Here is a 72,089-nt window from a genome sequence, read left to right on the forward strand (position 1 = left end):
TTTAATATGTTTGTAATTTGTATCCCCTTTATACTACACCGAAAATAAATGCACCTAGCACCGCATCATGCACTAAGTAAACAAAACAAAAATCTCGGTACTTTCCTACACCGAGGTAATATATATGGGAAAATGAAAAATGTTCTTCGTACACTATGCAGAAGGTACGTCTTCACGCATGTCGTAGGTTACTCCACCGATAATCGCACATATTGACGAAGTGTGTCCTTTGAAGAATGTCGAGGATCCGCAGGTTGGAGATCTAGACCCGAATTTGTTGCAATAAATGGCGGTAGTTCAGGGCCGCAAGGCGCCGTATGTCGTCGTGAAACTCTGCTCCGAGACATTTGATAGTGCCACTAAGCTGTAGGGTGTCGATACGCGCTGGGATCAACCAGTCTCCGACGTTCATAGCGACCGATTTGGTGACGTTGAGACATCTGCCTGGTGCCACACCGTATGTGGTAATCCATTCTAGTGCGCTGGCTTCATCGTCGCGATTGCGGAGTAAGAGAACTGGGACGTCCGCATGTGCTGTGCAGCGACATGTGACGTCACATAATGTGAGTCGGGTGAGACGTTGATGGAGGACGCAGAGGAGCGGTTCCAGTGCCAGAGCTTAGAGTAAGGTCGACAGGGGGCATCCATGACGCGCCGATCTGAAAATCTGGAGGGACTGCGTGAGGCGCCCGTTAACGAGCACCTTGGATGTCGCCCCTCGGAGGAGGCGCATCACGCCGTCTGTGAATTGCTGTGGGTACTGCATGTGCTGGAGAACGGACGTTAGGTACGCGTGATCCACTCTATCGAAAGCTTGGTTAAAATCTAGTGATGCCAGCGCTCCCGGGATGCGGCGTGCCTGCCTAGGGCTATTATGTCACGGTATCGACGCAGTGCTGTGTGTATGTTATTGATATCCCCTGGGGAAGCCTGATCTGGTGAGATGATGTCAGGCAGGGTTAGTCGTATACGGTTTGCTAATAGTCTGGTGAATATCTTCATGTCGCAGTTGACGAGTGTTAGCGGGCGGTAATCAGGTATTCGAGCCTCACCTTTAGGTCTGTGAACCGGTGTAATCATTCCTTCTACGAAGGCCGGGAGGAGCGGCACCACGGGGGACATATACTCCTGACAGATGTCTGTTGACTCGGGAGCCAGCAAATACTGGAAAGCTCCACAGGGAGCCCGTAGGGACCAGGTGACTTGTTCGTCGCTCCTTTACCTATGGCGTCGATAATTTCGTCTTCCGTATTGTCGTTCAATAATTCAGTTTGTAAATCCTGTGGGGCTATACCACAAACCAGTCGTAAGACTCCTGTCACCGTCGGTGGGTCGGAACATTGAGCAGAATAAAGTCGTGCATAATGGTCGAAGAAGGCTGCACCAGTATCGCGTTGTGTGGTGTGGTGACGGCCGTCTGCAGTGGTGATGGCCTGTATCAGTGTCCGTCTTCGCAGTTTACGTTCTCGAATGAGGTGGTACATGGTGGGTCGTTCCGTTGCGACTCTTTCATGTGTTCGCGCTCGGACGATCGTCCCTTCGATGTGTCGGCGCGTATGGGCTACGATCTGTGCGTTTGCACGCTGTAATGTGATCTGTCGCTCCGGGGTGGGTGACCAGGAGGCACATTCGCGAAGGATGGAGAAATAAAAAATTGAGGATCTGCCGCCTCCAAGCAGCGTTATATACCATATGTAATCAAGGCTCTCCTTAGGGTCGGCTTGGCGTGGTTTAACCACCAACTGATCGATGTACGATACGCCGGGAGGCGGCCGGCGCAGGAGCTCGTCCTCGATGGCATATCGACAATCTGGAGAAGCGAGATGAGCAAGGTTTAACTCCCAGGGACATCGGCTGAGCCACACCCGTTGGCGACGAAGGGTGGCGGCACATATGCGGGGTGTTACAAAAAGGTACGGCCAAACTTCCAGGAAACATTCCTCACACACAAATAAAGAAAAGATGTTATGTGGACATGTGTCCGGAAACGCTTAATTTCCATATTAGAGCTCATTTCCTCGGTGCTTGTGTTGACATGCGCCTCATTGCTCTACAGTACTGGAATGAAGCACATCAGTACGTAGCATCAACACGACCGTGGTTTTGCAGTCAGTGCAATCTTTACAAATGCGGAGTTAGCAGATGCCCATTTGATGTATGGACTAGCACGGGGCAATAGCCGTGGCGCGGTACGTTTGTATCGAGACAGATATCCAGAACGAAGGTGTCCCGACAGGATGACGTTCGAAGCAATTTATCGGCGTCTTAGGGAGCACGGAACATTTCAGCCTATGACTCTCGACTGGGGAAGACCTAGAACGACGATGACACCTGCAATGGACGAGGCAATTCTTCGTGCAGTGACGATAACCCTAATGTCAGAGTCAGAGAAGTTGCTGCTGTACAAGGTAATGTTGACCACATCACTGTATGGAGAGTGCTACGGGAGAACCAGTTGTTTCCGTACCATGTACAGCGTGTGCAGGCACTATCAGCAGCTGGTTGGCCTCCACGGGTACACTTCTGCGAACAATGTGTCAATCCTCATTTCAGTGCAAATGTCCTCTTTACGGATGAGGCTTCATTCCAACGTGATCAGATTGTATATTTTCACAATCAACAAGTGTGGGCTGACGAGAATCCGCACGCAATTGTGCAATCACATCATCAACACAGATTTTCTGTGAACGTTTGGGCAGGCATTGTTGGTGATGTCTTGATTGGGTCCCATGTTCTTCCACCTACCCTCAATGAAGCACGTTATCATGATTTCTTACGGGATACTCTACCTGTGCTGCTAGAACATGTGCCTTTACAAGTACGACACAACATGTGGTTCATGCACGATGGAGCTCCTGCACATTTCAGTCGAAGTGTTCGTACGCTTCTCAACAACAGATTCGGTGACCGATGGATTGGTAGAGGCGGACCAATTCCATGGCCTCCACGCTCTCCTGACCTCAACCGTCTTGACTTTCATTTATGGGGGCATTTGAAATCTCTTGTCTACGCAACCTCGGTACCAAATGTAGAGACTCTTCGTGCTCGTATTGTTGACGGCTGTGATACAATACGCCATTCTCCAGGGCTGCATCAGCGCATCAGGGATTCCATGCGACGGAGATTGGATGCATGTATCCTCGCTAACGGAGGACATTTTTGAACATTTCCTGTAACAAAATGTTTGAAGTCCCGCTGGTACGTTCTGTTGCTGTGTGTTTCGATTCCATGATTAATGTGATTAGAAGAGAAGTAATAAAATGAGCTCTAACATGGAAAGTAAGCGTTTCCGGACACATGTCCACATAACATATTTTCTTTCTTTGTGTGTGAGGAATGTTTCCTGAAAGTTTGGCCGTACCTTTTTGTAACACCCTGTACAGGCCTTGTCATCAGAAAAGGCTACTGGCCACACCTGCGCGTCGCTCACTGTTGCTGCGAGAGAACAAGAGACGTAACCCCTATCAATGCGACGAGACGAGTGACTAGTGAAATGAGTGTATCCCGGTCGATTTCCTTGGACATTTCCCCATGTATCTACCAGCTGGAGATCGCTAATGAGTGTCCACGATCGGGTCACGGTGAACGGCGTGGCAGCTGATCTTTAGGTGCTTGAGTGCTATTGAAATCTCCCCCAAAAACCAAGCCATCGTGCCTGTCCTGAAGAAGCGGTGTTACTGCTTCCGCCAAGAAGAGCGATCGGTCGCGACGACGATTCGTTCCGGAAGAGGCGTACACGTTGATAAACGACGCCTAGCACCGTTGCGGCCATTCCTCTAGCATTGGGCAGATATCGTACTTCGTTCGCCTCGAGGCCCTCTCTGAGGAGAACTGCGACTCCACTGTTAGTTGGCGAGGCGTGGGACACATGAGTCGTATAGCCATACATACCCGGGAAATCGTCGACGAAGACTTCTTGGAGAAAAACAGTGTCAACGTCTGCTGCATTGAGCATGTCTTGGAACACCGACAACTTTGTACGTGTTCGAATAAACGCTGATGGTCGCCAAGCGATAGGTCTGTAGATCGTCTCCTGCAATGGGGGCCGCTGTCAGCGTCGCCGTAAATGCGGGCCGCGTCCGCACCGTCGTCTGTTGCTACTCGGGAGGGGCCGAGGTGTGGGAGGAGAGATCCCTCTCCTCCTCCACCACAGCGAGCGTAGAATCGTCTCCAGTGTCGTCCGCCCAAGGGCCGTAAGTGAACCGTGGCTGCGGTAGTGACAAAGGATGAATCCGCATTTGTTTCTGGTAGTGTACCACCGGCGGGCGGGCGCTGTGCTTGTGATCTGTGTGCCCGAGAGAGCGGAAACGGGTGTGTCGAAATCAGGGAAAGTAACAGGTGAGGGCGATCCTGTGTCATCCACTTTTCTCGTCGGCCGTCCGGTCGTCAACTAGAGAACGTCTTCTGGAGGCAATCGTCTGAAGACGTGAGACGTCGCATTTTTTTACTCGGTGACCTTTGTTTGAGGACGTGGGTTTCTGTGACCGAAAGAGTGTTTGGTTCTCGAAACGCGTCCCTTCAGGGAGAAAAGCAAAGGTCGGTTCAACCTAGCGTCGAGTTCCACTCTTTCATCCGAATCTTCTTGTGGACTCCATGCGTTCCTTTCTGCAATCTCTGTGGACTCCGCAATGGTGTTGGACTTGCGACGGGTGTGCATTCTGACGCTTCCTAAGTGGTCTTTCGTCTGCCATGACGGTCGATCGTGTTACCTCTGCGTAATTGAGGAGGAGGGCCGTAAGCATAGAAGGTGGTGCCGTGTCATCTACTGGGATATGTGTAACCCGACGTCGAATACACGCCGGGCGTACATGACTCTCCTGGCCGCAATCAGAACAAGTACGAGGCTGTGCATCGTACATTACGATTGCTCGACATCCACGTATGAATAAGTAGGATGGCACTTATTTCTGTAGTTCACTTTTGACTTGTCGGAGGCCGTTGAGGGCCTGGTATGTCACAAAGCCAGGTAGCTAATTACCGTCCCATACGGGCGGAAAGCTCAGGTAACTACGTCAGACGGCACTTCGAACGGGAGTTCTAAGATTCTTAGTGTGCGTAATCCTAGTCCAGCATGGTCAACGGTAACCCCCTCCCCAACGATGTGACCATCGTAGTGTTTGAGCTTGAGAGTGTTGGCACATATGCTCGCAACAGCGTGATATAACTCATCATCTACTATCTTGACGTGGACGACGCTATCTGTGATGGATAGGTGGATACCGATGATATACTGTGGTGGTATTTGAACTTCGTCACGGATGAATCGTTCGATTTCAGAGGTTCCTTGTCTTGTGTGGTCGGGCTGGAAGCTGACCTTCATGGTAGCTTTTCTGTACGAATGACCCGTACCGAGTGAGTGCCAACGGGCGCGAGTACTAGCTGCGGCGAGGAAGTAAACTAGGCGAGCTCGCGAGTCTGCGGACGGGACACAAACAAGACGTCCTCGCCGCTCACCTGCCGAGAGCAGGTTCCAATAAAAGGAAGTCGAACATTCGCCTTTGCGACTACCAACCAGACGAAGTCATTCCATTTCATATCACCTCACAAAATTACGGTAGATATTCCATCCATGTGACGTGTCAAGCACCACACTGCTAATTCTGTATTCGAACTCTTCACTATTGTTTTCACTACTCAGCCTAGCTGACTTAAATTTTTCTATTTTCAGAACAAGTTGGCATTCACCACAACAACTGGAAATTCTGTCCAAGTCATCTTGTATCGCCCTACAGTCGCTCAAGGACACCTTCCCGTACATCACAGCGACACAGTAAACAGCGGCAAATTGCTGTCCACCATATCACTTATGTGTATAGAGAATAACAGTGATCTTATGACACTTCTCCAGTTAATTCCTGGCGATAGCCTTGGCTATGATGGACACTTGCCATTGAGAACAACGTACTGGGTTGTATTACTTAAGAAGTCTTCGAGGCACTCATCTATAAGGGCACCTAATCCGCATGCTCGAACGTTCGTCAATAGGCTGCAGTGGAGCACCGTGTCAAACGCTTTCCGGAAATCTAAGAATATGAAATCTTGCTGGTGCCCTCCATCCGTGGCTTGTAGGACATCAAATGATAAAACAGCAATCTCAATTTTGCACGAGCGATGCTTTGCATGTCCGTGCTGATTTGTGTACAGAAGCTTTTCTGCCTCGAGAAAATTTATTATATTCTGCAATAAACCGATGTTAAGAATACTGGGCTGTAATTATGCGGATCCCATTCTTTTGCCTTTCATGAAGGACTCACACGTATTTTTTACAGTTGTGGGGGACTTTATCCTGAGCGAGAGATTCGTGATAAATGCAAGCTAAGTAAGGGGCTACTGCTGCAAATGCAATGGGGATTTGGAGTCAGCTACCTCGCCATTCCTCACAGCGGCATATAACGCTGCATGTGTACAAAGCAACACAGAAATTCGACAATAGCCGATTGGAAACGTTTAACTGTGACCTATGAGTCTCAATTCTGCCAGTTATTCAAAAGATACGAGGCGTCGAGTGCAACAACGGCCCTATGAAGCACATAACCTGCCATTTTTTGAAGGGTGTAGTTCAGGCCAGAGGAGGTTTTGCGATGTTTTAGGGGTGTTTTTCGTGCCACCCACGAGTTGGGCCATGATGAGTATGCTGTGGACACTCCCGTCTTCCAAGATGACAACATGTATCCGCATGGATACATTCATAGTTTTTCGAACACTCAGGCACTATATCACACGTCGATTGACCCGCTAAGCTATCCGATTTTAATCCTACAGACACTGTCTGGGACTGTTTGCAAAAAGAGGTAAAACCGAACAATCAGCAGTCCCACAACTCCGTAGCTCTACGATGAATGGTTTCAGCTGTTTATTGCAACACCGAAGCAGCTGGCGCAGCTGAAGCCGTTATCCGTGCTAGTGGCGCTGTTACACGATATTAGCGACACGTCTCCTGAGGGGGACCTACTATCGAAATGATCCGCTCAACATGGAAAGGCGACTGCGATTAGCGGGATACCTGTCCCATTTTACATAGAAGGAAACAAGGATGTATGATTAAGAACTTAATGTCAGCTGACAGTGAGGTCATTACAAACCTGCCAACAAAAACCAAGAAAGGTCGACTTGGAGAAAAATTCGTACTGTTGCAATTGTGGTACCACGTGCCGTTACGTTGGCTACAGAATTGCAAGTTTCCGTTAGATGCTGACAGCGGTCGCGCAGGATCTGGGGGACCCAATGGTGCCCGCCAGCTGAGCCACGCCTCCAGCAGCTGTGGACTACGAGCGCCCTCTTCCACTGCGATATAGGACGGCCGGCGGCAGCGACTCACCCCACTTGCACTTGGTGTCTCATGACTACGACACCATCGTTCCTACTTTGTACAGCAAGCCTCACCCCGGTTGCTATTGTATGAACTGGACTCTGATTCTTGCTGCATTATTTCTAATGAGTCTTTGTATGCTTGGAGAAATACAAGTTAAGTAAATCTTCTGTTTGTTGTCTTACTATTTTTCACTAATCATTTCTGCTCCTATCTAGCTTTCCTATGATGACAGTTTCCGCACCACTCTTTAGTCTACGTCTCCTTTCTGCTGTGTACGAATTCGTAAACAACAGCAAATTTTTGCAGAGTGGTAGGGGAGAGAATCATGAACAGCATACATCTACATCTACATCTACATCCATACTCCGCAAGCCACCTGACGGTGTGTGGCGGAGGGTACCCTGAGCACCTCTATCGGTTCTCCCTTCTATTCCAGTCTCGTATTGTTCGTGGAAAGAAGGATTCTCGGTATGCTTCTGTGTGGGCTCTAATCTCTCTGATTTTATCCTCATGGTCTCTTCGCGAGATATACGTAGGAGGGAGCAATATACTGCTTGACTCTTCGGTGAAGGTATGTTCTCGAAACTTTAACAAAAGCCCGTACCGAGCTACTGAGCGTCTCTCCTGCAGAGTCTTCCATTGGAGTTTATCTATCATCTCCGTAACGCTTTCGCGATTACTAAATGATCCTGTAACGAAGCGCGCTGCTCTCCGTTGGATCTTCTCTATCTCTTCTATCAACCCTATCTGGTACGGATCCCACACTGCTGAGCAGTATTCAAGCAGTGGGCGAACAAGCGTACTGTAACCTACTTCCTTTGTTTTCGGATTGCATTTCCTTAGGATTCTTCCAATGAATCTCAGTCTGGCATCTGCTTTACCGACGATCAACTTTATATGATCATTCCATTTTAAATCACTCCTAAGGCCTACTCCCAGATAATTTATGGAATTTACTGCTTCCAGTTGCTGACCTGCTATTTTGTAGCTAAATGATAAGGGATCTATCTTTCTATGAATTCGCAGCACATTACACTTGTCTACATTGAGATTGAATTGCCAATCCCTGCACCATGCGTCAATTCGCTGCAGATCCTCCTGCATTTCAGTACAATTTTCCATTGTTACAACCTCTCGATACACCACAGCATCATCTGCAAAGAGCCTCAGTGAACTTCCGATGTTATCCACCAGGTCATTTATGTATATTGTGAATAGCAACGGTCCTATGACACTCCCCTGCGGCACACTTGAAATCACTCTTACTTCGGATGAATTCTCTCCATTGAGAATGACATGCTGCGTTCTGTTATCTAGGAACTCTTCAATCCAATCACACAATCGGTCTGATAGTCCATACGCTCTTACTTTGTTCATTAAACGACTGTGGGGAACTGTATCGAACGCCTTGCGGAAGTCAAGAAACACGGCATCTACCTGTGAACCCGTGTCTATGGCCCTCTGAGTCTCGTGGACGAATAGCGCGAGCTGGGTTTCACACGATCGTCTTTTTCGAAACCCATGCTGATTCCTACAGAGTAGATTTCTAATCTCCAGAAAAGTCATTATACTCGAACATAACACGTGTTCCAAAATTCTACAACTGATCGACGTTAGAGATATAGGTCTATAGCTCTGCACATCTGTTCAACGTCCCTTCTTGAAAACGGGGATGACCTGTGCCCTTTTCCAATCCTTTGGGACGCTACGCTCTTCTAGAGACATACGGTACACCGCTGCAAGAAGCGGGGCAAGTTCCTTCGCGTACTCTGTGTAAAATCGAACTGGTATCCCATCAGGTCCAGCGGCCTTTCCTCTTTTGAGCGATTCTAATTGTTTCTCTATCCCTCTGTCGTCTATTTCGATATCTACGATTTTGTCATCTGTCCGACAATCTAGAGAAGGAACTACAGTGCAGTCTTCCTCTGTGAAACAGCTTTGGAAAAAGACATACTAAAATTCCTGACTAGTGGTGTGTGAGGCGGTGGTGGGGATAGGGGGGTGAAGTGGATGATGATGATGATGGTGGTGATGATGACTATGACGATGATTGATTTGTGAGGCGATCAACTGCGCAGTTGTAAGCGCCCGTACAAATTCCTAATCTTTACTCAGTCCAATGTCACCACTTGCACGAACGATGATGAAATGACGAGGTCAACACAAACAGCCAGTCCCCTGGCGGAGAAAATTCCCAACCGAGAATCGAACCCGGGACCCTGTGATCTAGAGGCAGCAACGCTAGCCATTAGACCAAGAGCTGCTCACTTGAAGTGGAAGGGGCCATTTGAAGGACACTTTTTTGTTTATCTCGATAACTTGAAAACTGCGGATTATAACGAATATGTTTCACGGCACCAAATTAAACTCCATTCTGTTTCCTACAGAAAAGATTCCACTCATTTTTTTCTCTTGGACTAATAATTTCTACCTTGCAAGTGATGGAAGAACCGCAGGTTATTAAAAATAGTGTTTGGATGGCATAAACCAATGCTATTGCGAAATGAAGTGGTTTAAGAAGCAATATTAAATGTGTGTTAGCTACCGCACCGTTGAATATAGGCTTATCAGTAGGATAAACCCACAATAAGAACATTTTTATCTACGGGACAACTTCAAAAACTAACTTACGCATTATTATTATTATTCACAATCCAAAAAAACAAAAACTGATATCTTCCCTGTAGATGAAAAAACTTTGCATTTCTTTCGCCGAGGCGAGGAACTGTGCCTCGATTTCACTAGACGCTGTCTTCGTTGCAGGAGTGAAATGATGAACCAAGTCTGATCGATCACACTGATGCAGGCTAGAAAATGATTGCTTTCCAAGCAGTATCGCTCAAGGCAGTCTAGAGGCGCCATAAATCTTGCGCCTTAGCGTGCAACTGACAGTTATCGCGGAACCCACCGTGAGCTCAATTTCTAATACTGCAGATGACCTGTCTGCAAAGTCGAATGCAATGTCCTTCAGACATGCATGCGTGAAAAATGCAGACCTGCAAATCGTGTGCTTCATGCCACAGCAAGACAAAATGACGAGGTTAACATTTTATGTCCCTGTGCGGGACTCACAGGAGAAATGTGCGAGTATGCGACGTGGACACTGTGACGTATGGAAGTTTGGGTAGACCAGGAGGCGAGCACGGATAGTCGAAGGCGTTAAGGCAACCGCTCGCCTAAGAGGGAAACCGAAGTTCGAGTCCCAATACGGCGCAAATTTTCATGTGTCATTAATTATTTGTACAGGTGATGTCTAATCGTATTCGCAGTTTCCGAATACATTTCAATTTAGTATGGCTGTAGATCGTCGGCAGTGTCCGTTCCTTCAGAGACGCACGCACGTATGAGGGACATTGCATTACATTATACAGACGCCGAAAAATACATATACTTCCATTCCTGTATTACTAAAACTATGCGTCACTCTATGTAACCAAGATGGAAGGACATTTCATTACTCAGTATTCGTTAACACCAATATTCTAAAACTTAACTGCTCAGTTCACACATGTACCCCCCCCCCCCCCCCCCCCCCGATTCGATAACCAAATGGAAGAACATACGCGTCCCACCTTGCCGTACTGAAGCAAGGCACAGAAAGTTTGCCAATCAGCAAGCACCTGTCTTTGCTCACATTTAATTCATAAAGAAGTTATATCTTAACGAACTGAGCGAGTTACGTGAGCCGTGCTCTGTCCCAACTCTTCGTTTTCGTGAGCTTCGCTGTCTCTCTGTGTTTGATTTCCCGTCCTCGTCGCAGTTGCGTCATGGTTCTTCTTCGTTCTACGCGTGGCAGCAGTGATGTGTATCGATACTTGCGCCGTGAACCATCTTCGGTTTGGTGCACATAGTTTTCGGCGAGGGGATCTGGAGTGAGTAGGTCGGTTGTTGCGGACGAGGGAAGTTATCTCCGCGCGGTGCAGTCGGCTGGTCGGAGCGTGTGTGGGGCTGTCCGATCGCCAAGAGCTTCGTGGTTCACCGACCCAGGACGTCAAAGTTGAGTAGTGGTTTCAACTACCCAAGCCACGCCTATTCGTGTTGTGGTGGTACACTTCGGTGGTTTGTTGTTGGGGAGGTTTTCCAGTGAGCAACACGGCGTGGTTCTACTGCTGAGATTTAGCCGCCATGCGATGCAGTTAACTATTTTGGATGACTACGATTTGAGTGCACCAGTGGAATTTTCTGTCTTGTGGCCTTTAGTGTTCTGGTTATATGCCCTGGGTACTGACGTAAATTCAGGCAGTACTCTTTGAGCAAAGTTAACTATTACGGTGATTCAAATTCAAGTGTACCAGTGGAATTTTCTGCGTAATGGCCGTTAGTGTTCCGGTTACCTGCCCTGACCACTAATGCAATTTCAGGCAGCGTCCTTTCCTCACCTGTTGTCGCTGTCCAACATAGCGTGTAATTTTGACAGCTAATACATACTCCATTGTGGATTATCACGTTTGTAACCTTTTCTGTTTGAGTTCTCATGTACTGATTGACGGGAAGCAAGTCGCTCTGTGTCCGCAGCTCGTGGTCGTGCGGCAGCGTTCTCGCTTCCCGCGCCCGTGTTCCCGGGTTCGATTCCCGGCGGGGTCAGCGATTTTCTCTGCCTCGTGATGACTGGGTGTTGTGTGACGTCCTTAGGTTAGTTAGGTTTAAGTAGTTCTAGGGGACTGATGACCATGGGTGTTAAGTCCCATAGCGCTCAGAGCCATTTTTGAACCAAGTCGCTGTGTCGGTCGGCCTGTGGCTGTCCCCTGGTTGGGTTCCGACGGATCAAGTATAGTAGGGCTCACCAGCTGTCTCACCTAAGTGAACGAGAACAGACCGACCTCCCTGGAGGCCTTCTGAGTGCCACCGGTGTTTTATTATCTGTTGTCAGCTATTTTAAATTTTAGGCTTATGGTTATTTGGTTTGTTCCTTAAAACTTTGTAAAATTAATTTTTTAATATAAGTTTAATTGTGGCCCTAAGCCATTGGTATTGCACCTTGCATATGTTACTTCTTCAAATTATTTTATTGCTATCTTAACTGGACTTTTTATCTTGTTAATTTTTAAGATTTCTTGTTGTTAAGCATTCTGGCCTTCTGTCCTTAAAGGTCTATGGTAATATATTCCGAAGTTCTGAAATTTAGTTGTGGCTCTCAGCCATTTGTTTTGCACCTGGCATACGCTGCTTTTTGAGTTTTAAATTATTTTATTGCTATCTTAATTGAATTTTGATTTTTTAAAGATTTCTTGTCGGCCTTCTAAAATTTTGGAATTTAATTGTGGCCCTCAACCAATTGTATTGCACTTTGTGTATGTTGTTTTTTGAATTATTTTAAAGCTACCTTAATTGGATTTTTATCTTGTTATGATTTCTTGTTGGAGGCCTTCAACCGTGAAAGAGTTGCATTGGATAAAGACTCAGCTATGTGCCGCTTTGGTTGTAAAGGTCATTAAATTACGATAAATGACAATTAGAAGCAGAAACTGAACTCAACCCTTGGCCTTTTCCACAATCTTTTTACCTGTTCTGCCCAGCGGGTTTAGCGGGCGTCTCACCACGCACTATCGTCTTTGAATAGAGCGACAGAACCTCTTGTACCGAGAACAAATTATATCACGAAACATTCTATTTCCAAGAATTCACTCTGATTGCCGTATGACTTGTGTTCCTCTGCAGAACTCTCTTAGATCGATCCTCCGTATGCAATCTTGTACCAACTACAAGGCCAGGATGCGACACAGAAGCCACACAGAGAAGCGTTTACGTTTTGCAACCGTGCCAGCTGCCTCACGGACGGACGAACCCAGCTGCAAGTTGTGCAGTACCGAGTTGCTTACCTTCACTGAGCTGGCCTTTCGTTCTCACATGCGGGGACCTCACCTTGAAAGTTACAGCGACTTAGCTTATAAGTACGTACTGATACTGTGGGTGTTGCCACTCGTTTGCGAGAGCATACGTGTCTGCCGCTTATGTGTGCATTTTTTTTCGCGCGCGCGCGCGCGCGCGCGCGCGTGTGTGTGTGTGTGTGTGTGTGTGTGTGTGTGTGTGTGTGTGTGTGTATGTGTGTGTGTGAAAGAGAGAAGTAGAGAGTGAGACTGCTGGCGAGTCCGAACAAAATGGTGTGGATAGCACATTAACAAAATAATTTAAAGTCCTTTATGAAAAAGTAGATGTTCTGTTTATTAACAGTCAACAGAAGTAATTCTGGTAAATCTGGAAGTGAGATATCCTCACATATGCAGCGTACGCTTTTATCTTCTAACAAAGTGTCTCCGCCTGAATATGGTTAAGGCCCTGCGGTGGAGTTTGTATAGCCACAGAGAATCTTGTTTTGAAAATAAATTTACACTTATTTATTGAAAATCTAAGCTTTTTTTCTGTTCTAGCCTCAAATTTTTTCCACTGTCTACTGTGCTGTAGAGGCACACTTTGAATGATGACGGTTGTCATGTTGCACTTATTCAATTACCAAAAATGAATTGTGGTTTTATATCGACCGTGTATTGTAGCCCATATAAAAGTCATCCCCATCGGCAAAGCATTTTAATATCTCAATTATATACAGTGTGTTAGTTTTTACGTGATACAACCAACTATCTCGAAAACGAAGCTACGAAAGAAAAGTTGTAAGAGAAAATTGAATATTAGTAAAGTGGACATGTGTCTGTGCTACAACTTGCCAACTCCAAAACACCTTTCCTGCTTGGGCGAGGTCATCTCTGTATTTTCAAATCGGAGCCCCCAATTTTTAATGCATATTCGGAGTCTATGCGAAAAAATACGTACGGTGTACTGAAACCATTGTTTTCCATTCGTGATACATGGCACTGTCATCGTCAGCTATCGAGCGTGCCTGTTTTTGCAGTAATTTGTTTTCTGCCAGTAGCCGCCTAGCGGCCATCACGAGAGTTACAGCGATTGTAAGGAAACACACACTGTAATCAGCCTACGCGATGGCAGGGTTCGAGGGCGGCCACCGAAATGAAGCATTCTGTTGGTCTGAGGACTCACCACAATCAATCCCGTAGGGAACAGATGACTAAGATACAACACACGAAGTTTATTTACTATAAATGTCAATGTCTAGCCATATTGCTTGTACTGTACAATCACACTCAAGTAACGTTTGAACATCAATATGAACTGTTAGAAAACTAAGGTTTACATTCATATCGTCAATGTAATGTAGAATCAAATGCGTCGGTCCTTCATTGCAAAAATAGGCAAAGCTTATATATGCCGATTACAACGCCATCCACCAAGACCGGAAAAGAATAGTCTGAAAAAACCGAACGTATTTTTTTGTCGTAGAACCCGAATATGTATTAAAAATTGGGGGGGTTCCCATATGAAAATATAAAGTTCACCCCACCCATGCAGGGGAGGTAGTTAGGAGTTGGCAAGTTGTAGCATAGACAGATGACCTCTTTATTAATATTAACTTTTCACCTACAACATTTTTTTCGTACGTTTTCGAGATATTTAGTTTTCTCAACTTAAAACAAACACCTGTGTATTCTATGCTTTCACCAAGCTCATTTTTCTTCAATGATTTGGAAATTAATTTTGAAGTATTGTTGCAGGTATTCTTTCTTTAGAATTCCGTACCTCTATCGGTAAAAACGGAACCCATGTACATCGATGCTCAACCAGGGGGGTCATAACCCCCCAGGGCGTCGCGGTTGTGTTAAAGGAGGGGGTCGTAAAAAGCATAAACAATAATGAAATCATTTTGCGAGAAAAAATAATTATCTATATTTTGCTTACAATAAGTACACGTGTAAAGGAAGGAGATCAATATGATGGTTACCTTTATTTCTCATTTAAAAGTTTCTCTATACGTGGATCCACGTTAGAAACACACAAAAGCAAGTAGTTTTCGTGTATTGCGAGAAAAAATAATTATCTGTATTTTGCTTACAATGAGTACACGTGTAAAGGAAGGAGATCAATATGATGGTTGCATTTATTTTTCATTTAAAATTTTCTCTATACGTGGATCCACGTTAGAAACACACAAAAGCAAGTAGTTTTCGTGTAATAAAAGATGATTCCTATATTTAGTTTTTTGCGCAACCACAGACGTAAAACCCTTCTCACAGATGTAAGACGTGGCGAAAGGGAAGAATATTTTCAATGCTTCTGTGACCAAACTGCCACATTCATTTCGATGAGCAGGCCAAAACTTTTAAATCTTCATTTGTAAATAGCAATTGCAGCATTGTTTTGGCAGACTTTTCGACGAGCTGCTTGTGAGCCTCAACTGATGGCTTAGCAACTTCAATAACGTTTTCACTGAATGGATTCAGAACTGACCCCTTAGAAATTACACATCTCTTCGAGAAATTATTTTTATCCGTCGGGAAATACTCCGTCAGCCGACTTTTTAGCTGCTGCAAATTCATCTTCATGCACCCCAAACTATAAAAATAGTGTCTTATTCATTCAATTTTTTTCTCACTATTGTACGAAGTGATTGGAAACATATCCAAACTTTTGCTTTGAAGGCTATCAATCCAGGTATCAGGTTTCTTAAAGTATTTATTAGGTTTGTCTATCATTAATAAACTGTTTTACTCACGTCCTTGTAAATTCACATATAAGCCATTTAAATGCGAAAATACATCAACTAGTTAGTCAAGAATGTATATGCTCTTTATTCCGTAAAAACAATGGGAATGCGAATGCTTATCCTGCTAAAATATTACTGATTCATCTCGCAATTCCACGAACCGAGTTCAAACATTCCCTCGCGATAACTATTTAACTTCTGTATGGAAACGAATGATTTTTTTTTTGTTTTCGCCAATTGCATGGCACAGTTTAGCAAACGGCTTTTCTGTAACGGTCGGCTATTAGTAAAACTAACCATATTTACAGCTTCATAAAGAATTAGATTGAGATTTTCCGGCACGGTTTTTTTTTATTTTTTTATTTATTTATTTATTTATTTATTTATGTTTTTTTTTTTGACAAGAGCAGTCGGTGAAGGAGCTACAGCGTTCGTTCGGCCCAAGACACAATACTGTTTTTCAAAAGAACCCATCTCTTTGAGCAATTTGTCCCTACCACATCGATATGTCACGGAATATAAGAACTAAGACACACACTGATGGAAAAAAGTCAGAATCGAGAAGGAGCGATCAGCGAAAGGTGGTAAGCGTGTTTATACAGGGTGTTACAAAAAGGTACGGACAAACGTTCAGGAAACATTCCTCACACACAAATAAAGAAAAGATGTTATGTGGTCATGTGTCCGGAAACGCTCATTTTAGTTTGTCAGTATGTTCTTCCATCTACGTTCAATGGAGCACGTTATCATGATTTCATACGGGATACTCTACCTGTACTGCTAGAACATGTGCCTTTACAAGTACGACACATGTGGTTCATGCACGATGGAGCTCCTGCACATTTCAGTCGAACTGTTCGGACGCTTCTCAACAACAGATTGGGTGACCGATGGATTGGTAGAGGCGGACCAATTCCATGGCCTGCACGCTCTCCTGACCTCAACCCTCTTGACTTTCATTTATGGGGGCATTTGAAATCTCTGGTCTACGCAACCCCGGTACCAAATGTAGAGACTCTTCGTGCTCGTTTTGTTGACGGCTGTGATACAATACGCCATTCTCCAGGGCTGCATCATCGCATCAGGGATTCCATGCGACGGAGAGTGGATGCATGTACCCTCGCTAACGGAGGACATTGTGAACATTTCCTGTAACAAAATGTTTGAAGTCACGCTGGTACGTTCTGCTGCTGCGTGTTTCCATTGCATGATTAATGTGATTAGAAGAGAAGTAATAAAATGAGCTCTAACATGGAAAGTAAGCGTTTCCGGACACATGTTCACATAACATATTTTCTTTCTTTGTGTGTGAGGAATGTTTCCTGAAAGTTTGGCCGTACCTTTTTGTAACACCCTGTAGATCTGAAAGATGACGTCTATTCGAATTTCCCGCCAGTTTCATAAGAGTGGCGCTAGTAGCGCTCCTATGAGAATTCAAACCAGATTTGCTTTAAACACGACCTGTAAAGGTCATGAGAGTTAGTTACCTTTGAGTTGGACGTGGTTAGTTGATGCCAGTCAAGAATGCATTTAAGATGAGAAAGGCGCAATTATCAACACCTGACTGAGTTTGAACAAGAGAGCTGGAAGTTCCTTCTGCGATATTGCAGGAAGACCTGGCAGGAATTCAGCCAGTGTACATGGTTTCTGGCAGCGGTGGTGGCGAGAACGTATGGTCGCAAGAAGACCGGGCTCTGGACGGCCACGTGACACTGAGAGGTAAGACCATAGTGTTCGGTGTGTGGCTGTGGCACATCGTACTGCATCTGCAGCAGCATTATGAGCAGCAGTTGGCGACACAGGGACACAACGACCTGTTACAAATCGGTTACTTCAACGACAGCTCCGAGTCAGACGCCCTGTAGCGTGCATTCCATAGACCCCAAACCACCGCCATTTGCGACTTCAGTGGTGTCGAGCGAGAGCTCATTTTGGGGCAGGTTGGAGGTCTGTTGGTTTTTCTGGTGAAAGCTGGTTCCGTCTCTGTGCCAGTGATGGAAGTGTGCTGGTTAGAAGGAGGTAAGTTGCATGCCTGTAACCAACCTCTCTGCGTACCTGGCGTTACAGTTGTAAGTAGGCTGTTTAGGTTTTTTTATTGGTAACGCCACCTCTGTATGAAAATCACCGGTTGTGCTGTGTGCAGTCTGTGGCTGCTTTGCATTGTTGTAATACTCGCCATTGTAGTGTTGGGCAGCGGCAGCTGGATGTGAACAGTGCGTAGCGTTGCGCAGTTGGAGGTGAGCCGCCAGCAGTGGTGGATGTGGGGAGAGAGATGGCGGAGTTTTGAAATTTGTCATGAACTGCTATATTTATATATGATGATATCAAGGTAAATACATTGTTTGTTCTCTATTAATATCTTTCATTTGCTAACTATCCCTATCAGTAGTTAGTGCCTTCCACAGTTTGAATCTTTTATTTAGCTGGCAGTAGTGGCGCTCGCTGTATTGCAGTAGCTTGAGCAGCGAAGATTTTTGTGAGGTAAGTGATTTGTGAAAGGTATAGTTTAATGTTAGTCAGGGCCATTCTTTTGTAGGGAATTTTGAAAGTCAGATTGCGTTGCGCTAACAAAATATTGTGTGTCAGTTTAAGCACAGTCATGTATAATTGTTCAAAGGGGACGTTTCATATGGCGACCCTGCCAGGATACCTCACTGGAATCTTCTGATTTTTTTCTTGTAGTTTGTGTAATTAGTGTAGCTATTGTTTATTGCTAGCGTGTAATTGTAGAGAAAATCTCCTTTGTAGTTGCAGTCTTCCATTGTTGTACAGTAAAACAGTTGTGGCATGCATGTAGATTTGCACCAAGTATTTCGCAGCTGCAATTAACTAGATATTATTTTCAGTGCTATGTTAATGTGTTCTCTTATTTTTGATCTTCAAATTGTGTTTTTCTGTGTTGTCGTGTGAAATACTGTGACAATAATGGCGTTTGAAAAACGTAATACTAGGCTCCAAAGTAAACTGAGAATTGACAGTGAAAATGAAAGCAGTGTGTTAGCGCCACCGAGTAATGAATTAACTGATGTTCAAAGTAGTAATTTGGTAATTGTGCATATGGAAATGGAGCAGGCTGCAAACAATGGTGTAGACAGTGAAACAGGTAGTGAACAGGGAAGCATTATCGATCGATCGGTCGGCAACAGCTCGCCTCAGGAATCCGAAATGACAGGACACAATTTCGCAAATACTGTAGATTCAGGTTTTGGGTCATCACCGTTTTCTCAAATAAGTCAAGACACATTTTCTGCTTGTCAAAATGTGAATGTTGCCGGTGCAAATGCACTGCCGAAAAGCGTAGAGAAACAGATTCCAGACACTAATACATTATTATTGCAATTAATTCAACAAACGGAACAAAATCAGAGACAAATGGGACAAAATCTTAAAAAGTTAGACACAGTGGAACAAAATCTTAAAAAGTTAGACACAATGGAACAAAATCTTCAAAAGTTAGACACCACACTTGAACAAACACGTGAAGATTTAACTACTGAGTTACATAACATTGAATCGAAATGTCAAAAAGTCTGTAATGACGTAAAAACACAAATTTGTGAGCATTTTCGACCTATTTTTTTGCAGCATGAAAATGCATTACAGAATCACGAAGCAGCCATAAAAGAACTGCAAACCATTGTTCATGAAAATCATGAGACCTTGTGGGCTAAAATTGACTCAGTTGCATCTACCGATTCGGTTACGCAACTTGCAAAAACTCAGGAAAACTTAAAGGACACACTAGATTCGATTTCAACACAAATGGACACTCTGAAACTTGGTTCAGAAAAACACACTGAGGAAATGTGTTCACTATCAGAGAAAGTAGCCAAACTTTCGGATCAGGTCACTAACTTATCTACAAAGGTAGATGATGATCTGAATGACACAAGACCTGTAGCCTTCACTGACACAGAAGAGTATGAACAAATTAGAAAATTCAAACAGAATCAAAATCAAATCAATACACAGTACAAAAGAGAAATCCGGGAAGTGCAAGATCAGTTGGCACAAGTAGTACAAAATTACGTATTTCAGAGGACACTCGCGCCCCAATACGGGAAGAGGGACATAGAAATACGGAACAGCCACAAAATAATAACACAGCGCATTTCGGAAATTATGAAAGAAATTGGCAATGTGCACCGAATTTTGAGATTGAACAGCCGACACGATGTAACAATGACCGACATGCGACTCGCCGACATGATGAAACATTTAAGAATTCCGGCAAAGACATTCATCCACAAGCATGGCTCCATCAATTCTCGCATTGTTTTCCTCCCAACTGGTCGTTAGAACACAGATTAGAATTTATGTGTGGCTACTTGGAGAATGAACCAGCTGTAAGAATGCGATCGGTAATTCACGATTGCCACAGTGAAGGAGAATTTTACCATGCCTTCCTCTCAGCATATTGGTCTCAAGCTACACAAGACCGAGTAAAACATAGCATCATGATGATGAAACACTTCGAACAATCTGAATTTTCCAGTCTTATGAAATATTTTGAAGACATGTTGCATAAGAATCAGTACCTGTCAAACCCATACAGCCCCTCAGAACTTATCCGCATTTGCTTAATCAAATTGCCTGAACATTTACGACACATTATTTTGGCAGGACGTTGCAAAGACGACATTGAAGCTTTTCAGGGACTGTTACAAGAATTGGAAATTGACACTGACAATCGCGGAATGCGGAAACAGGAACACAACAATTACAGGTCACATCCGTCACAATTCCGCGATAATAACTGGACGCGACAAGGCTATTCTCACAACACAAATCGTGACCAAAAAAGACACCACCCGTATGACAACCGTTGGCAGAGTAGTAATAATTACAGGGAAAGATCACCTCTCTGCGATAATGAATATCACAGAGACAATCAGAGAAACAGACAATATGGGAACCAAAATAATTATTATCAAGGGAGACAGAATAACTTCAGGTGCAACGGTCCAGCGAGTAGTTACGATTCAAGGAGAAATTATCCACCACATGACCGACAAGAAAGAAATTATGGAATCTACCGACATGACGACAGACGAGATAATCATAACGACAGACGTGAATTTCATCAGAACTGGCGGGATTCAAACAGAGCAGGGCACTTTCGACAACGTGAATTTGTAGAAGCTAGGTCTCCTAATCCCAATAACGACGCGCGCCAACAAAGGAACAGACAATGACTCGCACCGCAGGCAGCCGCGTGCGCCGGCTGGCTCAGAGAAAAACAACATAGGCGCTAACCTTGAGAAAAAATTCCAGTATTCTTTACCGACGTATACCATATGACAATTGCATTCAAGTTCAAACTCTGAGTACTAGGAAGAGTAAAGGTTTACACCACATTTCACATGTAAAACCGTTTATTGAAAAATAATCTGCTTTTTAACTTTGTCTTTGCCGTATAACTTTTCACTTTACATTACTAGTATGCTTGTCAGACTTAGAATCTGTTAACATGCAACAATGTTTGAAGTTAAATATCCAGTCTAGAACCTAGGGAACATTTTTAAACAGAAATTACGAATGCATTGTTATAGTGAACAGACGACACAGTGTTGTATTTGTACATTCTTGCTTGTTAGTTGCACGATTACGTAACGACTATCAGGCTTACATACTTAGGACACATACTGGTACTGCTAATGAGATTTTAATGCAACATTTTGGTTTATTTGAAAATACATTCTGAATTTAAAGTGCTTTCTGAGAGATACCAGATGACACAGAGGTTAGTTTATGTGACAGCTACACGATTTTTATCACGACGCTACTAATGAGTGACAATTTACAATGTTGCTTTTGCAGTGTTTCTGTTTTATATCTGCACAGTTTTCTGTTTTATTCTGGAAAGTAAAACATGTTTTAGTAGTACTTTTTGTGGTATAGCTACAATGAGACTGCCTTTTCCGTAGCACAACAATACGTTACAGCACAGTACTTTCCTCATCACGGCAATAAGCGTAATAACTAAGATATTTATACGCAAAGCATTTCACTTTTGTGTATTATGAGGTAAGTACATTGACTTCTGCAGAACTTAGCTTTCGGAGGACGATAACTACGACACTTCCACACAGATTATGTTGCAACAAGACGCACATTTAGCGCTACAGTACACGTATTTGAGTGATTAATTTTGTACTTAAAACATTTATTTTTAAAGATTTTTGAATTACAAAGAAAGTTTTCTGTGATACATTTCATTCCATTGCTGTAATCTGTAACACCTGAGGGTATAATTACATTAATCCTCAGGGGGGTACACGCTTACTTTGTGTACCATGTGTGTGGCAACCACAAGGAACCCTAGCTAATATGGTATTTGCTTATACAACTTTACACATCGGTACCATATTTCTCTAACACACAAATTACACAGCTATCTGATCATTTAACTGAGAGATAAACATTTTTTTACTACATCAGTGACACATGTTTACGCAATACACAGTTGGGTAACTTCACACTTATGAAACTGTATTTTGTCTGTACTTTGTAAACTGTTCATATTTTTTCGGAATCATTGTGATACTATGAGAGCTTTGAATGATGTATTTGGTAAGGGAGCATGATTTTAAAGTACTTTGAGGTAGATGACACTATTGAAATGAGCAGAGAATTTTTTTTAGGTTTTGAAATTATTGCAGAAAGCTACGACGTTTTTGAGATTTGACTGAAGTGTTATGATGTTATTATTATGACGACGATGTGTACTATGCTGTTGAGATATGTTTATGATCAATAAGATGATGCTACCGTATATGAGGAATAAGAAGTATGTTGGAAACCAAGAATCGTGCTTTAAGAGTTATGAAATGTGCGTAAATGCGTGACTGTATCACAATGCTGACGAATATTTTATTTGGACACTTATATTTATAGGATTTTCTTTATACAGATTTGCAACGCTAATTCTTGACCTGTGAAATATTTTTATGTGAGACTGTCACTGTAGCGGAAACTGCTGTCGTAAATATTTCTGTAAGAAAGTTAAGTGACCACCTGTACGTAATGCGTCACGGGCACCCACCTAGGCGACAGCCGCCCGAAAAAAAGCCATTAGCCTTTCAGCGGCACAGGTAGAAAAAAAAAGGGGAGGCCATTATCCTCGCTATTGACGTTCCTTTGTAGAAAGCATCGCAAAAACGACACGGTCGAACTTGAAAACATATGATTACACTGTGGAGCTCTTAATTCATGATATTTACTGAAATGCTTATGAATTGATGGGAAATATTCTTACATCTGCAAACCTGATAATGACAAGTGTCTTTCTATGAGAGTTGAGAGCTACTGACTTACGAAATGCCACATAGCTATTGAATGATGTTTTTATGCTTTGCTTTTCGAAGTTGCTTATTTCACTTGATATCTGGTTTCCAGCTGTGTTGCAGCATTGCTTTTATAAAATAAAATGCATTTGCTAATGTGAACACTTTCTGTCAACAGATCTATTAAATAATAATTTTGTGATCCACATTTTTCAAAAAAGGAGCACTTGGAAAGGAAAGAACAATAAGAAGGGACTAGTAACAGTAACTGCATACATAATATTCTTTTCATGTACATGGTAATATTTCTTTTACAATAAGTTGTTGTGGTGCACCACTTTAATTACATAGACATTAAGATGTGAATATACATTTCCCTTATCTGCATTGTTGTTTTTACTGTAATATTTTTTCTGCTTGAGCTATGTCATGTTTAGGTATACGGGTAAGTTACTGCTGTTTGCCAGGCATAGTGTTACTGAATTTGAATTTGTGTTACTCTGCTAAGCCAGATTTATTTTTTTGTTTGCTGCGCATTGCCTCATATTAGTTGTAATGTTGAATTGCTTGGTAATTTAGATTTACTGTAGCTTGCTTTGCGATTTTCCATTTTTTTTCATTGCTGTTTATATTAATTGTTTTATGTGCTACTGCATTGCCTCGTCCCTTAGTTTAGCATCTGAGCTCAGTAGATTTAAGTTAGCTTAAGAGGGGGTAGACTATATAAGAAACTGACTATGGAGAATAGGTAAAGAATGCATTGCGAAGTTATATGAAAAAGATTTGGGCCCAAATGAGTATTGTACAATCAGAAATAATTATTTTGAAAGAAATATGAACAGAATACAGAAAGCAGGCTTAGATAGGACTTTTTGGGAATAATGATGAACAAAGGGAGATCTCCATGCAAAATACTGCAGTAAAACAAACCCTGTCCTTTCCCTTTTGCGTTATCCCACTATATGTTTGTGTACCCTTGTGTATTTGTTTTCTTCCTGTCTCTGTGTACTGTTTCATAGAACTTTTTTCTCTTCTAATACTAAGTTACATTCACTATGATGAGGAATACTGTTATCCTCAAATACAATTGGCATTAATAATGTGTTATTTACTTTGTAAAGATGTTTAGACATTGTTTATTCTGTTTTGTGTTAATGCTCATGTGTGAAGTTGATGTTTCGAAAGTTATTCTGATCTTTTATGTATGTACTCATGTCATAATTCCTGTAACACTGACGTATATGTCTATTTCTATTCTTTTGTAACGCATGTTTTACTACAAATGTTATCTTTATTGTTATGTTCTTTAATGATGTATTTTGTACCTTTGTAATTGTATTCTCATGTTATAAAATTGTAATTGACACCAGTTTATCTTATTATTAACTTGTAAGTTACATTTCACTGCACACGTTTCTGTTGGTCATAGTATATGGACAATATGTGAGAAGTAGGGACTGTTAGTGTTTGCACGTGTGTTAATAATTCAGCAAGGGACTGGATAACAGCATTGTTGGTTCTAAGGACTGTTCCGAAAACTTTGTGAGTGCACAAGTGGTGGTTTATGGACTTGCTATATTATCCGCAAGACTCTTCAATGGTGATTGTGCACCTGCAGAGTCACAACAGATGGCTGCTGGCTATCTCTACAAGGACTACAGTGGGTCTACATCTTTGATGATCCATCAACACCATTATTTCTACAAGGACTGCAGTGGGTCTGCACCTCAGGTGGCCCACCAATACCGTAATCTCTACCAGGACTACAGTGGGTCTGCTCTGTGATGACCAACCTACCAATACTCTTCAAAATTTCGACTGACTCTGCTGTGGGTTTGCTCTGTTGTGGCCCATTACCTGTATGCATGTCAAGAGTCAGCACTGTCTTTCCTTTGGAAGGACAACACTACTTCTTCAAGACTGCATGGAAATCCACTACTTCTGTGTGCATTTTCTTTTACTGCTCAGACTTTGAGAAAAACTCTGCATTTTTACTGTGATGAACAATCTGGACTGTCTTTATGGACTGTGAGAAATTTTTAGCTTTTGACCAACATTGTATCAATAAGTGTGTGCATTTGATTTCTTTGTTATTGTAATTATGAAAACTTTTTCAAATCTGTATTGGCCACTGCCCAATCCAATTTGTAAAATTTTTTGTGGGGAGCATGGGGGCTATGTAAGTAGGCTGTTTAGGTTTTTTTATTGGTAACGCCACCTCTGTATGAAAATCACTGGCTGTGCTGTGTGCAGTCTGTGGCTGCTTTGCATTGTTGTAATACTCGCCATTGTAGTGTTGGGCAGCGGCAGCTGGATGTGAACAGCGCGTAGCGTTGCGCAGTTGGAGGTGAGCCGCCAGCAGCGGTGGATGTGGGGAGAGAGATGGCGGAGTTTTGAAATTTGTCATGAACTGCTATATTTATATATGATGATATCAAGGTAAATACATTGTTTGTTCTCTATTAATATCTTTCATTTGCTAACTATGCCTATCAGTAGTTAGTGCCTTCCACAGTTTGAATCTTTTATTTAGCTGGCAGTAGTGGCGCTTGCTGTATTGCAGTAGCTTGAGCAGCGAAGATTTTTGTGAGGTAAGTGATTTGTGAAAGGTATAGTTTAATGTTAGTCAGGGCCATTCTTTTGTAGGGAATTTTGAAAGTCAGATTGCGTTGCGCTAACAAAATATTGTGTGTCAGTTTAAGCACAGTCATGTATAATTGTTCAAAGGGGACGTTTCACGGTCTGGGGTGCGATTTCGTATGATGGCAGGAGCACTCCCGTAATGATCCCGCACACCCTGACTGCAAATCTGTACGTCGGTCTGGTGATTCGACCTGTTGTGCTGCCGTTCACGAACAGCTTTCCAGGGGGTGTTTTCCAACAGGATAACGCTCGTCCTCATACTGCTGTTGTAACCCAACATGCTCTAGTGAGTATCGACATGTTGCCTTGGCCTACTCGGTCACCAAATCAGTCTCCAATCGAGCACATGTGGGACATAATTGGATGACAACTCCAGCGTCATAAACAACCATCATGAACCGTTCCTGTATTGACCGACCAAGTGCAACAGCCATGGAACTCCATCCCACAAACTGACATCCGGCACCTGTGCAGCACACTACATGCACGTCTACATGCTTGCAGTCAACATTCTGGAGGTTACACCGGTTAATAACCTGTGATCTTGCATTGTTAATCACTAACGTGTACTCCCGAAGTTTCCTTACTGCACATTAATTATTTTTTGGTGTTGCTGTTTTTTCCCGTCAATGCACTTCCTACGCCTGTTGATTCACCAAACCAAATACTAAAAAGTTCTCTTGCTGAATTATCTGAGTGCGAACATCGTCAGCCATGTCATCGATTCGCCTTGACATTGTATCGTTAGAAAGCAGAGTTTTTCTCAATTTCTTGCGTCTTCTATACCCATTAAAACACTAATCACATAAGTTGCAGCAGGAAGTTTCAGGTTTTGGGCGATTATATGGGGTTTGGACATCTTAGCTACTCTTAATGCTACGAGGTAGAATGCTTCCACTATACATTTATCAATATGGCTTGATTAACAAATAAAAGTTTGTTCATTTCTCAAGGTACGTAATTTTCTTTCGAAAATTTCCAAGGATTTGTTTCTATGAGCCGGATTTTTAGTTTTGGATTCTAGACCTGATTCTGGTGGCTGCATGATTTCATTGGCGAGAACTTGAAACCAAAAAATGCACTGTGGCTTTCTATCCAATTAGGTACCATTATAATTTAAATAACTATGATTGTACAACTTTCTCTTTTTATCAACCGATTCGATAAATAAGTTGCGCACTCGGAAGCGCCTTTTTTATACTGGTGACGGCACGTCTTGCTCTAACACACCCATATGCATGTGTAAATATGCTCACACAGCGAGTATTATAGGAAACCAAATTACAAAGACCACGTACACATCAAGGTGGCACTTGTAAATTTCTCATTTACATACAGTTTACACAAGCACGTTCATATCCGTCGCTATAAAGCCAGCGCACAAAATAATAGTGATAGTCGTTTTACACTTTTTATACTGTCGGTGTTCCCTCAATGTATAAAATTAATGCAATGTCATTATTTAATATTAAATAATATTTTTCTACTATTTTACCTTTCGTTTCTTGGTCCGTTTTTGCATAAAAACATCAATATGGAATCGTGGGTCCGCCTTGACGCATAACGCTTTTGTTTCTATTTATTTTATTTCATCTGTTATTTGTTAACCTTTACGATTACAGTCACAATGGAATTAGTAACATCCCAGCTTACTGTTATTATTATTTTATTTATATTTACTATTTTTGCTGTTGCGGAGCAAGAAAGCTGGCAATGACTGCTCTATAGAATCACTTCGTTGTCCGTCTGTTTGCCTGCCTCTACTTGTTGGCTGTCCTACTGTTAAGACTCCTATTTTTTTTTAGAAATTTGAAGACATATCAAACTGATATTTGTGTCAGATACTAACGTCTATGATCCCTTGAGGTGTAAAAAATTTAAGCATCTCAGTGTAATGAAGAAATGTGCCCATTACGCCATATGTTTCGATACTTGCGAACTCACTCATAAAAACGAAAAATAAAATAAATCTTTCGTTAAAAAATATTCTTCGTAATATTAAGAAATCTGTCCGCTTATCTGAGATATTATTTAGCTGCACAAAAATAAGTATCCTTTTCCTTCCCTGGTCGTCGTCCATCATTTCTGGTTTCTATCCGAGGCTTTCTTTGGGGCTTGTCAGTATGGAAATTTTTAGGTGGATAGGTTACGAGCCTTATCGTATAACCATCAAACTGGAGGACCAGGTTTTGGCTTAAGGGTTTGCTCCTCTACGAAGGCTGGGTTCACCTTCCCCATGGATTAGATTAGTGAATGGAATAGAAACGGACCCTCGGGCCTCGCGACCTCAAGAACAAGAGTTGGCTAAGACAGTTATGGCCCTACTCACAGTACTGCGTGGCGCAGGAAGGTGGGCATTTCGATCAAAAGGCGTAACACACAGCTTGAAACATCAGAAATGAGGCTCCTTAGACCAGTGAAAGGCTGCACAAGAGAAAACAATAAGAAATGAAGAAATAAGGAAACCACTTGGGGGAGGGAGGGGGGGGGGAGGTACAGCCATTAACTGAAAAAGTTAGCCAACGAAAGCAGGATTGGATGTTTTGCGTATGTATTTATTAGTGCTCGCGTTTTGTTGTGACTAGATCACTATACATTTGTGAGTACTCACGTCAGTACTAACAAATATATATTGATCCAGTCAATAAATATATACGAAAACATTTTGACATGCCAAAATCACGTTTTTTAACTATCAAGGGATCAGTCTGATTTGCAGATAACAAGCTATTAGTGCAACAGCATACAGTTGGTCCTGCAAAACCATATAATTTAAAGTCACAGTAAGAAGCAAAACAAACAGAAAGTTTCTTTAGGCCTCACTTTGTTAGATAAGTTACAAGCTAAGATACATCTATTTCTTAAAGTTTTCAATGAACAGAAACTCACTGATGATGACATAGAGTCAAAAGAAAAAACAGTGTGTTTGCAAAAAGGTGACCTTATATCTTATAACCTAAATGCAAACGCGTAAAGAAAGGATAAAAGCTGCATATCCAAAAGATGAATACCCACAGCTATTGCTGTAATGTTCCACTTCCTACCAGAATTTGCTTTTCCGAAGGGTGTTTGGAAACACCAATCATATTGTGCAAATCACTCGCCTTTGGAAACAGCAGGGTTGGTCCAGACCTAAGACTGGCCGATTATCTTTACGCTGGAGAAAGTCCTCGTCCCCTTCGTCCCCGAGAAACCGGAAAAGCGGCGCTGGTGACCAGCACAAGCCGAAGGGTGCAGCCATGGAATAATGTGTTACAACATGACAGTTTAGTTCAGTATCCTCGATGTTTGTCCATAGAATCTTTCAAAAATCTCCACCCCTTTGCGTTTCAATACTTCGAAGCCTAAATAGCTTATGACAGCCAAAAAAATTTGACAGATCGTAGCCGGTAACCAGTAACAAGCTGTACGTACATTCACAATAGTCTCCATACACTCTACCGTATTCATTTTAAAAATCCTGATGTCGTTTGATAAGAAGATAGATAATACGGATATTCTGATTTTCGATAGTCACTTTATGAAGTAGGCCTGTTACGTGAACTCTTTGTAAAAGAACTAAGTTCTGACACATTATGTCCATATCGTGCCCACGACATACGACCTCGTCTTAGTGTTCTTATTTTGAAATAATACTATTGAAGATAGTAATCAACACTAAAAAGAAAAGCAGTGATGCATCAAGCTGAAAGCTGAACCGCACGACGTCATATGAAAGTAACATGTCTTCTACAAGATACAGGTGTTTAAGAGTAATAATATCCGTGCCACTGAAGTATTCAGAGCTTTGAGGCAGAACACGTGGAAAGGGAATCATTGTCGACGCATTTGACGACAGTGAACGCGCATGTGTAACGGTAATACCACGCTTAAAGACACAATCACCTGGCGGACTCAGAAGAAAGAGATAGGGGACATGTGTGTGTGTACTCAGAGTTCGGCAGTGTTTCCAGAGGATGATACTTTTGGACTGTGAGACCTGCGGTTCTCCCGACATATACGATGTTGAAATAACTTTTACGGGAACTCAGACGGGTGACGTCATAGACAGGAGCAAATGTGTCAGTTTGAGATTTGACTTGAAATTGGCAGGGTGTGCTGCTATCGAAATAGGCCGGCCAGAGTGGCCGAGCGGTTCTAGGCGCTTCAGTCTGGAACCGCGCGACCGCTACGGCCGCAGGTTCGAATCCTGCCTCGGGCATGGATGTGTGTGATGTCCTTAGGTTAGTTAGGTTAAAATAGTTCTAAGTTCTAGGGGACTGATGACCTCAGATGTTAAGTCCCATAGTGCCCAGAGCCATTTGAACCATTTTTGCTATCGAAATATCGGTGGTTGTCGACGACGTCACCCGGCTGTATTCCCACAAGTTATTTGCATTTTTGCAGTGTTCGTTGAATATACAATTTGTACCGAGAATAAGTATTTTCCACTAAAGTTTGTGGTGTAAAGGCGCGAGCGTAGCCAAGAGCGATCGAAGCCAAACCACGCTGGGATACCATAATGCCACCGTACCCGCTGGTCACCGCGATTCACTTAACTGACAGTGCATAGTTACTTATTGAAAACAGGGACACTTGCGCATGTGGTACGCGTCAAAACAGGGACATTTGGGCACGTGGCATGTCCCACATTTATAACAGTAACAACACAGCAAACCTGCTTTATCGCGTATAAATACAATCCATCCTGCTAGGCAGCTCACTGAATTGACGAGTGATCATATCTGTGTCCGTGACAGTGTCGGCATTTGCCGACGCTACTGCTCTGCCATCATCCTGAAATGACCACTCGTGAGTGGGTTCAGCTGCAGCGGTGCTAGGCTAGTCTGAGGGTCACACTGAGGCCCTCCTAGTCACTGATCCACTGAGTGTCCGACAGCTCCAGAATCCACCAGCCAGATGCCGGACTAGGGTCCACTCGCTGGACGTCTATGCTCGCGAAACTCGCCACAGCTGTGACGGGCTTGCAGCCTATCCTGCACGGGGCCTGGCTGTGCCAGTCTACCGCATCACCTTATGACGTTTTTCGACCGCCACCGGGAATGTTTACCATGCAAGGTCGTACCACCTCTGGGCTGTGCTGGGCGCAGCAGCCACAGGTGCTGAAAGACGCCAAGCTCTCGTGGCTTGGACCCTTCCATTTTTTGCCTTTATTCAACTTTTTCTCATTAATTTTTACTATTAAAAACAGTCTTGATCACAATTTATTTATTTCGGAGACCGGTTTCGACTACTACTGTGGTCGTCTTCAGACCAATGAGTAAGAACCTCCTTCTGCTGGAGAATGACTACTAAGTTAAGGTGACGGCCAATTAAGGTCACTGGAGTAATGAAACGAGAGCTTTGATTTTGCTTAGATGGAACTGGGTGACGGGTCTGGCGCACTTTATTAGGCCTGGAACGATGTGTGGCTGAGCGACAAGAGCAGAGTACGACCCACTTGTCGCGCCACAGCGGGCGCCGGGCATTTTTGCAGGGCGTCTGGGACGTGGGCAGTATTGGGGCCGCCGTCTTGCAAATCATTTTAGTACACTGGGGCCCGCTGCTCGCCTACAAGGCGACGCCGGACAGCTGCATCGTCTGTATCGATTCGGAGGATGTTGACGTCTGCCACCACGGGGATCGACAGCACGATGTCGACGTAGACCACTGCCATCCATAGACCGAATGAGGCCATCTGAGTGGTGACTGGTATGACATGTACTGACGCAAAAGAGCACACTCCAAATTTGGCGGGGAAACTCGTAATAGGAGGAAAATTTTTTGTAATGGCTTAGAGGGGAAAGGAGTGGCAGAATCTGAAAATATGACTGGCAACTGGCAACTGTTTCTGTGTCCTCCCACAATTGGAGATCATCCAGCGCGACGGGAAAAAGGCACAAGGTGCTAATCTTTTGTTGTGAAGGCAAAGTGAGGAGTTCAAGGGATTCGTTTCTGGGCGGCTGGAGAGATAGGTCGTGTTTTGCTTCTGCACCGCCAGAGGGAACATCAGAGTTCCTCACTTCTGCTCAGCCAGAGCGAAGGTGCTCCCAAAAGTCAGAAGTATTACTGTCACAGCAGTCCGGGCAGAGCCTGTCTATTACCACCTGTGACAACAGTCGCTGTTGTTTGTCTTTTCGCTCTATGTCAGTCGGGTCTTTACCCAGGGGCGCGGACCGCCACTGACAAGGGGAGGCCGCCAATTGTGAAATTCAGATTCGATTCATACTGCGCATAATAAAAGCTCATGGCCAGAGGTGTAATGTGGCGAAGCACCAAGATGCACTTCTCAGCCGTTGTCGAGAAAATCACCAGTTAAAAGAAACCGTTGCGGTGATATACTCTCGACGATTAATAATTTTCTACAGCGTCGTGGCTCAGCGGTAAGCGCACGGGTTCGTAGTCCGACGGTCGCCGGATCGAATCTCGCGCAATGCAATTTTTTTATTATTAGTTTTTTGTAATTCAAATATATATATATATATATATATATATATATATATATATATATATATATGTAAAGTATTAATGAATTGCTTATGCATGTTGGTGAAGGCGGATCGCTCTCCAGTTGTACCGCCTCCATTTTCCCGTTTTTTTTTAACAGGGTGTACCAAAGCTCTCCCGTCCGCACTGATTTTCGACAATGTTATAAGTTGCGCTAGGGACCGCATCTACCTTCTTTCGAAGTTAGCAGGCAACTACGCTGTTATGCGGCGGCTCGTTTCGGCCCATTCAACATCTGTCATTCAAGTGTAACGAGCGAGTAACGGAGTTTATATTTCATACCTGCCACAGCAAATTTGTGTTCGTGGGGTCTCTATTCTAATTCGAACGTTTGACTTACGCTTGACTTACGCTATACTTATTCGTTTCGGAATATCGTTTCTACGTCTTCCGTTAACTATACGTGGTTAGCATTATGAAGACAATTAATAACATTTGTGAAATACAACTTTGTTTGCGGAAAACATAATGATGTTCGAAGTCGCCAGTTTTTCCACGACAAATGACTTTCAACAACTTATTATATGCATAATTGTTGCAACTGATTGCCGGGAATTATATATATATATATATATATATATATATATATATATATATATATATATACTTGAATTATAAAAAACAAATACTAAAAAAAAAAAAGGTTGCATAGCGCGAGATTCGATGCGGCGACCTTTGGATTACAAACCCGAGCGCTTACCGCTGCGCCAAGACGCTGTGGGGAATTGTTAATCGTGGAGTGTATTTCACCGCAACGGTTTCTTTTAACCGTCGATTTTCTCGACAACGGCTGAGAAGTGCATCTTGGTGCTTTGCCACATTACACCTCTGGCCATGAGCTTTTAGTATGCGCAGTATGAATCGAATCTGAATTTCACAATTGGCGGCCTCCCCATGTGAGCGTAGCTGCAACATCATCCCTGTGGTTCGAGCTGTCGGCACGCCAGAAGAAACTTGTCTAATTAATCTGACCCCTCCCAAGCTACACTGTCGCCTTGTCGCCATACTTAGCCACAGCTTGCATGTGTGATCTGTATCAACGGCTCTCATTCCAATCAATATTGTTCGTAATGGTGAGGGGTTACGTGTATAAGGCACACTCTCACTCCATGTGTAGGGCTCCATAATGTGAAAGCTGATCCCAGTCCTGTATACGAATTCAGAGAACATCTCATTATCCAAGTTACATTGTTCTCATATTCCATTCAGTATTCATGTCTTGTAATACTTTAGGAATTCTCGCAATAAGTAGCTTTGTGACACCAAAATCTGTGGATTATTTAATAGTTGAATTGCACCTTTATTACCAGCGCCCTTTGCCATATACGAGTGATCAGCCATTGAATTATCATAAACATAAACACAGTATATCCAAGGCGCAACTCTTAAACTGACCACAAACAGGGCCATACCACAATTTACTCCATAAATCGCCTATTGCGTGACAAGAACTGTCGTAGTTAAAGGGGTGTTGAGTTTGTTAGCCTAACTACTAAGGGTTTCTTTAATGAATGTGGGTGACACGTCTACCTCTCAACCGCAGCACCCCACAGCATTTTCATGACAACGGTTTGTCCCTAAAGTCCATTTGTCGACGCCCACCTTCCACCACCTGCCAGATGTGGGCTTGAGCTCCTGATACGCGGCCCCCTCACAAATAGTGTCAGAAATAGGAGTAGTTGCGGAGATGCTACTAACATCAGAAACACAGTCGAGAATGAACAGCAGCATGTGCATTCTATAAACGCGCATGGGTTCCTTGCCTATATTGTTCCTGGGTTTTTCCTCTTCTTGATGTCCTATTTGATACACCTTGATTGTGACAGAAACAGATTGGGTTGTGGTACATGGGAAGGGCCCAAGCGATGAACCAATGAAACCGACTGTCTGTACGCGGGGTAAACATGAGCCTCCATGTATTGAGCCACATGTCGGATGTTGGGAATGCAGGAGGATAGCGTTGGTTACCTTCAATCAGAGGGATTCCCAACAATTCGTAATAAAATGATATTTATTAAATATGAAGAAATGCTCAACTTTAGAAGTCCCCTAAAATACTGACATCCTGCCACTGTGCCTCTGAGTGATGCCGACGTAGAGTCCAGAGCTGACCTACTACGCCTACGGAGCCCAAGTCTCGGAGACAACGGACGAACACTGCAGCTTGTAGACTCGGCGGTAACTGGAGGCTGCACACGACTCGGCGCACTGAAGACAACTGCCTGCCGTCTCTCAGTGCTCCGGTATTTAACGAGGCATCGACCAATCCCTACCCAGACACGTGATGCCCATGGGTTGGCAGCTGCGGCCACTGTTTGCATTGCCAAGCCATACAGCTGCTGCGCTACGAGTGTTTCGAAGGCGGCTTATCGATTGTGGTGCCATACTCTCTGGTGTCGGGAGTATCTTTACCACATTGGACATGCCAGTAAAGAGGGTATTATGGCACGTGGTGGAAGCAGAATGCGTGCTTGAGGCGTTACAGACCGTGGGTACCAGAGAAGTTTTGCGCGAGTATAGATACTAGGTGGCAAAGTGTATCTTATTGTAAACAGTCTCCTCACCTGAATTGTGAAAAGAAGTCCAGATATGTCCACAGATTGTCTGAGTTTTGTGAGGAGCTATGCTCTTCCTTTCCATTTCTGAGCTGCACTACTACTGCTTGTATCTGTGATTATATTCCCATTAAATTCCCTGATGAGGTAGTTGTAAGCCACAGTGTTAGGCGCAACAGTGTCTTACGGTTCAGGCTTCTTGTCTTCTCACCATACGACACTGACCATAAACAGCGTTGCAGGGCGCTGAGATGCTACGGATGTGAGAGGGGTGAATGGCCCTCATCGTTACACTTATCCTGCTTCCTGGAAGTTCAGTCGACGTGATAGCGTAGAATATAGAATAACTGTGCGAATGAGTGTAAGGAATAACGGGAGTCATAATGGGAAAGGATGTCGGTTTTCAGATAATTAAGACAAGGAGTAAATTATATTGAGTAATAGGAACTGAATTAAGGGATACAGGCTATAGCTGGTAGAGCACTTGTGGTTAAATAAAGACATTAGCACTGCAGATTTCATGACGCTTGATATGCTGAACAGGTCTCTAGGGGATGAGACACTAAGTTTCAAGATTTATACGGTAGTTTTCCAGACATTATGATCAGGCATGTGACTGCAGTGACTTTACCATACATTCCTTTTTGTGAATAATTCATATTAATTTCTTCTTGCTAGACTCCTGTGCTCGTTTCACAACATAATGTGTAATGTAGGAATGAGCAGGTTGATGAGAATGAGTGACACATTGATGAAACAAGGTTTACGTTTAAGGGGGATAATTCATAGTAAAGAGCGCATGTCTACTTTTATAATGTTAGACGAGTCATGAGGGATTACTATTGTAGGACGCCTCCCAGAGTCCCTATGAGAAGTTTTGACACTGCTGCCAAAGGGACAAATCAAAGTCATAGACTGTAAGTACGAGTTATGGTCTCCTCCGTGAGACAGCGTGGAGAGTGCTACAGGAAGCAGCGAGTAAATCACATAAAAGGGGACCTGAACGTGATAACACATCTCGGCTATCCTGATGCTTGTTCATATGACTAAATCATTATAGTTCCACTTTATCAGAGGTAACCAATGCCTAGAACGATACAAACTGTGTAATATTTTAAATGTATCTCGTATCTATTTCAGCCAATGAAAAATTGCGAAAAGGACTTCAACAACAATGCGAGCCAAAGGCAAATAGACCACTTTGATGGGATGTGCTGTTTGCAAGCTGGACGCACTAAGCCCTTGTGAGGCCAATGGAGGAGTTTCTTGATTAAGAAGTGGCAGCTCCAGATAACGAAAACTGGCAAGAGCCACCAGGACTCACACCCCTCCATACTCGGATTCTATTATGCATTTGGGCTGAGGATGCCACGGCGGCCGGTCGGTACTACTGGACCTTCCGATGCCTGTTCGGATGGAAGGAGAGGGGAAGAGTAATAGAAAATGCGGGAGATGGACGGTGAGAATTAATTAGTGACAATTACAGCAACTAAGAGAATGCAGATGACTGAATTCTTCGACAAGGGGGAAAGTAAAGCCTAAGCAAGAGGGCACGGGGTCGTAAAAATGACATTTGCCTCCATACGCTACTCTAGCATTACGTCACTGCACCCAGTGGGTGTCACAGCCCGTCCGCCGATCAGTGTTGGGCTGGTTACCAAAATCACAGACACTTCGGCACCTGGCTTACGTGACGTTTGCAGCGTCAACACCACAACAAACCTGCTACGGAGCATGTAAATACTGACCTTAGGGGCAGGCGGTTCGTCGAACTGACGAGTCACAGAGTCGGCGCCCGTGACATCATCGGCTTCCGCCATGAGTAAGCTACCGTTGCGCCTTCATCCTGACATGAGCGCCTGCCAGAGGGCCCAGCCGCAGCATCGAGGGTCGAACAGAGGTCCTGGCAGCCAGTGACAAGGAACCACTTGGGTGCAAGGTCGCAAGTTCAGTCTTTAGTAAGGCTCATTTGAAAGTGTTGCGTTAATCAATACGGCAGGAAAAATATTAGCTGCTGCTGACTCGCCGTCTGCATCAGGGGGCGACAGAAAATGGGTGTCCGGGACACTTAACAAACTTCAAGAAATGCTCAAAACGAACTATTAACTTGCACGATGAACCCCGAATGCCATAATATGTTTTACAGGCACGGGAAAAACAAACTGCCAGAGGCTGAATCTGCAAGTAGTTCCAGAAGGCAAGAATTGCAACGTCACAGACTTTTCAGGAGGGATACTTTGCTCTAAATGAGTAAGATTTTTAAACTCAGACGAGAAATCAAGCAAAAGAAAGTTATTTCGACCGAAAGCAGTGTTCATAACATAGTTCTAGTTCTCTTACTACCATTTTACCACTCTTGCTTGCTGTGACGTGAATATTCGACACTGCCCTTGCAAGATCACGCACAGGATAAAAAGAATCGTAGGAGGCAGGGAACCTCCAACTTCTCGCAGCACAATAAATAACTTTCCAGCCAATTTATCACCCAGATTAACAGTCGGTATAATTGTATACGTTAAGGCACTGATGTTAGTTGATATTGATACAACTCTCTTGGTACCTCTAATTTACGAATTTCCTTTCGTCTTCAAATCTCGAGCTGAAATCAGATTCCTTACTGAATGATGTGGTAAGTTTTTTATTTTGTCTACAAATTTTCGGGCTGATTGCACAGTTTGCTGTTCATCGTAAAGTTGGCACTTTGTTTGAAATTTCGTTAGTTTATATTCCCAGGTCTGTAGCACTGTTTGAAGTTACCCAACTGTCTATTGCTTCCCTTGAAATCACTGTAATTATGTTGCGTGCAATTTGATGCTCGTAACGTAGCAGGTCACTGTCATTTACATCTTGTAAATTCTATCCATCATCCCTGAAACCCGCAAACACCGGTTTTTGTAACAAGTGCGACATGTCCTCCCTCGAATATATGTAGTTTTTCTTACGCACTACACGGTCATATTGCTGCGAAATCTGTTCATAATCTTTTTTTTTTTATTGTGGTGCGGATGAACTTCAATGTGCGTAATTATGTTTAGCAACCGCTCCTTGGACAACGATTGTCCCTTACTGTGTTTCACAAGAGGCGGCATTTGTGGCTCACTGTCGGACAAGGATGATGAACTACATCGCCCGATACCTGTTTGAATAGCACTTTCACTTGTTCCGTACGTATCGTCATCATTTTACTACTGATATACATTGCTCGCATAGTCGAGCGTATATGACGCCACACATTGCACTGACTCATCTTACTGGTACGCTAATATTTCATTTGCCACTTCTTCCTCACTCTGCGAAATTCTTTGGGTTCCTTTCTGATGAAATTTCAACTTCGGAAACTGTTTTTGCATATATAGTGCAATGTTTGCTTTGTTTATCGTTGCCATTGCTCTGCTTTGTATCAACACCGCTAGCACTGTAGCGCTGTCGTGAGTTACTCGTCGACTACGCAGATCAACTACGCTCTGTAACCTCACGCTATGCTCACCACTGGATACTTGCAGTCTCGCCCCCTGTTGCCATTTAGCAGCCAATATTGTGGCTGCATGGTACACAATGTGTGGGCCGTCGAATGCCTTGAATATCATTGGCGTTTCGCGATATCACACTCAGAGGTTTCCTTATAAGCCACTGGGCATCCACTAGCGCCAGACGCCGCCTCCCAGCTGCTGGACCGGGGTTCGCTCCCTGTACGTTCACGCCACCGTCACGCGCCACGTCTGGGGCGGCAGGCTTTCAGTCCGTCTTGCACTTGACCTCCCATGCCTGTCTGCTGCCAGCTGGGAATGTTTACCACGCAAGGTCGCGCAGCCCGCCTGCTCGGTGCCGGGCGTAGCAGCTGCAGGCGTGTACGAGATTACGCTTCGCTGCCGAGGTTTGCCGATCGATGCCCACATTCCAACACCCACCATATATGCGACCGAGCGAGGTGGCGCAATGGTTAGTACACTGGACTCGCATTCGGGAGGACAGCGGTTCAAACCCGCGTCCGGCCATCCTGATTTAGGTTTTCCGTATTTCCCTAAATCGCTACAGGCAAATGCCGGGACAGTTCCATTGAGAGGGAACGGCCAATTTCCTTCCCCATCCGTTCCTATTCCGACTTTCTACTCAGTCTCTAATGATCTCGTTGTCGACGGGACGTTAAATACTAATCTCTTCCTTCTCATCCACCAAATGTGTGCTTGAGCTACTAATACGAATTATTGGAAAGTAATAAATGCATTCTACTGTAATCCAGTGGGTTTTGACTGACCCCGACTCGTCATCTTCCAACGGAGCCTACCCACACCCTCTACAGTGGTAACACATCGTTGAAGTACAGACAGGTTCGCTAACCAGACGTTGTTACACAAACTTCATGTCATAAAGTCACCAAATTTAAAGTTATCAGTATTACACAAGTAGTTTACCCGCGCGGATAGCCGTGCATGTCACAAGCCCGCTTCCGGGATGGGGAGGTGATCTGCTCCCAGATCTAATCCACCTAGCGGATTAATGACGAGGGTCGGTGTGCCAGTCAGACTCTATGCGGCTTTTAGGCGGTTTTTCACGTCCCATTAGGTGAATACTGGGCTGGCATGAATACCCGTCTCGTACCCGAGTACATCCTCAGTTGCACGATTCGCAGGCATTTAGAAATCTTCCCTCACTCCCACATGAATATCGCTTCACCCCCACAGTTGGGCTGCACATACACTGAGGTAACAAAAGCCATGTGATATCTCCTAATATCCTGTCGGACCTCCTTCTGCTCTGCATAGCGTAGCGACTCGATGTGGCAAGAACTGAGCAATTCGTTGGAACTCCCTTGCAGAAATGCTGAGCCATGATGCCTCTGTAGCCGTCCATAATTGCGAAAGTGTTGCCGCTGCAGGCTGTTGTGCACGAACTAGCCTCTCGATTATGTCCCATATATTTTTGATGGCTGACCAAATCATTCGTTCGAATTGTCCAGAATATTATTCAAACAAAAAGCGAACACTTGGCGCCCAGTGACATCGCGCATTGTCATCCATAAAAGTTACATCAAAGTTTAGGATCATGAGGTCCAAGAATGTCTGCAAATAGTTTAAATGGCTCTGAGCACTATGGGATTTAACATCTGAGGTCATCAGTCCCCTAGAACTTAGAACTACTTAAACCTAAGTAACCTACGGACATCACACACATCCATGCCCGAGGCAGCATTCGAACCTGCGGTCGCGCGGTTCCAGACTGAAGCTCCTAGAACAGCTCGTCCACTCCGGCCGGCTACAAGTAGTCTCCTGGCAGCCGAACATAATGATGTACAGTCAATGATCGGTTCGGTTGGACCAGAGTGTCCAGTCCATTCCATGTAAACGCAGCGCAGCTTGCACAGTGTCTTGTTGACAACGTGGGTCCATGGCTTCGTGAGGTCAGCTCCACACTCGAACCCTACCATCGGCTCTTACCAACTGAAATCGGGACTCATCTAACGGCGTCATGGTTTTCCAGTCGTGTAGCGTCCTGCCGAGCGGTGTGGCCGAGCGGTTCTAGGCGCTACAGTCTGGAGCCACGCGACCGCTAAGGTCGCAGGTTCGAATCCTGCCTCGGGCATGGATGTGTGTGATGTGCTTAGGTTAGTTAGGTTTAAGTAGTTCTAAGTTCTAGGGGACTGATGACCTCAGAAGTTAAGTCCCATAGTGCTTGGAGCCATTTGAGCCATTTGTAGCGTCCAACCGATACGGTCACGAACCCAGAAGAGGCGGTGCAGGGTATGTCGTGCTGTTGGCAAAGTCGCATCATTCGTCTGCTGCCATGGCCCACTGACGCCAGATTTCCCCGTAGTGTCCTGAAGGATACGTTCGTCATACGTCCCATATTGATTTCTACTTTTACTTTACGCAGTGTTGCTTGTCTGTTAGCACTAACTCCACCCAGAGGCCGCTGCTGTCGGTCTTTAAGCGAAGGCCGTCGGCCACTGTGTTGTCCTTGGTGAGAAGTACTGCCTGTAATTTGGCATTTTCGGCACACTCTTGACAGTTTGAATCAGAATATTGAATTCCCTAACGATTTCCGACATGTAATGTCGAATGCGTCCAGCTCCAACTACTACATCATGTTCAAAGTTTATTAATTCTCGTCGTAACCTTTTTATGTGAAGCATCTGAGTACAAAAGACAGTGCTACTGCACTTTTGTACCCTGTGTACGCGATACTACCGCCATCTGTATGTGTACTTATCGCTGTCTCACGACTTTTGTTGTCATGTCAGTGTATTTCGTACCGGTGGATATTGGGTGACGATAGGACGGGCATCCGTCTACTTAAACTGACCGCGCCAAATCTGTTAATAACCACGCCGACCCCGCGCCGATGGGGGACAAGAGCACAAGAAAAAGAAGAAGATTATGACAGTAGCTTAGCGCCGAAGCTAAGCAATAGGACAGATATGTGGTCCACCCAGTCAGTTTCAGTTGATGGAAACCGTTTATATTCAGTTACATAGTTTCTTTGTTAGTGAGCCTCGCAGAGTACTGCAAGTCATTTTGAGTCATTGCACAATTATTCTATGTTTGCTTGCGACTGCTGCGTTCGTTTGTGATTATAGTGTGCATCTTTTGTTCATGGACAAGTCAGTATGCACGAAAAATGAGTCTGTCCAACAAACCGCCACACTTCTGACTCTTAAAATAAATCATCAGATGTTACTGTTGATTTAATGGGGCAGAACTACTGGGAGAACACCCTGATACAAGACATCATGTCGTGGCCCTGCTGGATAAAACTAAAGTTACCACCGCACTAAACGTCACCCAATGGATGACGATCCGATTATTACTACCGTAACAAAACGTACTGTTGTTTGAGTTACTGAATATTTACAACCAGTCCAAACGTATTATCATCGATTTTACAACATTTTCACGCCAATATCGTCTAGTATTAGTAGTAAACATTCAGTCGCCTAGACATTCCATGCACTGATTCGGTCAACTCATACATGTCAGTAGGAAAAAATTCTAGTGTATTGGCTATTTCGACTCTGAAGTAACGAAGAAACTTCGCATTACGAACCCTCCGCCATAATGTGTGCAGTGCCTTGTTCATTATATGTGTATATACGTAGAATCTGCCCTGACGCTCTCTCACGACTCTGACTGTTCTCTCTCCGCCCTCTTCTATCAGTGCTGCTCCCTGACAGTAATTTCGCAGAACCCGTTGGGAACCAAGCACCGGAGAAAGCGCAGAAGATGATTATACGTTATGAAATGAAGTATAAGAGAAAGTCATGGAGGTTACGCGTGAAAGCAGCCAACCCCCTGCATACTGGCCAGTACATGCAGATCATGTCACCTCGTTTCAACGTCGTTGTGGAGTGCTTTCTGAAGGTGGCAGCTACTACTCTCATCTCGAACAGGCCTAACATGAACAGTTTTAAGTAAAAAACTGAAATTAATGCCGTCGTCTGACTCTGAAATTGTTTTAGACATTTATTGTGTAATGTTATTAAGGAGTCGTAATGTTCGGTGTCCTATGTTCTTACCGGGGTTGTTATTAACACAAGTGGGCAACCTGGCTGATGGAAGAGGGTATGGATACGTAAACAGTGCATCGTCAGAGACTATGTCAGACTTGTTAAGTGATTGAAAATCGGACTATCCAATACTGTAGAAGCACGTTAATTATTTGTAAGTTAATTATGCGACAAACGCGGTCGCGAAAGTAGTGAAGAACAGTAAAAAAGAAATTATGAGAATAGCATAACCAGAGAGATTAAAGATATGTGGCAACCGTACTTAAAAAAAATGGATCCGTTCGAAACTTGCCGTCACACCACTAGTTCTTTCGGCCTGAAAAAATAAGCACCAACAAGTTTATAAAAGTTGTGTGAATCATTTAACCCAAATAAGAGCGACCTCTTACCCCGGGAACAGACTGTCTTGCTCTAAGGGACTCTGATTTATTCTCAAGTTAACATACACTCATGAGACAAAACATTACGACCACTGCCCACCGTGAGATTGTATGCTGCCTCATGGCGCTGAGGGCATGTGACGAGGTAGGGGAAGTACATGAGCGGAACGGAGACAAATAGGGAATCATTCCATCGACGGTTAAGTGCCGCAAATGCGGAAATCCGCCGACTTAAGCGGCTGTGACCAAAGCCAGACTGTTGTGGCCTAGTGCAAGGGAGCGAGGATCACGGAACAGCGAAGCTGGTCGGCTGTTGGCGTGTTACTGGCGTGAACATCTATGGAAAGTTGTTGAAGAACTTTGGAACCACGCGTAGGCGACAAGAAGTTGGACGTCCATACCTCATCACAGAACAAAGGGATGGGAGGCTTGCCTGCTCTCTAAAGCAGGATAGGCTGCGATCTGTGGCAGATATGACGACAGAGTATGGTGTCGGTCCAGGCACACGTGTTTTGGAGCACACCGTCCAGCGCACAGTGTTGAACATGGGGCTCCGCAGCAGAGGACGCCTGCGTGTTGCCACGTTGACCCACCAACATCGTCAATTACGATTACAGTGGGCACGGGATCATCCAGACTGGACCGCGGATCAATGGAATCTTGTCGCCTGGTTGAATGAATCCCGTTTACTGTGCAACCTGGTCGATGATCGTGCCCAGATACGCCATCATCCAGGTGAATGGCTGCTTGAATCTTTCAGAGCACGACGGACGCAGGCCGATGAGAGCAGTACTACGTTCTGTGGCACATTCACCTGGGCTTCCATGGGATCTGCGGTAGTAATCGAGGGTACCATGACAGCTGTCGACTACGTGAACAGGATTAGGGACTACCTGTAACCCCTTACGCTTGATGTCTTCCTAAACAGCGATGCCATTTTCCAGCAGGATAAATGTCCGTGTCACAAGGCCACGGTTTGAGAAGTATCAGCCGGCCGCTGTGGCCGAGCGGTTCTAGGCGCTTCAGTCCGGAAGCGCGCTGCTGCTACGGTCGCACGTTCGAATCCTGGATGTGTGTGATGTCCTTAGGTTAGTTAGGTTTAAGTAGTTCTAAGTCTAGGGAACTGATGACCTCAGATGTTGAGTCCCATAGTGCTAAGAGCCGTTTGAACCACTTTATTTTAGGAGTATCATAATGAACTCACGCTAATGAATTGGCCATCAAATTCGACTTCTCTGAATCCGATCAACCGAACTGGGACGCTATCGGGTGCCAGCTTCGCGCCGACAAACCAACGGCCCGTAAATTACGGGAAGTGTGTGACCTGTGCGTAGACATCTTGTGTTATATACCTTTCGAAACCTATCAAGTACTTGTCGAGTCCATAGCAAGCAGAATCACTGCTGAATCGTGTTCCAGAAGTGGACCAAGACCCTTTCAACTAGGTCGTCATAGTGTTTTGGCTCATCACTGTATACGTATCGCCTCGCTGTTACATCTATCTAACGTTAGAAAAACTGTAACTGGGCAAGCAACAGTCTTATTACCCATTAGAAATAACAAAACGAACAAAGTTAGAGTTGCGGGTGATAATTGCGACCCCACTGCACTCAGAAACGCTGCATTTCGAGCGATGTGTACTTATAACAGGCCGCAAGAGATAAATGTCAAACCACAAGGATTATTTACTCATACAGCTGCGGTACGGAGAACTACAACAAAGAATACCAGCGACTCACACCTCAAAGAACCGGATACACTCTTAAGAAAAAATAAATAAATAAAAAACGAGAGAATACGCAGCAAGAAGGCATCATTCGAGTAGGACGGAAATCGGTAGATGGGATGCACCTGTACACACAAATAAGTCATTACAGTCTCAGAAAAATCTACATTTACATCTACACAAATACTCCGCAAGCCACCGTGCGGCGAGCGGTGAAGGGTTCCTTAAAATCTCGTGTGACTAGGGCCTTCCGTCGGTAGACCATTCGCCGGCTGCAGGTCTTTCGAGTTGACGCCACTTCGGCGAATTGCGCGTCGATGGGGATGAAATGATGATGATTAGAACAACACAACACTCAGTCCCTGAGCGGGGAAAATCTCCGGCTCAGCCGGGAATCGAACCCGGGCCCTTAGGATTGACATTCTGTCGCTCTGACCACTAAGCTACCGGGAGCGGAGAGGGTTGCTTGTACCACTGCTAGTCATTCCCTTCCTATTCCACTCGCAAATAAAGGGAATAACGAGTGCTTATATAGCTCCGTATGAGCCCTAATTTGTCGTATCTTATCTTCGTGGTCCTTACACGCAACGTGTATGTTGGCGGCAGTAGAATCGTTCGGCAGTCAGCTTCAAATTCCGGTTCTCTAAGTTTTCGCAATAGCGATCCTCGAAAATAACGTTGCCTTCCCTCCATGGATTCCCATTTGAGTTCCCGAAGCATCTCCGTAACTCGTGTTGCTCGAACCTAACGGTAGCAAGTCTAACAGCCCGCCTCTGAACTGCTTCGACGTCCTCCTTTAGTCCGACCTAGAACAGATCCCAAAAACTGGAACAGTACTCTGGAATAGGTCATACCAGCATCCTATATGCGGTCTCCTTTACAGGTGAAGCACTGTTTCCTAAAATTCTGCCAATAACCCGAAGTCGACATTCGCCTTACCTACCACTGTTCTCACATTCTCGTTCCATTTCATATCGCTTTGCAGCGCTACGCCCAGATGTTTAAAAGACGCGACTCTGTCACGCAGGACGCTACTAACGCTGTATCCGACGATTACGGGTTTGGTTTTCCTACTCATCAGCTCTACTTGACATTTTTCCACATTAGAGCTTGCTTCCATTCACTACACCAACTAGAAATTTTGTCTAAGTCAACTTGTATCCTCCACAATCACTCAACTTCGACTCTTTACCGTACACCACAGCATCATCAGCAAACATTCGCAGATTGCTGCCCACCCTGTCCGTCAAATCATTTGTGTATGTAGAGAATAACAGAGGCTCTATCGCACTTCCTTAGGGCATCCCTGACGGCACCCTTGTCTCTGATGAACACTAGGTGTCGAGGACAACATACTCGGTCCTATTAGAAGTCTTCGAGCCATTCACAATCTGTGAACCTATACTCGTACCTTCATTAACAGCCTGCAATCGAGTACCGCGTCAGATGCTTTCCGGAAATCTAGAAATATGAAATGTGCCTGTTGCCCTTCATCCACGGTCCGCAGTATATCATGTGGAAAATGCAAGCTGAGTTTCGCACGAGCGATGCTTTTTAAAACCATGCTGATTCGTGGGCATAAGCTTCTCAGCCTTAAGAAAATTTAATACATTCAAATCGAGAGTATGTTCAAGAATTCTGCAGCAAACCGATTATAAGGATGTTGTTGTTGTGGTCTTCAGTCCTGAGACTGGTTTGATGCAGCTCTCCATGCTATTCCATCCTGTGCAAGATCCTTCATCTCCCAGTACCTACTGCAACCGACATCCTTCTGAATCTGCTTAGTGTATTCATCTCTTGGTCTCCCCCTACGATTCTTACCCTCCACGCTGCCCTCCAATACTAAATTGGTGATCCCTTGATGCCTCAGAACATGTCCTACCAACCGATCCTTTCTCCTGGCCAAGTTGTGCCACAAACTTCTCTTCTCCCCAATCCTATTCAATACTTCCTCATTAGTTACGTGGTCTACCAATCTAATCTTCAGCATTCTTCTGTAGCACCACATTTCGAAAGCTTCTATTCTCTTCTTGTCCAAACTATTTACCGTCCATGTTTCACTTCCATACATGGCTACAGTCCATACAAATACTTTCAGAAACGACTTCCTGACACTTAAATCTATACTCGATGTTAGCAAATTTCTCTTCTTCAGAAACGCTTTCCTTGCCATTGCCAGTCTACATTTTATATCCTCTCTACTTCGACCATCATGTTATTTTGCTCCCCAAATAGCAAAACTCCTTTACTACTTTAAGTGTCTCATTTCCTAATCTAATACCCTCAACATCACCCGACTTCATTCGACTACATTCCATTATCCTCGTTTTGCTTTTGTTGATGTTCATCTTATATCCTCCTTTCAAGACACCATCCATTCCGTTCAACTGCTCTTCCAAGTCCTTTGCTGTCTCTGATAGAATTACAATGTCATCGGCGAACCTCAAAGTTTTTATTTCTTCTCCATGGATTTTAATACCTACGAATTTTTCTTTTGTTTCCTTCACTGCTTGCTCAATACACAGATTGAACAACATCGGGGATAGGCTACAACGCTGTCTTACTCCCTTCCCAACCACTGCTTCTCTTTCATGTCCCTCGACTCTTATAACTGCCATCTGGTTTCTGTACAAATTGTGAATAGCCATTCGCTCCCTGTATTTTACCCCTGCCACCTTTAGAATTTGAAAGAGAGTATTCCAGTCAACATTCTCGAAAGCTTTCTCTAAGTCTACAAATGCTATAAACGTAGGTTTGCCTTTCCTTAATCTTTCTTCTAAGGTCAGTATTGCCTCACGTGTTCCAACATTTCTACGGAATCCAAACTGATCATCCCCGAGGTCAGCTTCTACTAGTTTTTCCATTCGTCTGTAAAGAATTCGTGTTAGTATTTTGCAGCTGTGGCTTATTAAACTGATTGTTCGGTAATTTTCACATCTGTCAACACCTGCTTTCTTTGGGTATTGGTCTGTAATTTTGCGGGTTTGTTCTTTCACCCTTCTAACATATAGGAGCGACTTGCGTTTTATTATTTTTTTTTTTTTTCGCATGCGACTTTGCGCAGGGCGAGAGATTAGCGATAAATGCAAGCCAAGTAAAGCGGTATTGGCATAGAAAATCTATGTGAAACCGAACTGGGGTCCTATCTGGACCTGGTAACTTACTTATTTCTAACTCTTTCAGTTGTTTCTTTACGCCAGGGATGCTTATTACTATATCGTCGATACAGGAGTCTGCCCGTTGGTGAAATGACGGCATGTTTGTACAGTTCTCCTGCGTGAACAATTTCTTGAACGTGAAATTTAAAACTCGGGCTTTCGTTTTTTCATCTTCAACTGTCGCACCAGGCGGGTCAACAAGGGACTGGATGGAAGGCTTAGATCCGCTTAGCTGTTTTACATAGGACTGGAATTTTCTTGGGTTTGTGCCAGATCTTTTGCTAAGGTATGACGTCGGTAGTTGTATGTTGTGTGCATAGATCTTTTCACAGACGCACGAATCTCTATTAACCTTTGCTTGTCTTGACAAGTGCGTTCTCTTCTGAGCCGAGTGTGCAACAGCCTCTGCTTCCTCAGCATTTTCTAAATTTTGCTCGTAAACCAAGGTGGTTCTTTTCCATCCGTAATCCACTTACCAGGCACGTAGCTCTCCAGTCTTCGACTTACAGTCTGCTTAAAGTCTGCTCATAATTCCTCTACGGCCGGCGAGAGTGGCCGAGCGGTTCTGGGCGCTACAGTCCGGAACCGCGCGGCCGCTACGGTCGCAGGTTCGAATCCTACCTCGGGCATGGATGTGTGTGATGTCCTTAGGTTAGTTAGGTTTAAGTAGTTCTAAGTTCTAGGGGACTGATGACCTCAGAAGTTATGTCCCATAGCGCTCAGATCCATTTGTACCAGCCTCTACGTCCGTCTTGCTGGAACTAAATGGTATGAAGCTCTGTCTAAGTGAGAAGCTACCAACTGGTTATCTGCTCTTTCTAGGAGAAACGCTCTCCTAACCTTCTGGAATGATTTATTAACTTTCGTCACCGTAGGTGCTATAATGGCATCATGATCGCTAATCCCCGTTTCTATGCTGACATTGTCGATAAGGTTCGGCCTATTTGTAGCTATACAATCTAAGATATTTCAATTGCGTGTGGGCTGCCGAACTAGCTGCTCGAGATAGTTTTCAGAAAACTTGTTCAAAAGTACTTCGCATGATGATCTGTCTTTACCCCCCGCAATGAATCCATAGACATCCCAGTCTGTACAAGGTGGGTTAAAGTCGCCTCCAATTAGTGTTGCATGATGTGCTACTTACGCGCTACACATCGTAGACTCACTTTGAGTCTAGAACTGCCACAGCGAAATCAGCGGAAAATTGGATGATCTATTTAAGACAAACAGACTCACAAATTGGGCAAGTCAGTAAGGCGCTGGTCCATCTATAGTCCTTACGCAAGCAGTTATTTGACTTGGCATTCATTGATAAAGTTAATGGATATCCTCCTGGGTGATATCGTGCCAAATTCCGTGAAACTGGTGCGCTACATCGTCAAAATCCCGACCTGATTTGAGGGCCCTGCCCATAATACTCCAAACCTCTCTCAGTTGGAGGGATATTTAGCTACGTTGCTGGCCAAGATAGGGTTTGACAAGCGCAAAGACAAGCAGCAGAAGCTCTCGCCGTGTGCGGGCGGGTGTTATCTTAGTGAAATAGACGCCAAGGATGACTTGACATGAAGAGCAACAAAACAGGGCGTAGAACAGCCTTGATGTACCTCTGTGCTGGAAGGCTGCTACATATGACAGCCAAAGGTGCCCTGCTATGAAATGAAATGGCAGCCCAAATCATTACTTCTGGATGGCGGGCGACAGTCAGACTGGTATCCCACAGTTGTATGGCGTCTACAGACACTTCTTCGCTGGTCATCGGGGCTCCTTTCGAAGTTTGACTCATCATTCCAAGCTGAAGACACGTGTGGAAATGCTCCGGACGTTACCATCCTGTCGCTCACCATACAACCCAACAACCAGGAGTTATGGTCTGGGGAGCCATTTCTTTTCGTATCAGGACCGCTTTGGTTGGCATCTGCGGCACCCTTACTACTCAGCGGTATGCTGACGATATTGTAGTGGATGGGTGCCAGGAGGTGTATTCAAACTCCGCGAGAACTTTCCCAATGATTATGATTTACTTGTTTCCACTACAGTGCTCTATTCACCTCGGTCTGCGTCACAGGGCCCCACAATGCTGAGGAAGCACCCCAGCGGCGTGTGCAATGCAACGCTGTGCCGTGCCGGCCTTGTGCACCAGCTGCAGAGTTCCGATTACGTCAGGATGGCTGCGCCAGCAGCCAACTAAGCAACCACCGTCTCCATTGACCCCACGCTGCTCTGCCGGGAACCATACGCCGACCTGCTGTTGCTTCTTCCTCGCTGGCATAGCTGAGAACGCGGCGGCAATGACTGCCCGTGATCCGGCGTCTGAATCTGCAGCCCTCGCCTCGGAAGTCTCCAGCATGTGTCGGGAGCCAAGACGACTGCTCGCAGTAGCAAGCCGAAGAGTGGCCGCCCTGGCTGGCTGCAGACCCTGCATCGGGTCGAACCAACGACCCGCCATGGACTGGAATGCTGTCGCCCCATCTGTTGCTGTATGTAGCCCACCAGTATGACACGCCCTGCCGTCCAGGAGAGCTGCCACACTTGAATGAATCTCGTTAAAAAACGGCACCTGTTTATACTTGGCTGTGCGCCTCTGTTTTCCCAAGTGTGTCACTTCGCATCACAAATACATAACACTTAGGTTGGCCAGTGGTCCTCTTCTGCCTGTGACTTGCGCCATGGAAACTGCTGTCTGCACCCTCTCCGGCAGTTCCACGTCTCTGTGGCCTCTATTTACCTTCGCAACTGCTGGTACGCGTAACTTACTGCAATCCAGCCCGCACCTGGCTGTAACTCGTGCTGCGAATATCGCACAAAACTAACTTTCCCTATCCTAAATGGCGGTTCCACTGCAGTAATCTACGCTTCCGCTTCAGTCTGTTGCCCTCATGGCAAGTCATCCTGAGCTTACATTTCAGCAAGATAATGCCCACCCGCACATGACTAGAGTTTCTACTACTTGCCTTCGTGCTTGCCGAAGCCTACCTTGACCAGCAATGAATGTCCTTGCATAAGGGACAGAGGTGGATCAATGCGTTATTGACATTGTTACTCTTTACCTTGAATAAACCATCAATTTCTTAAATACCTTAGAGAAGAGTAAGCCCATAATCCATCAGTACATGTGTAGTGTTAAGATGTACGTTATTAGGATATGAGAAAAAAATGGACTGAATTCCTTTCAAGCATGTTTACTTGTGCGATGCTAAATCTGATCTTTTAACAATACAGAAATGTTGTTCTAACAATTTTCGGGTGGGCAGCCGGATTCCGTCGACATTCTGCCACGATACGTCGGCCCAGAGACGTCCGGCCATGTTCAGGCGAGTAGACAACTTCTGAAGAGACCAGGTGCATACACGGTATTCATGCCGAATCTCGTGCGTGCGAAATGTGATGGCGTCTTCTGGCGCATGCGTCAGGTGATGACAACCGAGTTGTATGCGCTGCCCTCGGTAATGGCAGTGAGAGGTGATCTAACCGCTGAGTATCGAATGACCCCACCGATTCCGCTGTGAGTGGATAATGTTAATTATAGGATTAAAATTTTCATCCAGTTGAAAGTCGCTGTCACGGTTCGTAAAATTGTCGGCAAGACGTATTTCCAACGATTCTTTGATTACTTAATCCCAAAAACTGGAAACTGGAGCAAAAATTTTTGTTCTGTCATAGTCCATCGAGTCTCCCACGGAAACACGGTGTTCTTCTACCGCTGCTTTTAACGGTTACCGAAGACGGGTATATCTTTCGTGTTCTGTACAACGCTCCTGGACAGTTCGTGTCGTCTGGCCTATATATGCAGCAGCACACTCACAGGGAATTTTGTAAACGCCCGCTTTTTCCAGTTGTTAGACATTATTAGCGAATCCAACCAGGACCAAACTCTTCACTGCTGGACGGAAGATAACCTTTATTTTATTCTTCCTAAGCAACTCGCCCATTCTAGAAGACACTTACCTGGCATATGGAAGGAACGCAACTGATTTATAATCGTCATCAGCGTCCTTGCTTCTTGTTATTATAGCTGTGCATGGCCTTACTTATTTGGCGTGAAGTGTAGCCATCCTCTTCATAAACCTTCTCCAAGTGCTCCGACTCTACGTGCGGGCTGTGCCCGATGTATTAAGGTACTAATACCACCGGCAGCTGGAGATACACATTCTCTGTGCGTGGGCCTTCTGTACACAGAATGTCCCAATGATCCATCATCCTTACGGCGTACTAGCACGTCTAGAAAGGGTAAAGTACCATCTTTCTCAATCCCCATTGCAAACTTGATGTTCTCGTGTAATGCGTTTAAGTGATAAAGGATTTCTAAAGGAATTTCTCCAGTTCTGGTCTGCTACGAGGCCATACAACAACAAAAATCATCTACATTACGCCAGACACTCGTGGGCTTTAAAACCGCAGACTCAAGTGCTTCTTCTCAAAGTCCTCATAAAAGAATCAGCCAACACAGGGGACAAATAGGTTCAGGAGGGAGTATGTTCAAACAAGGGCGTCAGGTCAGGACTGAGTGACTTACAGGTGAGATATAAAGAGTCCATTAAAGACACTTTGGTAATAACTGAGACCACATCAAAGCTAACTAGTAAATCCGAGCTGCTAAGGTTATCCATATTCAAGCGACTGACAAGATCCACAGAATTACGCGTATGGATCGACGGGGTGATTTGATACTCAGTGATTGGATTGTCTACTACTTCCACCACCGGGAGCTGCACACACAACTTGGCTGTCCCGTGCGTGTCATCACCAGACGTGTCGTGGCGTAACAAGACAGCTACGCCACACTGAAGTAGCCGAAAGGCACGCGTAATCTCACGTAGGCTAGATAGAGGTCTAAAACAGGATACGTAATGAATGGTAGCAAGAAAAGTACGTAGCTGCGATATTACTTAACTTTTAATCCTTGTTGTATACATCGTTCTTGATGAGACATTTCATACGATAACTATCAAACTATGTAAGCTAATGGCGCCTTGCTAGGTCGTAGACTTTGACTTAGCTGAAGGCTATTCTAACTGTCTCTCGGCAAATGAGAGAAAGGCTTCGTCAGTGTAGTCGCTAGCAAAGTCGTCGTACAACTGGGGCGAGTGCTCTTCCGTATCTCGAGACCTGCCTTGTGGTGGCGCTCGGTCTGCGATCACACAGTGGCGACACGCTGGTCCGACATGTACTAAATGGACCGCGGCCGATTTAAGCTACCACCTAGCAAGTGTGGTGTCTGGCGGTGACACCACAAGACGCATGCACCCAAAGACGTTAGCATATTTCGCATGCTCGAGATTCGGCATAAACACCGTGAATGCACCTGGGCTCTTCAGTTGTTGTCTGCTAAACTGAAGGTGGCCGGACGTCAATAGAGGCCGAAATATCGTGGGAGAATGTCGACATGATCCGGCTGCATACCCGAAAATTAGTAGCAGAAGCAGTCCGCCTGCTTAGCTGGGTGGTAATGTGCTCGCCTCCCATGCAACCGCGCCCGGGTTCGATTCCCGGCCGGGTTGGAGATTTTCTCCGCTCGGGGACTGTATGTTGTGTTGTCCTCATCATCATTTCATCCTCATCACCGGCGCACATGTCGCCCAGTGTGGCGTCGACTGACATAAGACCTGCACTTGGCCGCCGAACTTCCCCGAATACAGGCCTCCCGGCCAACGATGCCCTACACTCATTTCATTTTTTTCATTAGAAGAAGAAATACGACGGGAAAATTTCAGAAAAGCTGGGAAATTTTCAGAAGAAATGTTGTCTAACAGCTTTTAGTAAAGCAGTAAAATTATGTTCTTTAAGTGTCATCAGTCTTTTGATGCGATTTCACTTTGCCCATCTAGCTGTAACATTAACGCCTTCAGTATGTGCCACCGTATTTACTTTATTAATGAATTGAGCTACAAATTAAAAAAAAAATGCTTTCAGATTTTCTTTGTGTCATCAAGACGAGAGTGAGCCGGAGGTTACGTAACATACATCAAATACATACACAGATATCCTCCGTACATGAGTAATGTTTGGGCAGGTTCATTTTAAGGCAACGCCATTAAAACGATAATATTATTGGTGGGAACCAAGACGGCGGCGACCGCTAAGCTCCTTGGTTTGAAGAAGGACGGCAGGATCGCAGGAATACATTTGTGGTAGGTAGCTGGCGGTATGGACCAGTCAGGTAATGGCAACTTAACAAATGGTTCACATGGCTCTGAGCACTATGGGACTTGACATCTGAGGTCATCAGTCCCCTAGAACGTAGAACTACTTAAACCTAACTAACCTAAGGACATCACACACATCCATGCCCGAGGCAGGATTCGAAACTGCGACCATAGCGGTCGCGCGGTTCCACACTGAAGCGCCTAGAACCGCTCGGCCACAGCGGCCTGCGGGAACCTAACAGATCTGGAAAGTTCCCTCTGAACTGGCTTGTGAGACAGACATCTTTTTGTAGAAACGGCCATTTACGGCGCCAACAGAAAATATTGCCTACCCTGAGGGCCTGCTGTTCTCTCGGTGGTACATGGTTTTTAAATAGGACTCAGGAGGGGCACTCAGCTCTCACTTTTGTGGATCGCCCGTAGCAGTCAACACGCAGCGTCCTTGTCCACCAGAGAGCACTTCGGACCAACGGTACAACACGGCCAAATGCTACGGCTTACAGGCTAGGTGCGTGACGTCATGCTCCGCTATTACTCTTCAGTGCATTTCTCACTCTCGCTCGTCTCAACCTTAAAGGGCTTCACTCATTAAATTTTGTAGTTTTTATCCCAAGTCATGCTTCATGTGAACTTCATACCGAAAGCTTGTGCACTCTTTTCTCCCGGTTTTAGTGCTTAATATTCGTTTTCTCTTGCTTTGTATGTGGTGTCACCGCCAAACACCACACTTGCTAGGTGGTAGCTTTTAAATCGGCCGTGGTCCGTTAGTATACGTCGGACCCGCGTGTCGCCACTATCAGTGATTGCAGACCGAGCGCCGCCACACGGCAGGTCTAGAGAGACTTCCTAGCACTCGCCCCAGTTGTACAACCGACTTTGCTAGCGATGGTTCACTGACTAAATACGCTCTCATTTGCCGAGACGATAGTTAGCATAGCCTTCAGCTACGTCATTTGCTACGACCTAGCAAGGCGCCATTACCAGTTACTATTGATCTTGTGAATCATGTACTGTCAGACTGACGTTCACCATTAATGGATTAAAGTCAAGTATTCCACCAGCTACGTCCGTTTTTCTAAATTCTAATCTCCTTGTCCTGTTCCAGACCTCACGCCAGCCTGCGTGAGCTAAAACGCGTGCCTTTCGTCCTCCTTCTAGTAACACGGTGTTGGCTCTCCTGCCAACCAAAGCATTGTAAATCTGAAGTGTAGAATATATAACAGTTATGGAATCGAATTTTGGGCTGTTCCCATTGGCTCGATAATGGTACTGCCCTTCCTGTTCACTCACACCCCCATAATATTAGAATCGATTATTCCTCGCTGAAACTGATTCTCATCTGCAAGTAGAATCGAGACAGATGCATCCAAGGCCACGCGGTATGATGTCACCTTCATAGGGTTCCATTTGTTTGCGGAAGCTGTGGGCAGGCGAGGTGTAACAGCACAAGTTCCATGTCTGTTTCAACCTTTATTTGCCTTCTTTTCTCACTCTATTGGAACATTGCCACGTATTATTGCTATGCGTAACAGAAACTGCCCGAAGGACCTGGCTCTTCTTCTACTTATAATTAATGACAAACTAATTTTCTACCATTTCGCATCGAACACCTATTTCATACTTTTTTACATACGTTTCTCCTTAATTATGTGACATCAAATTCCAAATGCTTCCACAATCTTCTTCCTCATTCCGTCGCTTCAAAGACATTCTGTTCCCTCAACTACAGTTTCAGGAAGTTCTTTTTAAATCATACAACAATGGTTCACAAGATTAGATTCCTTCAATTGAAAAGAAAAGTCCTTTTGGATGGAGTAGCACTTGTTTAGTATTGAGTCCTGCGGCTACGTTTTGCAGTTTCTTATCAGAAGAGAATTCACTGCAATGTTGTACCACATCATGCGACGGGCGGTCTGTTTTCATCGTTCGTGCAGTCCCTCTGTACGTATGTTAAACTTTATTTTGGGATAAGTGGCTTGGTCATTCCGTTGGACGGAATATTTTCAATAACGAATTTCTGGCGATACTCGACATTAACAGTAGCTATGGCAGAAGGGCAGTAAAAAGAAAAGGTCGGGTAATGAAGGGAGCTGCAGTGATTACGCAATACGTTAGCGACGTCTACGGACGGCAATGGTCAACGAATCTCAAGGTGAAAAAACACAGTAAATGTAGGCATTTTTGGCATTAAAACAGGATGTAGACATGAATTAGTTTTAGAAGAACTTACATAATAGTTTTGTGCTTACGGCTGACGCGAACCCATAATGGCTTATTAGTTACGACTGCCATTACGATGGCTATGTTCTCCGGCGGACAGTTATGCTCTAATCTCCACTTAATGTATTAACTGACAAACATTGTAACGAAGGATAAAACTGTTAACAAGTTTCCTTTACAATACGCTCAAAGAAATAAAAAAATCACCGTCTAAAATTTAATATAAAAGTTAAGAAAAGGTTATTATATGCGAAGTCATTAAAAGAAAGTAACCGATATTTGTCGGTGGCTGAAGACCGAACCAACCAGACGCTTTGCATTGCAGTAAAATGCCAATCTAAAGGTATTCTCCGAATTTTCCACAATTTAAAACAAGAGGAAAGGTCTATACTTTACTTGGCATCATATGTGAGTGCGAAATAAACTCTTTTAACTGCATAGTCGACAAGATCAGCAGTCAAGACTCTTGTACTCCATGACGTCCGAGATAGTATTTAGTTTATGGTGAAGACGCAGCCGCTGTTCACGTGAGGACAATGATATGGCAGGAAGACCCTCTTCATAGACCAAACGTATACCCACCGCTAAAATCAGTGTGTTTATGTTCCATATTATAAAACGAAGATCCGAGGACGACGTCAGGAGCGTACTGTTCTTTACATTTATGTAGTAAAATAATTCTAGTTTTCCAACGAACTGACAGAGCTAAACGATTCAGCCTTGTCTCAGACTTACACATTTGCCTCGAGAGTTTCTAACAAGGGAACCTCCCCATCGCACCCCCCTCAGATTTAGTTATAAGTTGGCACAGTGGATAGGCCTTGAAAAACTGAACACAGATCAATCGAGAAAACAGGAAGAAGTTGTGTGGAACTATTAAAAAAATAAGTAAAATATTCAAACTGAGTAGTCCATGTGAAAGATATCCAACATCAAGGAGAACGTAAGTTCAGGAGCGCCGTGGTCTCGTGGTTAGCGTGAGCAGCTGTGGAATGAGAGGTCCGTGCTTCAAGTCTTCCCTCCAGTGAAAATTTTAAGTTTTTATTTTCGCAAAGTTATGATCTGTCCGTTCGTTCATTGACGTCTCTGTTCACTGTAATAAGTTTAGTGTCTATGTTTTGCGACCGCACCGCAAAACCGTGCGATTAGTAGACGAAAGGACGTGCCTCTCCAATGGGAACCGAAAACATTTGATCGCAAGGTCACAGGTCAACGGATTCCTCCACAGGAAAACACGTCTGATATATTCTATACGACACATGACAGGAATATGTTGTCGACCCACCTAACTTGTAAACTTGGCGAATGGGTAAAAAGATTCTTCTACCTTGCCCGATTTAGGTTTTCTTGTGGATGTGATAATCACCCCCAAAAAATTGATGAAATCACAAGAGTTTGTCTCATAAACTGCAACAAATGAATGCAACAGTTTCACAGTCGCACAGTTTTCCCTGTGCTCTGTCAAAACATATGTTTTTAACGTTTTCAAATTTTTCCGTGTGTACACCGTCAAATCCTGCATATGTCCAAGCAAATCTGAACATGTCCTGGAACTTTGGAGAGCGAAGTTGATTGTGTGTGTGTGCCTGAACTTTGATAATTGTCTGAAAATAAAAAATTAAAATTTTCACTCGAGAGAAGACTTGAACCAAAGACCTCTCGTTCCATAGCTGCTCACACTAACCACAGGACCACAGCGCTACTGAGATGGCGGTGTCCTTAATGTTGCCTATCTTAAGCATGGACTACTCAGTTTGTATATTTTGCTTTTTTTTTATTGTTCCACACAACTTCTTCCTGTTTTCTCGATTGATCTGTGTTCAGTTTCTCAAGGCCTATCCACTGTGCCAACTTATAACTAAATCTGAGGGGGGTGCGATGGGGAGGTTCCCTTGTAAGAGGCATCTCCTTGTTTACCCCCAACTCCTTCCCCACTTGTTGATGCAGGGCTGGGCTAGCGACGTTACTTCGTGCTGCTACCTTAACTACCGCACCCCTTACCTGTACTTATTGGTATAAACTGATCGTTCAACTATTACAGCATTGATTTTTAGAGCAAGACTATTCCTATAAACGCCTGTCGACATCTTAATTCGCAGCTTATGAAATCTTGTAATTTGCCTTTGAGAAATGTTGACTCCCACCATGCTATGATGAAGGTATCGCCAAAGAAATATTTACATGCTGTTGACAACAGGCCGACGACAACGACTAGTAACCGGTATAGTCATTAAACAATCTATGGGAGCACTGACGAAACAAAATTTACGCGGAGTTGACAAAAGTCATGGGATATCTCATAATTCGTTTCGGAACTCCTTTTGCCCGGCGTCGTCGTGACATGGACTCAAGAAGTCGTTGGAAGTCCCCTGCAAGGAATATTGGGCCACGATGTCTCCGTAGCCGTCATTGCGAAAGCGTTGCTGCTGCAGTATTTTGTGCACGAACTGACCACTCTATTATGTCCCATAAATGTTCGATGGGGTTCATGGCGGGCCATCTGAGTGGCCAAATGGTTCGCTCGAAGTCTGCAGAATGTTCTTCAAACCAATCGCGAACGACTGTAGTCCAGTGAAGTGGTGCATTGTCATCCATAAAAATTGCATCGTTGTTTGCGAACAAGTAGCCGACATAACGAGTCAGTGATTTGTTCAGTTGGACTAGACGAGCCAGTGCATTTCATGTAAAGACGGCCCACACCTTTTGGAGCCACTACCCGCTTGCACAGTGCCTTGTTGATAACTGAGGTCCATGGAAAATTGGGGTCTGCACCACACTGGAACTTTCCCATCAGCTCTAACTAACTGAAATCGGGAATCATCCGAGAATTCCACGGTTCTCCAGTTGCCTAGGATCCAACCGATGTGGTCACGGTTCTCAATCCTCTAGGGTCCAACCGATATGGTCAGGAGCCCAGGAGAGGCGCTTGAGGCAATGTCGTGCTGTTAGTAAAGACACTCGCGTCGGTCGTCTGCTGCCATAGCCCGTTAACGCTACATTTCACCGCATTGTCCTAACGGATACGCACGTCGAACGTCCCACATTGATTTGTGCTGTTATTTCAGGCAGTGTTGTTTGTTTGTTAGCACTGGCAACTCTACGCAAACGCCACTCCTCCCTGTAGTTAAGTGAAGGCCGACGGCCACTGCGTTTTCCGTGGTGAGAGGAAATATCAGAAATTTGATATTCTCGGCACACTCTTGACACTGTAGATCTCGGAATATTGATTTCCCGAACGAATTCCGAAATGGAACGTCCCATGCCTCTAAGTCCAACTAGCATTCCCCGTTCAAAATCTGTTAATTCCCGTCTTGGTGCTATAATCAAGACGAAAACTTTAACGTATTAAACGCCTGAGGTGAAATGCCATTTACATCTACCGCTATATGTACATGTGCATGTCGCTATCCCATGGCTCTTGTCAACCTCAGTGTATAGTTAAAACTAAAATACAGTAACAAGTACAACGAATGTACTCTGCAGTAATGATGTACAGACCAAGGGTCTTGAACAGGATAGACTGGCGTCTAAAGCTGCATCAATTCAGTCTTCGTACTGAGGACCACATTCTGCTGCCGGCCGCGGTTCTAGGCGCGCAGTCGGGAACCGCGCGACTGCTACGGTCGCAGGTTCGAATCCTGCTTTGGGCATGGATGTGTGTGATGTCCTTAGGTTAGTTAGGTTTAAGTAGTTCAAAGTTCTAGGGGACTAATGACCTCAGATGTTGAGTTGCATAATGCTCAGAGCCATTTTTGAACATTCTGCTGACTCTCTTTCTCTACCATACTGCCCCCTTCGGCTCCCCTGTCTTGGTCAACAAATGCCACGAAAATGTCTTTCTTAATTGGCTCGAATGGCTCTGAGCACTATGGGACTTAACTTCTGACGTCATCAGCCCCCTAGAACTTAGAACTACTTAAACCTAACGAACCTAAGGGCATCACACACATCCATGCCCGAGGCAGGATTCGAACCTGCGACCGTTGCGGTCGCGCGGTTCCAGACTGTAGCGCCTAGAACCGCTTGGCCACTCCGGCCGGCCTTTCTTAATTGTTGCTTCCGTTATCAAGTGTACCGTCAAGACTACATCTCTGGTGTCTTTACCTTTCCCAAAGTATAGAATCAAAACGTTCGCTGCGGTATAGTCGACAGACGCAGTGCTGGCACCTGCTATCGACACCACAAGGATGCTCCTTGGCATCGGAGCATCGCTTGCCGCACCAGAAGAGAGCTGCAAGACACGCACGCACGTGTTCTCCGTACCACCGTGGTAGCCTGCCTTGAAATAGACAGGCACACGAACGCGAGGTCAGTTCTACACCATGCTACGAGGGCAGTTCAATAAGTAATGCAACACATTTTTTTTCTCGGCCAATTTTGGTTGAAAAAACCGGAAATTTCTTGTGGAATATTTTCAAACATTCCCGCTTCGTCTCGTATAGTTTCATTGGCTTCCGACAGGTGGCAGCGCTGTACGGAGCTGTTAAAATGGCGTCTGTAACGGATGTGCGTTGCAAACAACGGGCAGTGATCGAGTTTCTTTTGGCGGAAAACCAGGGCATCCCAGATATTCATAGCCGCTTGCAGAATGTCTACGGTGATCTGGCAGTGGACAAAAGCACGGTGAGCCGTTGGGCAAAGCGTGTGTCATCATCGCCGCAAGGTCAAGCAAGACTGTCTGATCTCCCGCGTGCGGGCCGGCTGTGCACAGCTGTGACTCCTGCAATGGCGGAGCGTGCGAACACACTCGTTCGAGATGATCGACGGATCACCATCAAACAACTCAGTGCTCAACTTGACATTTCTGTTGGTAGTGCTGTCACAATTGTTCACCAGTTGGGATATTCAAAGGTTTGTTCCCGCTGGGTCCCTCGTTGTCTAACCGAGCACCATAAAGAGCAAAGAAGGACCATCTGTGCGGAATTGCTTGCTCGTCATGTGGCTGAGGGTGACAATTTCTTGTCAAAGATTGTTGCAGGCGATGAAACATGGGTCCATCACTTCGAACCCGAAACAAAACGGCAATCAATGGAGTGGCGCCACACCCACTCCCCTACCAAGAAAAAGTTTAAAGCCATACTCTCAGCCGGTAAAGTCATGGTTACAGTCTTCTGGGACGCTGAAGGGGTTATTCTGTTCGATGTCCTTCCCCATGGTCAAACGATCAACTCTGAAGTGTATTGTGCTACTCTTCAGAAATTGAAGAAACGACTTCAGCGTGTTAGTAGGCACAAAAATCTGAACGAACTTCTCCTTCTTCATGACAACGCAAGACCTCACACAAGTCTTCGCACCCGAGAGGAGCTCACAAAACTTCAGTGGACTGTTCTTCCTCATGCACCCTACATCCCCGGTCTCGCACCGTCGGATTTCCATATTTTTGGCCCAATGAAGGACGCAATCCGTGGGAGGCACTATGCGGATGATGAAGAAGTTATTGATGCAGTACGACGTTGGCTCCGACATCGATCAGTGGAATGGTACCGTGCAGGCATACAGGCCCTCATTTCAAGGTGGCGTAAGGCCGTAGCATTGAATGGAGATTACGTTGAAAAATAGTGTTGTGTAGCTAAAAGATTGGGGAATAACCTGGTGTATTTCAATGCTGAATAAAACAACACCTGTTTCAGAAAAAAATGTGTTGCATTACTTATTGAACTGCCCTCGTACATTAAATCAACACCTAGTCCAGCGCAAGCAACGAGAAGAGCAGCGCGTTCGGAGACATTTGAGTCAGAGACAACCAGTTAGACTCTTCAAGTTAATCTGCAATCCATTGTTTATGTTTGTGAACTTTGTCTTCAATCATTGCCGTGACAAAGAGTTTCTATTGAATAGTGCTTCGAATTGTATTACCAATTTAGACCGGTTCTACCTATGTATATAAATATACCCAAGGTGTGATCGACAGTCACAGCAAAGAAGAAGTTGTATAGGAAAAGATAAGTGTTCATTTCCGCTGTAAACATATTAGAATTCCTCCGTCTTACGCGTGCAGTAATTACGCCAACCTGTGACAACCCGTCACACTGGCATCAGCCGTGCACGCCGTCCCGCACTACAGCCAGTGACGGAATACACCGGCTCCCGTGGTCTACGTGGCTCTGCGAATGTGAGTCGCCTAGGCTGGTCTAGACTGGAGCGGGCTGATGACGGGCCGCTGCGGTCGCGTCGCGAGTCCTGGGCGCGCCGCGCTGCTGACGTCATCGCCGGTTCCCGCACCACGGTCAGGGCAGGCCTATCCGCCTAGCCTCGCAGCCTGCTGGTCGACCATAACCTCCCACTTTGCAAGATCGCTCCCGAACAGATTCGCTCCTTTATCGATTTTCGATTTTTTTTGGTCATCAGTCTACTGACTGGTTTGATGCGGCCCGCCACGAATTCCTTTCCTGTGCTAACCTCTTCATCTCAGAGTAGCACTTGCAACCTACGTCCTCAATTATTTGCTTGACGTATTCCAATCTCTGTCTTCCTCTACAGTTTTTGCCCTCTACAGCTCCCTCTAGTACCATGGAAGTCATTCCCTCATGTCTTAGCAGATGTCCTATCATCCTGTCCCTTCTCCTTATCAGTGTTTTCCACATATACCATTCTTCTCCGATTCTGCGCAGATCCTTCTCATTCCTTGCCTTATCGTTCCACATAATTTTCAACATTCGTCTGTAGCATCACATCTCAAATGCTTCGATTCTCTACTGTCCCGGCTTTCCTACAGACCTTGTTTCACTTCCGTACAACGCTGTACTCCAGACGTACATTCTCAGAAATTTCTTCCTCAAATTAAGGCCAGGAATGCACTTTTTGCCATTGGTAGTCTGCTATTGATGTCCTCCTTGCTCCGTCCATCATCGCTTACTGTAGTGCCTAGGTAGCATAATTCCTTAACTTCATCTACTTCGTGACCATCAATCCTGACGTTAAGTTTCTCGCAGTTCTCATTTCTACTTCTCATTACTTTCGTCTTTCTTCGATTTACTCTAAATCCATACTCTGTACTCATTCTGTTCAGCAGATCATGGAATTCTTCTTTGATTTCACTCAAGATAGCAATATCATCAGCGAATCGTATCATTGATATCCCTTCACGTTGAATTTTAATTCCACTCCTGCATCCTTCTTTTATTTCCATCATTGCTTCCTCGATGTGCAGATTCAACAGTAGGGGCGGAAGGCTACATCCTTGTCTTACACCCTTTTTAATACGAGCACTTCGTCCTTGGTCGTCCACTCTAATTATTCGCTCTTGGCTGTTGTACATATTGTATATGACCCGTCTCTCCCTATAGCTTAACCCTACATTTTTCAGAATTTCGTACACCTTGCACGATTTTACATTGGCGAACGATTTTTCCAGGTCGACAAATCTTGTGAACATGTCTTGATTTTTCTTTATTCTTGCTTCCATTATTAACCGCAACGTCAGAATTGCCTCTCTTGTGCGTTAATCTTTCCTAAAGCCGAACTGATCGTCATATACCGCATCCTCAATATTCTTTTCCATTCTTCTGAATATTTTTCTTGTAAGCACTAGGATGCATGAGCAATTAAGCTGACTGTGCGATAGTTCTCGCACTTGTCAGCTCTTGCAGTCTTCAGAATTGTGTGGATGACGCTTTTCCGAAAGTCAGATGGTATGTCGCCAGACTCATACATTCTACACACCAACTAGAATAGTCGTTTTGTTGCCATTTCCCCCAATGACTTTAGAAATTCTGATGGAATGTTATCTATTCCTTCTGCCTTATTTGATCTTAAGTACTCCAAAGCTCTTTTAAATTCTGATTCAAATACTGGATCCTCTATCTGTTCTAAATCGACTCCTGTTTCCCCTTCTATCACATCATACAAATTTTCCCCCTCATAGAGGCTTTCAATGTATTCTTCCCACCTATCCGCTCTGTCGTCTGCATTTAACCGTGGAATTCCCATTGCACTCTTAATGTTATCACTCTTGTTTTTAATGTCACCGAAGGTTGTTTTGACTTTCCTGTATGCTGAGTCTGTCCTTCCGACAATCATTTCTTTTTCGATGTCTTCGCATTTTTCCTGCAACCATTTCGTCTTAGCTTCCCTACAGTTTCTATCTATTTCATTACTCAGCGACAGACTGAGTTTCCCGGAACATTTTTGCACTTCCTCCTTTCATCGATCAATTGAAGTATTTCTTCTCTTACCTATGGATTCTTCGCAGTTACCTTCTTTGTACCTATGTTTTCCTTCCTAACTTCTGTGATGGCCCTTTTAAGAGATGCCCATTCTTCTTCAACTGTACTGCCTACTGAGCTATTCCTTATTGCTGTATCTATAGTCTTAGAGAACTTCAACCGTATCTCGTCATTCCTTAATACTTCCGTATCCCACTTTTTTTGCATATTGATTGTTCCTGACTAATGTCTTGAACTTCAGCCTACTCTTCATCACTACCATATTGTGATCTGAGTCTATATCTGCTCCTGGGTACACCTTACAATACAGTATCTGACTTCGGATCTGTCTGACCATGATGTAATCTATCTGAAATCTCCCCTATCACCAGGCCTTTCCCAAGTATACCTCCTCCTCTTGTGATTCTTGAACAGAGTACTCGCTATTACCAGCTGAAACTTCTTACAGAACTCAGTTAGTCTTTCTTCTCTGTCATTCCTTGTCCCAAGCCCATATTCTCCTGTAACCTTTTTTCTACTCCTTCCCCTACAACTGCATTCCAGTCCCCAATGACTATTATATTCTCATCCCCCCTTACATACTGTAATGCCCTTTCAATACCCTCATACACTTTCTCTACCTCCTCAGCTTGCAACGTCGGCATGTACACCAACATGAAAAGGAAATGTGTCCTAAACACTGAGTAAATTGTAAACTGCGGCAGCTAGTTACGACCTACCGTCTTAAAAAAACTATTTTATTGTTCTTCCATGAACTACATTATGTGATCGAAATTATCCTGACACCTGGCTGAAAATGAATTACAAGTTCGTGGCCCCTCCTTCGGTAATACTGGAATTCAGTATGGTGTTGGCCCACCATTAGCCTTGATGAAAGCTTCCACTCTCGCAGGCATACGCTCAGTCATGTGCTGGAAGGTTTCTTGGGTAATGGCAGCCCATTCTTCACGGAATGCAGCACTGAGGAGAGGTATCGATGCCGGTCGGTGTGGCCTGGCACGAAGTCGGCGTTCAAAAACATCCCAAAGGCGTTCTGTAGGATTGAGGTCAGGACCCTGTGCAGGCCAGTCTATTACAGGGATGTTATTGAGATCTAACCACTCCGCCATAGGTCATGCATTATGAACAGGTGCTCGATCGTTTTGAAAGATGTAATCGCCATCACCAATTGCTCTTTAACAGTGGGAAGCAAGAAGGTGCTTAAAACATCAACGTAGGCCTGTGCTGTGATAGTGCCACGCGAAACAACAAGGAGTGCAAGCCCCTCCATGAAAAACACAACCACACTATAACACACCGCCTCCCAATTTTACAGTTGGCACTACACACGCTGGCAGATGACGCTCACCGGGCATTTGCCATACCCACTCCCTGCCATCGGATCGCCACATTGTGTACCATGATTCGTCACTCATCACAATGTTTTTCCACTGTTCAGTCGTCCAATGTTCACGCTCCTTACACCAAGTGAGGCATTATTTGGCATTTACCGGCGTTATGTGTGGCTTATGAGCAGCCGCTCGACCATAAAATTTTCTCACCTCCCGCCTAACTGTCATAGTACTTGCAGTGGATCCTGTTGCAGATTGAAATTCTTGTGTGATGGTCTGCCTATTACACATTACGACTCTCTTCAACTGTCGGCGGTCTCTGTCAGTCAACAGACGAAGTCGACCTATACGCTTTTGTGCTGTACGTGTCCTTCACGTTTCCACTTCACTATCACAGCGGAAATAGTGCACCTAGGGATGTTTAGGAGTGTGCAAATCTCGCATACAGACGTATGACACAAGTGACACATAATCACCTGACCACGTTCGAAGTCCGTGAGTTCCGCGGAGCGCCCCATTCTGCTCTCTCACGTTGTCTAATGACTACTGAGGTCGCTGATACGGAGTGAAAAACGTGTGTTTTTGGGGGTGTCGGATACTTTTGATCACATAGAGTAGCTTTCGAGCGATTTTATATATTCTGTGGGGTTATTAAATTTTCCTACATTATTGCAACTGGTTATCTCCTCCGCTATACGAGCTGCTTTATGTCCCTCGCACACTGCGTCACAGCTTGCGAGCATGCGAATTAATTATGACCCTATTGTGAGGGAACCCATGATGGTAGTATATACTCATTGATATCCAAAATTAAAGCAAAAAACTGCTATTCCCCGTCCTGTGTCTAATTCAAGATATAATCATACAAACTATCAACAGATACCAGTAAGAATAGTTTCCTGCACGGAAGATGGCATTCTGGTCAACGAACAACCACGCCAACGATGACGTTAGGCAGCTGTCAAACGGTGTAGTGTTCGCCGCGTAGTGTCACGTCCACAATCTCGTGTACACAGTCACAGACGGTGCAGCATGGCACAGGAAGAAGGCGACCCGGCTCTCTGCGGTGGAGGGCCATTGTAAGGATGGGAGCAGGACAGTCGCAAACTTCTGTGGCCCGATGACTTAATGTGAATCTTTGTTCAAAAATGTTCAAATGTGTGCGAAATCTTATGGGACTTAACTGCTAAGGTCATCAGTCCCTAAGCTTACACAGTACTTAACCTAAATTGTCCTAAAGAGACACACAGACCCATGCCCGAGGGAGGACTCGAACCTCCGCCGGGACCAGCCGCACAGTCCACGACTGCAGCGCCCTAGACCGCTCGGCTAATCCCGCGCGGCTGTGATCCTTTCTGTTGTTTCTTGGATGAGGCGACAGTTTATAGGTACTGAAACTGTGTCCCGGACACCAGGACGGGGCCAACCACGTGTGATATTTGGCTGTAGTGGCTTGACGGTACCGCCTCACTGTTTGCACTGCAGCTGGCATCTGACCCCGCAGCATCCCCAGAAAGTGTCGTATCGAGGCAGACGGTGTACAGAAGGCTGCAGCAGAGTCGCCTCTGCTGTCGGAGACTTGCTGTATATCTGTCTCTGCCGCGCCTTCGCAGAAGGGAACGACTAGAGTAGAGCCGTCAACATACCACCTGGACTGTCGAACGGTTTTTTGAAGTCCCCTGGCTCAAGCAATTGCCCTTCCCCCTGCTACGAAACAATAACGTTTTACAATTTCTTTCTTCAGATGTACGGGTGTTCTTACTAGGAGTCATTGTTTGTCTTTTTCTTCCTTGACATGGCGTTCATATCAAAACTTTTATATACCAAGCCCTCTTTATAACTCCACGAAAACTGTAATAGGAATTCTGAAACACCCTGTTTATGCCAGAAATATGGTTGTGGGTTGTGCTTTTCACTTGAAGGCAAATTGATTGTGAACCGACCGACATCCGACATACCCCTACCATACAGTGATTTTCCTAGTACAGTGTCCAACAAAGCAGAAACTGAATGTGAAATTTTAATGGACCTGGACCATAACATCAAATATACTTGGCACTGGGCTATCTGAATTCGGCACTCAGCAGGAAAGGAATTTTTACCGTTAACAGACTGAGATCAGGTATTATCAATACTAAGAAAATGAGACTTCTTTTAAGCTGTGGTTCCTGGCTCGTTGAATAGCATATTTTTCATATACTAATAGAATGTTACAATCAGCACTGCCCAATATTTCGAAAATTAAGGGTTTTTTCTCTTTCAGACAAATTCTTCGCCTGAAAACCGGTTTCCAAATGTATTCGTCATCTGGCAGGGTTTTGGAAAAATGAACTTTAAAATTTCGGTTTTTATAAAAATTGTTTCAGTTCGTCCATACGTACGTTGCCCCTAACACCCACATGTCCCGAAATTCAGTGTAGATGAATCCGTTGACGCAGCAAACGTTCGCTATACTCAGACTTCTCGGTATATATTACAGTTTTTCCTTTTGCTGCAGGAAATGCTGTCTAGTTGCCGGATTTCGATATACATAATCAATTTTATCTTCCAGGAAAAAGCACAACCCACTTTTTTTTCCTTATATATATATATATACAGGATGTTTCACAATTCCTATCACAGGCTTCATGGAGTTGTAGAGTGTAAATAGTTGATAAAGGTTTGATTTGAAACTCATATCCGAAAATGAATCATTTGGATGTAAATTAAGTTTGAAGATCGGATCACTTTCTATATAGAGTGTCCCACAGGTATGTTTAGATTAATAAATCGACCGAAATAACAAAACTATTAATTTTTAATTTATACAGATGGTCACAACATCACTGATGATGTTTTGCTGTTGAAGATATTCAACATGTCCACCATCGGCAGCAGTACAGCGTCTGCAGTACTGCGGAACGGATCGACATAAACGTGTTAAGGTGGCCATTGGAATGGATTCACAGGCAGTGACAAATGCCTCCCTTATGTCATCCGGTGCATGTGACTTTGTGGCGCAGAAAGTATCCTTAAGAGTTATCCACAGAAAGAAGTCTAACGGCGTTAGACCGGGAGATCTGGATGAAAGCCAACACTTCCTCGTCGGCCTATCCACCTCTCGACAAATGTTTCATCCAGGAATTGGCGCACGTGACAATGATAGTATGAGGCTGCACAGTCTTGTTGAAAAAAACAACTGCTCTTTTTTGAGACACAAGAACTGTGCTTTCTTTGAAGCCCAAGCAAGCATGGTGAAGTCGTTTACACCTGCCATTGTTCATTCAAAACAGAATGACCCCACAAGTCCTCTGACAGACATGCCAAACCTCACTGACAACCCATGAAGATTAACTGTTCCTTCTTCCATAACATGGGTATTATGTGTTGCCCAGTACATACAGTTACGGTGATTGATGGTTCCATTCGGTTTAAACGTCGCTTCATCAGACCAAGCTATGACATCATTCAACTATTCGTCATCACAAATTCACTCCCAGAACTCGACATTGCTATCATGTTTTCACATTTCCAATAACACTTTAAAATATACTTTCTTTTCTCTAAGGAGTTTCCAGCCATCTTGTTATTTATGTGTAATTACTGGCAAATGAAAACAAACAAAAGAAAAACAAATGAATGGCTACACACACTAATCATGAGAGCACCATATAATCACTATTGGATCATGTTGTCATTAATACCTGCTTAGTTTTAAAGTTCAAACAGTGTAAGCCTCTTTTTGAGACACAAGAACTTTGCTTCCTTTGAAGCTCAGATTTCCTTCATTCTTTGTGGGCAGGCTTACTCATGCTCCTCCGTCCAAGGGGAACCGTGTCTTCATTTTGGTTGCTCGTCCCAGAGAACCCCGGTCGCCACTCTCTTTGCACTGAAGACGTATCTTCGAGTTTAATTTGCAGAAATTAGAGGTCGTCTTTGGTATTTATAAAAGAGGACTTTCTATTTTAAGTTCTGTATCAAAAAGTGGAAGACCTTCTTGGCCAACCAGTTCCCCAACGTTTGTCTGAGGTGACTGTAAAATCGTACACGTGTTTTTGCGGGTGTGTCTGTTACACAGACTTACTTGCTGGATATATTTTGGTGGACGACTCTCCTGTAATGTTTGACCTAATGATTCTGTGCTCTTCTTTCTGCAGGTCTTCGAGGAAGTCTTTATTTCCATTTTCGGCTGCACACATAACTATTGGCTTCAGGATTCTTTCATAGTGGTATATCTTAGTGTTTTGTGAAATTCACTTGTTGTTGTAGATCGTGTTTTTATAGTTTTGTGGCGGTGGACACCTTTACTAGGACTGTATGTTTGGTGCCGAGCAGTGGAGTGACTACGACCTTAAAAAATGGTTCAAATGGCTCTGAGCACTATGGGACTTAACATCGGAGGTCATCAGTCCCCTAGAACTGAGAACTACTTAAATCTGACTAACCTAAGGACAGCACACACATCCATGCCCGAGGCAGGATTCGAACCTGCGACCGTAGCAGCAGCGCGGTCCCGGACTGAAGCGCCTAGAACCGCTCGGCCACACCGGCCGGCGACTAAGACCTTAGACATTCCCCAATTTGTCTAGGATATTCTCCACCTTCAATCCTCCCCAGTCATTGGTTATCGACAATGCTGCACCTTTCTTCCCCAGACGATTTAAGCGTTTCTGTTTTGAGATCGTCGTCACATATTTCACCACCATACGGCCTTGACAAAGAAAGCGGAGAAGTGGATAGAGGTTCGGGGCACTCTCTTGTCCTAGGGGTGGGAAACTGCCCCTAAAGGCGGAAGAATCATCAGTGATCAACGGCATGAGGATTCACAAGGCAATGGACACCACTGCGTTAAAGATACGTAACGTGTATCCACAGGACACGTGGCTTATAACTGAAAAGTATCATGATGATCTCTCCATTGGCAAAAGATTCCGATCTCCGGGAGGGGACTGCCAAGGGGGAGGTGACTATGAGAAAAAGATTGAATAATCAACGAAAGGATAACGTTCTACGAATCGGGGCGAGGAATGTCAGAAACTTGAACGTGGTAAGGAAAATAGAAAATCTGAAAATGCAAAAGCACAATCTAGATATAGTAGGTGTCAGTGAAATTAAATGGAAAGTATTTCTGATCAGATGAGTATAGGGTAATATCAACAGCAGTAGAAATGATATAACGGGAGTAGAATTTGTTATGAATAGCAAGGTAGGACAGAGTGTGTGTTATTGTGAACAGTTCAGTGATAGGTTGTTGTTATCAGGATCGACAACAAACCAACATCGACAACGAAAGTTCGGGTATATATGCCGACGCCGAAAGCTGAAGAGGAAGAGATAGAGAATGTATATGTGGATATTGAAGGGTAATACAGTATGTAAAAGGAGACGAAAGTCTAATAGTCAAGGGAGACAGGAATGCAGTTGTAGCGGAAGGAGTAGAAGAAAAGGTTACAGGAGAATGTGGGCTTGTGACAAGGAATGACAGAGGAGAAAGACTAATTGAGTTCTGTAACAAGTTTCAGTTAGTAATAGCGAATACTACGTTCAAGAATCACAAGAGGAGGAGGTATGCGTGGAAAAGGCAGGGTGATACGGGAAGATTTCAGTTAAGTTACATCATGGTCAGACAGATTCTAAATCAGATACTAGATTGTAAGGCGTACCCAGAAGCAGATAAAGAACAGATTACAATATAGTAGTGATGAAGAGTAGGCTGAAGTTTAAAACATTAGTCAGGAAGAATCAATACGCAAAGAAGTGACATACAGAAGGATTAAGGAATGACGAGGTACGGTTTAAGTTCTCTAAGGCTATAGATACAGCAATAAGGAATAGCTCAGTAGGCAGTACAGCTGAAGAGAAATGGACATCTCTAGAAAGGGTCATTACAGAAGTTGGAAAAAAAAGACATAGGTACAAAGACAAGACAAGACAAACCACGGGTAACAGAAGAAATATTTAATTTGATCGATGAAAGGAGGAAATACAAAAATTTTCCGGGAAACTCAGGAATACAGAAAAACAAGTCGCAGAGGAATGAGATTAAATAGGAAGTGCAGGGAAGCAAAGACGAAATGGCTGCATGGATAAAGAAATCGGAAAAGAAATGATCGTTGGAAGGACAGACTCAGCATACAGGAAAGTAAAAACGACCTTCGAGACATTAAAAGCAAGGGTGGTAACATTAAGAGTGCAACGGGAAGTCCACTGCTAAATGCAGAGCAGAGAGCGGATAAGTGGAAAGAATACAATGAAAGCCTCTATGAGGGGGAAGATTTGTGTGATGTGATAGAAGTGGAAACAGGAGTCAATTAAGAAGAGATAGGGGATCCAGTATTAGAATCAGAATTTAAAAGAGCTTTGTAGTACTTAGCCGCGCGGGATTAGCCGAGCGATCTCAAGCGCTGCGGTCATGGACTGTGCAGCTGGTCCCGGCGGAGGTTCGAGTCCTCCCTCGGGCATGGGTATGTGTGTGTGTTTGTCCTCAGGATAATTTAGGTTAAGTATTGTGTAAGTTTAGGGACTGATGACCTTAGCAGTTAAGTCCCATAAGATTTCACACGCATTTGAACATTTTTTTGTAGTACTTAAGATCAATTAAGGCAGAAGGAATAGATAAAATTCCCTCGGAATTTCTAAATTCGTTGGGG

The sequence above is a fragment of the Schistocerca americana genome, chromosome 5, assembly GCF_021461395.2.
Source record: "Schistocerca americana isolate TAMUIC-IGC-003095 chromosome 5, iqSchAmer2.1, whole genome shotgun sequence".
Lineage (NCBI taxonomy): Eukaryota > Metazoa > Arthropoda > Insecta > Orthoptera > Acrididae > Schistocerca > Schistocerca americana.